General features: G+C 42.8%; 3 protein-coding genes across 4 annotated transcripts; 2 read left to right on the forward strand and 1 right to left on the reverse strand.

The window, feature by feature from the left end:
• The first annotated feature begins 13,208 nt into the window (after positions 1-13,208).
• syt1a (synaptotagmin Ia) lies at positions 13,209-40,409 on the forward strand. The gene is made up of 8 exons (XM_068755007.1): positions 13,209-13,383; positions 21,219-21,391; positions 24,094-24,219; positions 27,462-27,629; positions 29,022-29,189; positions 32,639-32,756; positions 38,327-38,460; positions 40,203-40,409. The coding sequence occupies exons 1-8, from the start codon at positions 13,209-13,211 to the stop codon at positions 40,407-40,409; spliced, it is 1,269 nt and encodes a 422-aa protein (XP_068611108.1).
• A 4,959-nt stretch (positions 40,410-45,368) lies between these two features.
• On the forward strand, positions 45,369-47,964 carry LOC137910874 (NADH-cytochrome b5 reductase 3-like). Its single transcript, XM_068755292.1, has 9 exons — positions 45,369-45,489; positions 45,746-45,871; positions 46,045-46,117; positions 46,201-46,307; positions 46,396-46,525; positions 46,666-46,749; positions 47,013-47,098; positions 47,186-47,285; positions 47,772-47,964. The coding sequence occupies exons 1-9, from the start codon at positions 45,469-45,471 to the stop codon at positions 47,942-47,944; spliced, it is 900 nt and encodes a 299-aa protein (XP_068611393.1). The 5' UTR covers positions 45,369-45,468; the 3' UTR covers positions 47,945-47,964.
• Positions 47,965-48,936: 972 nt separating this feature from the next.
• LOC137910873 (liprin-beta-1-like) lies at positions 48,937-59,754 on the reverse strand. Of its 2 annotated transcripts, XM_068755290.1 has the most exons (25): positions 59,679-59,754; positions 58,189-58,394; positions 57,292-57,372; positions 56,854-56,967; positions 56,643-56,741; positions 56,196-56,288; positions 55,988-56,026; positions 55,222-55,339; positions 54,778-54,839; positions 54,640-54,706; positions 53,672-53,790; positions 53,401-53,474; positions 52,662-52,698; positions 52,221-52,365; positions 51,563-51,698; positions 51,358-51,480; positions 51,121-51,271; positions 50,668-50,779; positions 50,496-50,584; positions 50,242-50,364; positions 50,030-50,155; positions 49,749-49,937; positions 49,317-49,469; positions 49,169-49,234; positions 48,937-49,076 (listed from the first exon to the last, which is right to left on the reverse strand). In XM_068755290.1, exons 1-25 carry the CDS (start codon positions 59,740-59,742, stop codon positions 49,014-49,016), a joined length of 2,649 nt encoding a protein of 882 aa, XP_068611391.1. In that variant the 5' UTR covers positions 59,743-59,754; the 3' UTR covers positions 48,937-49,013. The 2 variants fall into 2 exon arrangements, with proteins under 2 accessions (XP_068611391.1, XP_068611392.1); XM_068755291.1 differs by lacking the exon at positions 55,988-56,026.
• Between the last annotated feature and the right edge of the window lie 1,194 nt (positions 59,755-60,948).

Genomic DNA, 60,948 nt, shown 5'->3' on the forward strand with positions numbered 1-60,948 from the left:
CGTGCCCCCCTGGTGGATTTGGGCAGTGCCAATCACAGTGAGATCTGATTGCAGGGAGAGCTGTGAGAGGGCTTTAGAGCATGTCAGGGGGGGATAGAAGTTATGTTATTTCTTAAAAACATGGGAGAAGCATTTCTAAATCTGCTGCAATGAATCGGAGAAACCCGAGGAACATGTATGAGATATCTTGTAAAGAAAATAACCCTTGCTGGGTAGGTAGTAGGTGATTTAGGAAAGCTAGCACCTTCTGGCCCTTCAGTCATGAAAAGTGGGAGAAAAGCTGTGAGGACTTTGGAGAGCTTGCTTTTGTGTGCTTTGACCTCTGCTGGGCTCTGCAGTTTGAGCTCTATATGGCAGTGTCCCATTGGGCTCTTCTCTGTCTGATCGGATTGGGCCACGACTGAACGACACAACTGAACGGCATTCTGCTCATGCCAAGCTGGTCCTCTGCTGAGAGGTCTCGCCGGGAGCTTCATTCCCTAATCTCCTGCTGCTCCCCCCCAAAAAATTCTTATTATCACAGACGCACAGCCTGCCTGATATTGTAATCTCTCATAATTTAAACTGCCAAATGGCTTTCAGGCTCACTTAATTTCTCTTTTTTTTTTCTTTTTTCTTATCTCAATAATTTTAAATATCAAGCTAAAACCAACCAGCTTGAAGCGTTTGCCTGCTTTATATTTGCTTTGCCCACAACAGACCTATAGAACACCATATTGCTGTAGAACAACAGCATTTGCAACCCCTCCGGACATCCTCACTGGACTGATGCTGACTTTTTCCAGCTGGCTAGCTGCAGCATGTTTTAACTAGAGCTGGGGAAATGGAAGCCATCAGCATGGGGTGTTGCTGGGAATGGGTGTCAGGATGGCACACTGCAGCTAGCAAGGCCTGACATGCTATCCTTCATGAGAAGAAAGTAATTGGCCTCCTAATTGATCTCAGAGACATATTTCACAGCCCAGGCCGGTTCCTTGTTCAGCCGTCTGCCTCAATACAAGTCCACTGTCAGGCCTGGGAGACCTGACTGAGATAAGGGCGGCTCTTTCTTCTTCATTTGCATTTTATTGTAGTCCATCATCCCTGTTGCACCGTGTCTGTCGCTCTGTTTATTTGCCTCGGTGGGGATCTCTTCTCCAGCCAAACATCCCAGTCTGTTAAATCAATAGTAATTACATTTCAACTCTTATATTAAGCAACACCACTGGAGAAGCATCCCACAATCTTCTGTTAAATATATATATACACACACACACAGAATGCCAAAGTCCTCAAGCTTATTTCAACAAAACTTGCTGCTAATTAAACCAGAAATGTGACAAAACGCAACACAAGTCTGTCATTATGTTTAGTGCAGTGAAGGAGATATCGCTCTTTTCAAGCCAACTTGTCTCTTATTTTATGGATATTAAGTGATTCAGCATTGCCTCAGAGAATCGGTTTAAGAAAGGATCAAAACCTCACCACTTTGTGATAACGACTGAATTCCACAGACACACCGTAAAACAAAGAATGAAAAGCCTGTCGACTTTCGCAATGTGCTTGATTGTTCTGTTCTAGATTTGTAAAAGTTGAGAAAAGACTAGAGTTTTTTGCAGCGTCTGTTAGTTGCGTCACAGCTTTGTCGTCTTTAAATACTTTCGCACTGTGTCTGGATAAGAACGCATCATCTGCATCATCACGCTTGTCCTTTATTTATGTATTTTAGTCATGTGTTGATGGCGTATCTGTGACGTTAGAAGGCTCAGTGACTCATGAGACGCCATGGCAGTCAGGTTTATATGGGGTAACGTTTCAACAGCCCACTAGGAATTAAGATGTGCAGTGAAATTTGATGCGTATGGGATTTTGGGTCCAGGCCCGATCCACTCTGACAGGGTTGTGTGTCAGATGCATTTCTCTGCAAACTAAACAGATTGGACAATATTAAAACAAATTCCATGATACAACTTCTATGGAGAAGGAAATAATCTCAAGTATTGTGTATAAATAATAATAAGTAACTTTATAACAATTAATGGAATAAATAAAGGAATTAAATTGCCTCTTTTTTTTACTGATTTTTCTGCAGAGATCATCCTTATAATTTAAAACTAAATAAGAATTGGGCTTCATTATGGAAAAGGAGATAAATGGAAATTAGGCTAACCTTAACCCTTTTTTGAGTAATTTACTGTGATTAAAAACCATTACATCCAGGTGGAATACATACTTGTGTTGATTAACTCTAATTATGAAAACCGTACAGAGGATTTTAGATGCATGATGCTTATTTTACACCCTTGTGAAAATCCATCCTAGAAATTTTGAGAATTAGACATGATGATTTAATTCACTTGCATCAAACAAAAATTCACGAGTAAAATGAGAAGTAAAAACCTGCCAATGTCAACAAAACACTGAGATGAGGAAAAGTTTAAGCAGAACAGAACAGACAGAACAAAAAACTCCCAAATGGCATCAAATTAATCCATGTTGTTCTAAAAAAGACATTGATTAGGAACATGTGGCATTAAAAACTACAACTAGTTTTCTCTCTTTAGCGTAACTATATATGGATTAATGTTATGGCAAAAAAAGGTGCTATACTGTAGAAATAATTTGTATAAATACAACACAGTAAGGCCTTTCAGGACCATGGACAGCTCCAACTTCACAAGCAACATCTTTAAATGAACTAACACACCCCTATGTAGTAGATGTGGTTTATTGTGATCACTGGGCCGTACAGTCCAGAAAGCTCACTGAAGCGTTAGCTGGACATGGCAGCATGGATGGTACATTGAACGCTTGGCTGCAGCCAGCAATGATAATTATCATGTGGGCTGTGGGACGTCGGGAGGGGAGTCAATAAATTCAATCCCTGGAACCGTGGAGTAAGATTTGTTGAAGGCTGCTGTGTTGGGTGATAATGCCGCTGAGATCGGGCCAGACAGCTCACTCTTGTTCAATAAAAAATAAAAATAGCAGGATCCTTTATTTTCTGGCTCTTTTCAACCCAGGTCAAATTCCCATTCACTGGAATTAATTGTGCACTTTTAACGCTATTATTATTTACTTTATTTTCCTGCAAAATGTGTTAAATTATTGAGTTGGCTTGACAATGGTCCAAGCTGTTGAAATGTAATATGCGTATTTTCAGGCGTATGAAAAAAATGCCCAATGGCAGAAGAGCATTTCCCTGCTTGGATGAGGAGGAAGAAAAACAGCAACAGGAAACAGACACCATGAGGACATGCATGAATTCAGAGAGAAGTCGGCACCGATGGCGAAGCTGGCGTATGAAGCAGTCGTATCGCCATTACCGCCATCGTGCCACCATGATCTATTCATGTCTGTCTGAAGTGGCAGATCATTGACACATTGTCAGCCCCGACACACATGTGCTGTTATTTCTAAAGTTGAATAATTTGCCACCTTCTAATCGCACTTCATCATCACTCTATGACACCTCTGTTGGCATAACAACCTGAACAACTCCGTGTGTGCTTACCGAAAAGAACGAGGCTCAGAAATCAACCAGACTGCTGCGAGTGGCCGTTAGATTCAAGACACTCGGGCGCTCGTGATGAAGAAGTCTTGGACGAGCTGAATTATTCCATCGTTCAGCCGAATGCCGAGTGAGAAATTTCAACCTACGTTGGTGGGGTTTGATGCTTTTTAATTTTTGCGCCTTGGCTAAATGAGTCTCTCTGAAGCTGCACTCCTAAAGCGCTTTTGTTTCTTTATGAAGTAGAGAATCAGATCAAGCAATTGATTTGAGAACGAGTTTAAGATGAAGAGCAGAAAGTTTAAGTCTGGTTGAAAACGGCTTCCATCCTTAGCCCCCCCCCCCCATCTTAGCTCTCCCCCCCCCGTTCATATGAAGTGACAAATCAGATGAGACGGTGCGTGTTCATCTCGTACTCAGCGGGTCCTTTGCCAGTTCTCGTTTGAGCCAGTCAAGGCAACATAATCAGTAAATCGTACACACATCGCATTCTGAGCAGAATTAAAAGGTCAGCTGTCAAGTGTCTGTGAAGAGCACTTGAAGAGCCGTCTGTTGGGGAACATTAACCGCTCTGGGGACGTTTTTTGTTTTTTATGCACGGGCGCCATCAACATTGACAAAAGTCGACACACACAACAAATCAGGAGATGCAGCGGCTCCATCTGTTATGTCACCTGTTGCCGAAGACACAATATATAAATACTTAATGTCCATTTATATTCCGCAGCATTATTTCTATTTAAAATCAACAGCAGAGAGAACTTTAAATGCGGTGACTTGTACAGAGGTTGTGACTTGTATACGAAAGCCATCCTGATTATTTGCCTTGATAAACTGTGTCAGTTGTGATGTCGGTGGGTGAGCCCTGTGGGAGGCAGGGTGTTAGTTAGAGGAGGCGTGAAGAAGTGGGTGGGAAAGAGAAGTGAAGCCGGAGGGTGGAAGCTCAATGAAAATAAAAAGCTACAGGGCGTTCTCTTCATTTTGCTGCTTTGCTGAGCTGCAGCTCAGATGTCCACCAACCAGCATCCAAAGACTGTTTCCTTTAAAAACTAAGCTAATTACAGCACTTGTCAATATTATATTAGCATACCAATCTAATTGAACTTCATTTTGTTTGAGCATTTAGATTTATACTTTTTTGAATTTTTGAATTTTTATTTTAGCAGAGATGATTTTGAGTGGGCAATGCCAAACATAATTTACTTTGTTTCATGATTGTCCTGATAGAAATGTCCCAAAGACAGCATTAAGTAAATTAGATTATGGCAGGCTACTGTCCACTTTGGCGACTCTGCTCCAGTTGAACTACATCCGTTGCCCTTCGATAAAGGTCAGTTTCGCTCCTTGATCATTATAATCCTGTCACTCACTTGCTTTCTCCAAAAAAAAAAAAACTTGATGCAGTAAGTGGTTGCCGGGCAGATTTTCCTTCAGGGTGAACCTGGGCCTGGAAGCAGTGTTTGAGCAAACAGCTGCCCTTTATCTGTATAACTCGGCTACCAGTAGTCGCACCATGGCCCCTGGCCCCTGGCCCCACTACCCTCATCAAACTGATTCCAACAGACATGACTCCCCAGGCATTTCTATATTAATGCAACCACCTCCCTGTTGCCCCCGCCATGCTTCCAGGCAACCAAGCATGCTACGTGCCGCTAACCCAAGGTTGCTCGCTATATTAAGCGTGATTGTTATTGAAAATGATTTGCTAGACTCTGCAAACTCTTACGATAAAAAGACAGATGGAAGTGTATTCCACCGTATGAACGAATCATGGAAAATCTATTTGCGCTTGAACTGTGAACAAAGAGCACTTGTGGATTTTATTTGTGAGTCATTATTTATTTAAATCTCAGAAACATAATGTAACGTCAGATTCAGCATCTAAATGTGTGAGCCCAGTGGGTTGGCCTCTGATTTGCTGTCTTACAATTAGCCCCTGCCCGATGGGCAGATTTTCTGGTCTGTCTGCCATCTAAATAGAACAAATGTATCCACCATCGACTCCGGGAGTGTGTCAAACCAACCGTGTAAGAGAAACAAGAGGAGATTATAAGAGCTGCTGGGATCTGGAGCCTTTGAGGCCCTTTCTCGCAAACAAGATGGCTCTTTCTAATTTTCCTCAGTGCTTTGGAAGCTGTAATTGAAAATGGAGGAATCTTTTTGCAATGGCTTAATAGAGCTATACTGCCCTTGTTGTAAAGCGGGGTTAATAATTTTTTCCAGTTCCATTACCCCCTGAGATTGGCTTCAGGTGCAGAAGACAAGGGGAAGTGTCCACAGGGCCTTCTAAGCCTTGTCTTATCACTGTTTGCTGTAGGCAGCTCAGCTGACGATCATTTACGTGACTTATTATATTCATCAAACACTCTCCCGCTGTGTGTGTGTGTGTGTGTGTGTGGAAATGTTATCCCCAAGCAAAAAAAAGTCTGATAAGTGGGCATTTCTGCTAATTAATGTACCAGTTCACCAACATACGTCAGAAAAGTTTAAACTTTAACTTTTTCTGAGTCACTAATGCCAGACAAATTTTATTGGCACTGTGTGGCCATTGATGATTTTTCTTTTGGGTGGAGAGTGGGGGGAACAAAAACACTGGAAAGAGAGACCGATGGAGCTCAGTCGAGTTTGGAGCTCCTCGTACATCCAGGTCTTAGATTTGTTGTTTCTACTGGACCGGCCCTACAGACTCATTCATTGTATGTATATGCGGGAGCTAAGCTAAAACGATCCCCTTTCATATAGGCTTGGTTAGCATTCAACTCTCAATAAATATTGACTGTTCATTACTAAAAAAGTAGAGAGCCACAAATATTTTTTTTAGGAATGATGTGCGCAGCAATCAGTTATCCTTTGCTTGTAAATAGATTTATGTTCATACCTAGCTACTACAAGCAACAGAGGCCTTGGAAGTAATATATAAATGTTTACAGCATTTAGAGTGCTACATATGGATATATCGGTAGGAGGATGCTGAGGATGGAACTGCCAGGGAACAGGGCTAGAGGTCGACCCAAGAGAAGCTACATGGACGTGGTGAGGGAGGACATGAGAGTGACTGGTGTTGGGGAGGACGATGCAAAGGACAGGGTGAAGTGGAGAACGTTGATTTGCTGTGGCGACCCCTCAGGGGACAAGCCAAAAGTACAGTATTAGTAGTATAAAAAGTACATAGAAACAATAACTTTTGTGTTTTTAAACCAGATTTAAATGTATGTGTCTCAGTTCCAAAGAAGGCCACTCAACAGAAAATAGGGATAAATTATTAACGATAAAATACAGCTATGAGTACTTTCATTGAAGAACTTGATGATACGAAGCACGGATATGAGTGCTTCATGATGACATTACATTTTAATTTCATTACATATTTAATTTTCATGTCACTTGCTGTGATTCTGACGTCGTTCTTTGTTCCACAAAGAATGGAATTACTTTTTGAAGATAAAAACGATCAGCTAAATAGCTCAGCAATTCAATATAATGCATTAGTAACCCAATTACACACGCTCAACGCGAGCTTTAATTTACTTTAAAGAGGTTTCTCTGTGTAATTTATCGCAATTACGCTATTACTGAGCTCGCTCCTGATCTAATGCGTGTCCTCGCTATGGTTACGAATTCATTCAGAACTCTCAATCTATCGCCAAGCGTTTTGTGATGATTACTTTAAACGGCAGTAATTCCCGTGCTTTCAACTGTTGGAACCTGCAAACCTCCGAGCAGCCATTCACCACTAAAATCATTTACACTGTCGTTAAATGTGTCCTTTTTCAAGTTGTTGACTTGGCCAGAGAAATTTAATGGGTTAAATCTGACATTAATTCCCACTCGATCTGAATTCTTTTGTGTCCCTTGACACTTACAATTAACCCATCTGACTCCACTTGAACTTTATTTCAAGGGAAGCGAGAACATTTGCACCTGAATGAAAAGGCTTTCGGTTTATCGGAATATTTCCGATCTCCGGTTCAGATAACTGTTTGTTATATTTATCCAAATGTCTCTAGTCCTCGGGCACCGTTTTTAATTTGGCACTGAGATTTGTGAAATCAAACTTGCTTTCTCTGAGATGTGCACATCGGCTGACCCAAGGTTATTTATAAGACTCTTTTTACTTGTGCACTCTATTGCAGAAAACAAGCAGTTACCATGACTTGCGTTCTTGCATTTTGCTAGTTTTATCTGTTTCCTAGGGTAAGGAGAGAATTCTGAAAAAGAGCTTTCAGCTTTGCTGCCCCCTCTGCCTGGAATGCTTTACAGACTGAATTGAAACTCTGAGAACTGATTCCACTTGGAGCCTTCCGATCTGTCCCGAGGGGTAGACAGCGTGAGACCACTAAACAGTGCCCGTGTGTTAAATCTGTTGTGTCACAGCGCCCGCATTTGAATGCACTACTGCACCTTCCAATTTGTATGTTTTATTTTAATACCACCATCTCTATGTAACTGTTCTTATGACATGTGCTGCTGACCAAACACACTATGTGCAGTATGGAAAGGGTTTCATTCACAGGTGTGTGTGTTATTATTTAGCTTATATTATGACACAATAAGTGCCAAATCATTTTCTGACAATTGCAAACAAAAAAATAACCAGAAGGGTATTTGCAAATTCGGTCTGTGTGTCTTGTCATTGTACCATGTGTTGGCTGTGATTTGTTAAATATATCAGTTCTGATGACGGCATGGAAAGAGTTTCTCCTGGGTCGGGTTGGGTTTGGCAGCTTTATCACTTTTTCAAACAGCATGAGATGTCACACCTGACTTACTGAGAAAACTGGCCAAAACTAGAACCGGATGGGGACGGGTGCAGACCAATCCATGTGATGCTAACTTCCAAATGTGAACTCAAGAAAGCAATTTAACTGCAGTCTTTTTTTTTTTGGGGGGGGGGGGGGGGGTTCTTTTTACTACACAGAATATGTCACTAATGATATTCCAACTGCCGAGTTTAGGGGCAATCCATTGATGGAGGTGACCAGGAAGGAAATAAAACAGCATGAAAGGATGATGGAGGAGATAGCAGGAAGGCTAGGAGAAGGAGAGAGCGAGGGAGCTGACCCAGTTAGAGACGGAGAGCATAGGCGAAAGACGGCGGGAGAGAGAGAGCAGTGATAGGCGCGAGCTGTGTGCCAGCATCACCTTTGTGGTTAGGGACCTGCTGGGCCATCTGGCGGCCCTGTAATTGGGTTGGGGTTTTACACCTGAGCGGCACACCACCAAGGAGATAGTTTAAGCAAAAAGAAAGTGGAAACAAGCTGCAGCAAAGCAAAACCTGGGAATGAGTTCGATCAGTTGGTTCGCTTGTGTTTGTGCTTCAATCTATTTTCAACTTTTTCTTATATGTGCAGTCGAATCTTTTCAGCTGGAAAGCTCTAACACTTTATCACTGGGGCGGAAAGGGTGAAGCTGTGCTGCAGCGTTCGTGTTCAGAGGAAAATGCATCCACTTTCTGCAAAAAAAACACAATTATTTGAAGCTGCCTGACTAATGGGTTCCCATAGTGTCAGGGTGGACATTAACTCCATGTTGTAGTAGATATATAGTATGATTATATTGTGATGACAGCTCTCAGAAAATGCCAAAAGGTAAGAACTGATTCTTTCTAACCGACGGAGGCGGGCGTCCTACTGCGAGCTGCTGCATATGGTGATGATAAAAAAGTTGTCATCTTATGGTCGAATGAGCAAGTTGTCATTAAGGTGCAGATGTGGGCTGAATTAATGCTTCATTTTTCGGTGGCGATGTGAGGTCTGATGAGAGAGGCATAACAGACACCATGGGTGTCACCATGCACAAGGCCCAAGGAAAACTGTGGGGTGTCAGATGTGAAACGTTTGGAGGATCATGCACGTCTCATCCTGCATATCTGAAAGGCGTCTAATTGGATGGTTCCATTTACATAAACATTTTGCATCCATCGTCTGCTGAATTCTTGAGGATAATTATTGTCTTTACAGACTCTAGCTCGCATATTACACATCCTTGGTTCGAGCACACACACCCCTCCCTCACAGTAGCCATGGAATCAATTAAAGAAAGCCTATGAGCCCCCCTAGGGGCATGATGCTCAATGCTGTTTCTATAGAATAAGCCTCCCACAAACACTCTGCAATTAATTGTGTTCCCTGAAAGTCCTCACCTGTGTTGAAGAATCTCTATCATTGCCAAGTGTGCCTTTGAATGGCTCAGCCCCCCCATTCTAAACACACAGCATTTCAAAGGGAGGCTGACAGCACATGGACATGTGTAGGTGTCCTCCAACAAAGGAAGAGGTTGAAGGGGGGAGGGTAAGGGGTGACCGATGGATGAGTTGTTCACAGCGAGAAAACGTTTGGGGCCACCTTACGTCGGGCCTCCATCATCCTTAAAGAGCCGAGTCGTTGGATTTGGTTATTTAGTGTAGCTGATACTGAGGTTTTCTAAACTGGGCGTAATGTTTTGTTGCACGTGACACTTCCTGAAAATATCTGCTGGTGATAGACAAAGATGTCGTTAAATAGGTGTTAGCCGAGTGTTAAAATCACAACTGGAGAGCATTGATATATTTCACAGTACACTGGGAAGCAGGAAGCAGCAGAAATGAAGCGAGTGTGAATACTTCCTCATTCACAGTTGTTTTATTCAGTGAAGGGGGTTATGCATAATCTCTACAACCGCAGCTAGTTTAGAGTCCAAATAGAGTTTGCTCCTCTTGGTTGCCAATTGGACATTTCCATGTGTCGCCCTCACAAATGTGGAACAGGAAGCAGCTTTTTTCCGACTTGTGGTGAAGAAAATCTGCAACTATTCTCTCAGATCCATCTGATTAAATGGAAATAGTGTCTTTCCAGAAATTGTAACACTTTAAACGTGTTCTTATGATCTCATTTTTCATTATTTTTATATAGTTAAGGGAAGAGATGTTGAGGTAAACCTCTTGGAGTTGGAAGAAATCCAAAGGTCAAGTTATTCTGTTGACTAAAATGATTTTTTTAATCTGTCAAATCATAATTGTTCCATTAAAATGGCTTTTGCAGGAAGATAATTAATCATCTAGACTTGAATTCTAATATGCAAATAACATAAAATGGGATTAAACTCGGCAGTAGAAACAAACATTTATTTTGTGTGCTCCAAATAAATTAAACCTGGAGGAATATATGTGTACAGTAATTAAGTCTCTCATAATTAAAAGTTAAGGAATAAAGAAACTAAACTATGAAACCAAATTTAGCTGTATGTGAGTGTACAGAATTGAGAAATATTTGGTGTTTAATCCAGCAGCAGGGAGAATTTAACCTAATCTTCTATTTAGGCTGCTTGGTTGTGAAGCTCCAGCAAATGTGTTCAGGGATTACACCATTATTAGTCGCTTCTTGCTCCCTCTCTGGCTGATGTTTGTATTTGAATTAGAATAATCATATTACCTCTGGTTCTTTGATGTTCTACATTCCTACTACGCACGTCCCTGAGGCGGTACTGTTGCACATCATGTAATTTCCTGACCTGTAATGTAATTTCAGCATTGACATTCAGATCGCTTCACAAAAGTACATCCATGTAGGACACAAGGCTCTTTTTGGATTTAGAGACAGACGACTCAATGTATTTAAAAGCACATCAATCATCTTTGAAGAAAAAAAAAGAAATATTTAATACATAAAAAAAAAAAGAAACTTATGAAAACACACTTGTTTGAGTGTGTCCACCAAAGTGCAGATCAAGCAGCAGATGTCTCTTCTTCATCTGTATAGTGGTGTTCAAACAAGGCAAGTTTGACATCTTTAAATAGTGATTTAGGTTTTCTTTTTATAAGAAATGAGTGTGTAGGTCTGATGTGCCGATCAGACGTGGTCGATTCTGTATGGTAAAAGACGAAGAAGAGACATCTGCTGCTTGATCTGCACTTTGGTGGACATACTGGATCGATCCTGCTGTAATTCAAGCTGGGTTAAATATTTGCATCAATCATTTAAGATTTAACCGCCTGTTGGATTTTGCACACACGCACACACACAAGTGTTTCGTCAAAATAAATCCACAGATGGTATTTTTTTTTTCTGGCTCGAGCCTCAACAGCAGCAGATACTACCCAAATTTTATAGAGACAGGTTTGCGATTGAGACGTCGGCAGATATAATTCCCTGATCAGCTGGGAAATCACGAGCTCACTGAGTGCAGAAAATGAGAAATGACTTCGCCCTTCCAAACCAACTTCAGTTAGGCCTAAGTAAGCCGGGGAATATGCTGCTACACAGCTTTTCCAGTGGAGCTGCACAGCGGGTACGAGTAGATCATAGTTAACCCCCCCTCCCCCCTAAACATTATTACTATGCTAATATTTTTTAGACTCTTTCAGGAGAATTAAACACCACCCGAAAACAGCTCAACTGTAACTGAAAAGCACAGATGATTCTAAATTGACATTAATTTTGTGTAATCAAAGAAAAACAAATTGGACTTCAGCGCTCTGGAGTCCTGATCTCCTTCATGCTTTTAAATATATTAGTATGACTTGCCACTACATTTCACTCTCTCTCTCTCTGATATGTAGCAACAAGTATGATTGGATGCCGGTTACTTTTGGATTTTTCAATTACTTAGCAACCTTTTAAAGGTTTTCCTTTATGCACAATTGTGCTAACCTTTATACAACAATTATTATAAATGGGTAACATAACTTTAATTTATTACAGTGCTGTGGTAAAGTAGACAAATTAGTACACCTACCTTCACTGTGCTCCTGGAAAATCTACTATTTAATCTACTACTATTACTGTACTATTATCCTCTTTGACTGACATGATGACCAAGCCAAATTACACAAGAAGATGGGGGGGGGGGGGGGGGGAGGGCTTGGGATTAATACAATAGTCTTGTTACAACGCTGTAGCGTTGGCTGACTGTTATGTGTCATGATAATAAAGGAGGGAAAACAACATGTTTAAGCAAGCAGCCATCCATCTATAGTAATTAGCATCATTTCAAAAAACGTTTTAATAAGAAAAAGTGTCCTTTCAATTTCCATCTATTTAAAGTTAAAGGTTAAACGCAGCACAGTTATCTGCTCATTGCATGGAATATATATTTTAAATTTATAGATCTTTGGATTGTCATAAATTACGGGATACATTTTAAGTGTCTCCTGAGGAATTAATGAAATGGTGTGGAAACTTCATGTGGAACCATCATCCTACAGAGGTGATGGTGTGCGGTACACGATCAGGCATATGACTCCTGCTCTTTGTCGTACTCTACACAGAGCCCAAATGCATGGACACACACACACACACCTCTGCTGTATACACAGAGGGTGGCGTTAAAAGATAAGAAAGAAGTTAAATAGTTCTGCCCCTTCTGATTGAGTTGTAAAATCCCATAATTGAATTTAATCCAGGAGCAGTGATGAGATTTACTGCCTGGGTATTGTGAGAGTAATAAATAATCACTTTCATCTCTTATCTGTGATGTTAATCTGGAGTTTAAGCAATGAGTGAGTAGCTTTGTTCTGAATCCAGTGAGCTGGCCAATTCATCCTGGAGCCCAGCTGATGTTTACCCAGGCTGAGCCAGCAGCTGCTCACACGGTCTGCATCAACTCAGTCATCTGACAAGGCGAGAGCTCTGCTTCTGACGCGCATCTGTCACAGCGGCACGCACAAAAGAAAGAACTAACCCACTCTGTTTCCCTTCTTTACGTTTTTCCAGCATCTGCTGGCTTTCCAGCCTTTTCCACGATGAGTGAGAGTCGAAGGGAAGCCCTGGCGGCGGTGGTGGCCGAGCCCACCGACGCCTCCTCCGCCACTACTGGCTCCAACACCACCAACATGGCCGGCCCGGGAACGAGCGAGAAGGACGAGGCCTTTTCCAAGCTGAAGGACAAGTTCATGAACGAGCTTAACAAAATCCCACGTAAGTGTATCTGCTTTAGAAGAAGAGAGCAATTCCTCTATAATTAGCCATCATTTTAAAACTTAAATCATTTGCTTGTTTTTGTTTTGCTGCGACGGTAATTTTAATATTTTGATCATTGGTTTGACTTACTTTTAAAATATTATAGACCAGAACAATTATTCTAAAAACAATCTGCAGAACAATTCATATTTAAAAGTGGCGCTAGTTTTAGCAGTTGCCAACATTCACAGAAGTCATTCATCCTTTTTTAATTAATTCTGTCCAGTAACTGGGACGTGGTACTAGAAAGATTTGTTTGATGGTGCTGTGCACGTACTGAAATGGAAAGGTGAAAAAAATATATATATATCCAGCTCCTTTGTTAACAGAGGCTTGAAAGGATGATGACCAGCATTTAAAACTGATAAATGAACAACATTTGTGGCTACAGTAAAGTGTTCTGCTCCCACAGGTTGGCTTTTCAGTTTCTTTTATGATAATATATGATGAAGTTGTGGAGAGACAGTCAGAAAGAGCCTATCATCCATTTTCTTGGTTACCAGGGCGACAACTGATGAGTGTCTGCCATCTGATGTGTGACTGGTAGCGCTGAGGAGCCCAGCACCTCTCTGAAAAATAAATACACAAAAAAAAGCACAATACGAGGACGACCTTCTTAACGTTACAAACTGCACGACATTAGAAATAAAAAAAAAAGACAAATCAAGGGAACCAGTTTCTCACCGTTTTTCTGTATACTTTCAAGAATAACCTTTCTACGTTCCTACTAATTCCATGTATTGAGATTATTACTGATACAGGAATCTGAGCATATTTAAATCTGGCGGCACTTGCAGTTTCTTTTGTGTCTTAAAACAAATAAACCTTTCATACAAAAAAAAACTTTTAAAGAGAACCTTCCCAACATAAATGCACAAAATACCATTTAAGATGTAAACTAGTCCTGTCAGGAATGCGTGCCAGGAAAGGAGTTCAAACACAGCAGCATGTAATGAATGTCAAACCATCCAACAAGCGTATGAAGATTTTTAGCAGCCGTTGCAAATACTTTCAAAGTGTCCGTCGTTACACTCTCGGATTCCAAATGATCTGGACATAAATGTATTCCAAGCCTTCAGTGTGATTCTGGCATAACCGTGACCAAATGATTTGGTTGTTGCTGTGAGTGAACTTCAGTGAAAATTTCGGCGTAGCCCGTCGCCTCTTACTGAGACGTCCAGCGAATCAGGTGGCTCCTTTTAATACGCCGGTTTTCCTGCCTCCTTTTATTCATCGCTTCTTGTGATTTGAATTAGTCGGATGAATTGTCAAAGTTAAATGATGTTATGACAGAAATAATTGCTGTTAAAGTGGATAATAAACATCTGGCAGCATTAATTCAGATATTTGACATGACGGCGTGTTACATTAATTAGATCGGCTTTATTATTTGCTGCCGGAGTGTCTGTTTTTTGTTTTTTTAACCGTGCATATTCAATACTGCGTCTTCATTTCCACATTTTAAAAACCTGATTTCCCTTTATCACCAACACCTCCAACCAAAACACTCCATCCACATATTCATGCCAGGGGAATATTGCAGTATTGAGATATATGATCGCATGATGTCATTACACCATGCAGGAAAAACATAAATTGGAGTATAGATGTAAGCACTAGCTCACGCACGGGTAATGTTGCAGCAGGAAATGGCTTTGGAAGTAAGGTGTTTTTCTCTTCAGCAGCAACACAAATTGCATACACCAGCGCTCATATTCTCTTTTTCCAAAAATATAATGTGCAGAAAATTCGGGGGGAAATTCCATCCGTCTTCAAAAATAGGTGATTCTTTATTGCCTTGCAATGTTGGCATAGTAATCTGGAGAAGAACTAATACTGTGGCTTCTTTTGTGTACCCAAGGCGCAAAAGATGATCTTGGAGTCACAGAAAAACGATCCGTTTTCCAGGCTTTTAAATTACTGTTTTCTCACTCCATCCCTTGGATCAAGAGCAGCCAGTCTGCTCCTCAGTGCTGCCAAACGTTGATAAATGTCCTGGCTTGTTTACCGCGAGGAATATCGATACTGTCTGGAGACAGTAGGTGCAGATTTAACAAGACAGAGCAGGAGCTGAGTGTCTGCTGTGGAAAGTTCCTACTGGGGTTATAACCCCGTTTTTAAGCCCTGCAGGTTTGGAGCTGGTCACCTGGAGCTGTCAACCCGACCTCTTTGTTGAATTTCTGTCCATCAGGATCTGCAGGACGCTGTGGGCAGTGCGATATTGCCTCGTCTGCCGGTCGATGGCTGAAGCAATCGAGAAAGAAGCCAATTTTATTTTCAATCTTTCTGAATTGTGTTGATTTAAGATACACTAAACATGGTTCTTTCTTTTTTATATATATATATATTTTCCCCCAGTCTGATTTCTGCTTAAATGTTTAATAATAACAATATAAAACTGTGCGACGTAGCAATTAATGCGCTAAATAAAAAAAAAATGCATGAGCATTTGGAGGAGTAAAGAAATGCTTTGATTGCAACGATGCAAACAAGAGGCAGTAGGTGGTCATTTAAATAGATCAACACAATTACACAAAATGTGAGCAATTATTCTATCTGCCACAAAAATTAAGTGTTTACTCAATTTGTCAATGATTGAGCCATCTCTTCCAGAGAAACAAGAACTCAGGCACGTGCACACACACACAAACACACTGTAATCCTAGTAAACCATGTTGTGCCTCAACGGAAACCAGTGTATTGAATTCCTAAGTAAGTTTTCTAAACACCCAGGGCTTTACTTCCCAATAACAATTAACCTCTGAGCGCGGGGGCTGTTTGATCCATGACTGCCAGCTCCAGCAGTCATTGCTCCAAATAACGCAGACAAGTGATTGGCATTTCAGGAGAGGGAATAATGTGGTTTCTCTTCCACGCAAGATGCACTCAAATGTTTTAAACATGACTTTCATGAAATCTGATGAAGTCTGATATCATGGTACAAGTCGTGTTTGGAATTAAACCATGTTTTCCCTGTTTAGAGGAGCATTTCTACTCTGAGGTCTGGTCCTTCCTTTTGATTTGTATTGTTGACAGCTCCTTCCTTCCAAACTAAAAGTTTGTGTGCAGCCAAGCTAACCGCCTTACGTGCTGTATATTTTCTTGTGTAATTATTTGGTGTAATAACAAATATTTATGCTGGTTCGGGTATAGGTGCTCTCTGGTCTCCGTGGTTACCATTTTATTTAAGTTTTTTGTCTTGCCAGCATTTGTTATTTCGTGAAACAGAATGTCCAGGGAATGTTATTAGTTTTGCAGGTATTCTGTCAAAAAACATCCTGCGGGACAAATTCACATTTAAATCAATTGCTAGTATTCAGTGGGAAGTTGCGTGATCGATCGCTTGTAACAAACAAACAAGCAAGCAGTGTCTGAGTGAGTCGTTGGTTAATTTTTTCAGGTCTACTCTCAGAAGTTAGGGCTTACATGTAGCCATCAAATGAGTAACAGTGGAGCTTTCCATCACACATAATTACATTTACATGGACAAACAAAAGGACTTCGGTGAGGACTGAGTGTTTGCTGCTGTATTAAGTGAGACAGCCAAACAAAATGCCATTGTGTATTCTTCTTTATGCGATGACAATAAACTATCTTTCGATCTCAACTCATGGGATTTCCTGGAAGTGACTAAAAATGAGAATAATGCAGCGGACAGAATAGAAATATGTTTTGCTGAATCACAAAGAGATGGATGTCCCTGTTTTAATTAAACCTTGTTTTGGTACAAAAGGAATCTAGTTTTAATTCTGACGAGGCCTCAGAGGCTGCTAAATACCCTGTTATCACTGCAATAGTGCGGAGATGCTCCCTGCTGTCGTATTGTTTGCTCAAACAAGCCACTGCTGGGAAAGGGCGGCGACGGAGCCGCTCTCATACGCATAAGAAGATAATGCTGTAATGTCAAGGTTAATTGACCAACAGGGTCCCGTCGCATTGGATTAGTGCGTCCTGCTGCAAGTGGATGTAACCCAGATGTAATATGAAAGACCGAGACACACAATTTCTTTTGAATGCCACCGGACCAGGGAGGTGGATTCCGCTTTTATCTGGATCACAAGGTCTTCCTCAACAGATGGAAAAATGTGTATGAATAAAAGAAATCATAGTCCATGTCGTATGAAATAGATTTCTCCCTTTCTTTCCTCATGAGTTCAGAATTATCTCTCTACTGTGCATTCACTGGAACATACAGTAAAACCAACAGAATGACTCACCGACCTTCATGTACTTTATTCCTTTTCCTATAACTGTAATTCTAAGGCGAATGTCTTAGAATGTCTTTTTGGTTTACGTCGAAGCCGCTGCTCTCTGGCCTCCTTCCGCAGCTCAGACTTCATGAGCTTCCGATGGCGCCAGACAATATATAGTTTATCTGTGGAAAAATCAGATGGGCTGAAAGCTTTCTGGCTAATTACGTTTTCCAATTCGGCTGAAATAAAATGCATGTAAACATCCTGCATCCTGGAAATAGTTTTCTTTGAATTGGAAAAGAAATAAATTCTTTATTCTTTAATTGTTACATTTTTGGGTTAAATTGCTGCTACCTCACAGCAAGAAGGAACAGCTGGCTTCGATTCCTCTTTTTTTTTTTTTTTTTAGTCTGTCAAAAGGGCTCTGTGATCTTGGGTTGGTTTTTCGCAAAGAGCTTTGAACCAAAAAATCATGTAGGTTGGGAAATGTCGATCCCAAAGTGGAATCTAAATAGTATCATCGATGTGCATGTGTAAATATTTAGACAGTTTTATTTTCTTATATATGCGCTAACTAAACGTCGAGATAGGCGGGTGCATGCTGGCAACGCTCCCTTCTCGCTCTCTTTCTCTTTTCCACTCTATTTCTCTCTCGAGCAATGACGCAATGTAGTTAATTAGGGGATGCTTTTATTGCTTTCTGGGACTCGGGTTCCTTTAATTAAGTTGAGCAGAGTTGCATTTCAATGGAAGGCGCTCACTTGATGAATAAGATAAGGGTTGTTTTTGTCTTTGCATTTGAAATTGCATTTCATCAGGTGTAGATGATGAGGATTATGAAAAAGAAATTTAAGGTGCATTTATTTAGATTTCGCTAGAGATTTCTTATTTCTGTGGTTTGCTGGCGTAAAATACAACCCTGTCACACCTTTCAAAGACCTTTTGACTTAGTAAATAATAATAAATTATCTCCTCAGTCCTCACGTTTTACAGTTTAGTTATAAACAGTTAAAAATAACGTTAGTTGGGGAAAATTCCATTTCGCTGATTGGAAATTTGGACTTTTGTTAGAATCAATTCATGAATATTTGTAAGTGTTTACAAATGGAAATTACTAATGTACAACTAGACTATAGCTAGTAAGTGATTCATTGAGTGTAGAGGTTTAAATATTAAGATATTAATGAAAGCTTTTTAAAAAGTTGCAGAAATTGAATATTTTGTTAGCAAGAATCTTCTGATACTGTTTGTTTGTTGTTGCCCACGGAATGAGGCTTTTTCTACAGAGTGCCATTCAGTCAGAGCACTAAACCTAAACTGCCCTTGGGGGGGTCCTCTTCCACAAAGCCCACCAAGCTGTTCTTGCAATAACCGGAATGGAAAAAGCTATTCCTGTCTCTACTGGTGGCCATCAGGCTGTCATCACGTTTTTTTAGTCGTCATTGTAGGGACGACAAATTTGCTGCTTCACCACCAGATACCACTGAAATTCATCACACGGGACAAAGAAGAGCAAATGCATTAGGAGTTAATCCTCTTTATGTAAATTAATTCTAAACCCAACAAACAGGACCTTCGCCCACAGATAATTCCCGCTCTCGCTGAATGTTTTTAAAGTTCTGGGTGACTCATTGTAAAGAAGTTCCGTGCAAGCGTTACCTCCATTAACCAGGTGAGGCCAAAGCTGCGGATCCTGAAGCTGTTTTAGGGCATCACTCACTGTTTTTCCTTGGAGGAGAGTGCTTATTGATTTTGTCAACAGAGCATCGATTTTTCCTCTCTCTCGCTCTCTCTCTCTCTCTCTCTCTCCCTCCCATCAGACCTCGACCAAAAAAAAAAAACAGCTGATTGCTGGTGAGCAAAAATCACCAAAGTCAGAGACCGTAATATGCTATTCCCATTCTGTTGAGTCTTTTTGGTGTTGATCGGATTAAGTCTTCAACAGGCTAGAGTTTGACCTGGTCAGATTTTTGATTTCTGTCAGTCTAATCTCTACAGACGTTGCTTGTGTGTTTTTTTCTTTCTCAATAAATCGATTGTTATTTCTGTCTTCCCCCCCCCCCCCCCACCCCCATTTTGAAGGTATTGCACTCAAAATTGCCTTAGTCAACAATGATTTTGACTTTCAGAATCATATTCACAGACAACACCTAAAACTGACTTTTTGTCCGATAGTCCTCTCTCCTAAAATGATGGGTGAGCCGCCAGGTGCTTTTGGAGACGACTAAAATTATTATTATTATTATGCCTGCTGAAGGGAGACGCTTGCTTCAAGGTCTCTCATTATATTCAGCCCATCTGGACTTAAATGTTACGCTGTATTACTCCTGCACTTAAAAACAACCTACCGGTACGTCTTCTCCCGTCAGAGTGTGTTAGCGTGTGTTTGTGAGGCGAGCGCTGGACCTGTGTGGATGCCTGAGGGACCACTAGCTGACTGCTGTCTGCAGTGGCGATAGGTGTCATGTGTTTGCAGATGGCTGTCACCGTGTTGTTGAGCTGAGTCTGTGGGTTTTCACACACTGTGCAGGAAGCGCATCCCACCCTTCACACGTCTTTCTCAATATTCTAATCGTGAAAACAATTTAAATCATAAAAATCCAACCGAGCAGGTTCTTGAAATGCACCTTAAACAAAATATTCATTTTAGTTCATTCGCAAAAATAAATATCTAAAATATAATTAATTTGCATGCATAAAGTGTTAAATTGCTTTAAAAGAACCTGAACAACACCAATTCCTCAGTCACCCTTTATCTGCTGCCAAACCAAAACAGTTTAGGGCTTTTTGTCTAATGAGCCAAGAGGCTACAGCCCTATCCATTTGGTTAGATAACATCCTTCACACAAAAAATATCATTTGTGGCATGAAAGCATAATGACAGGGACAAGATTAGACCTTCCTTCTTTTCTTTTGGGCTGAATTAAATGCTGAGGATTCATTCACTCAATGCGATTAGACTTCTTTTGCAAGTGGATGAAAGGGTTATGCATATAAAGCTTGCTATCTATACAACTATTCTCAGGCACACATTTCAACACAAAAGACCTCTTTCTTATTATTTTCAAGGTTCTGTGTGGACTGAGAGCATGTCGATGGCGTGTGACAAACCCCCATGAACTGACATGATTGCCTTGTCATGGTTATTCCACTGTTGTTGCCGCGCATGCTGACTCAGAAAAATTACCACCAACCGTAGTTCCAGCAAATTCAGCGTGGCTGGTGATCGATGCAAGCGTGTCTGAAGCGGTCTGAAAATCTTTGCTTTAAATGACGAGTGTAAAATGCCAACATCTGTTACGACCACTAAATTGGCAGTCGTGTCTGGTCCTGCTGGTCAGGACAAATCGATAGAAGTCTGCCACTCATTGACGGACCCAGGCTCTGGCTTGGTGCTGAGTCGGCTTGCCAAATCTGCAGGATCCAACTTTTATCTTACCTGTCACTTTGTATTATCTTTTTCTTTCTGGAACCTCAGTTCAAATGCAGCTTTGGCCAAGTTCCACCGGAATACTGTGCTCTTCTCTGGAAGAGGCAGCAACATGTCATTTTTTTTACAGTTGAACCCGAGTCCCGTTCCTCTGCTCTCTTTTTCCTCAGTGCCATCATGGGCCATCGTCTCCATTGCCTTTGTGGCGATCATCCTGGTGTTGGCGTGCTGCTTCTGCATCTGCAAAAAATGGATATTCAAGAAGAAAAACAAAAAGAAGGGGAAAGACAAGGGCAAAAATGCCATCAACATGAAGGACGTCAAGGATGGAGCCAAAACTGAGGTAAAAACCTTTGAGAAACAATTTCCTCTCTTCATGCTAGTTTGTTTATTTATTTATTACTGAATCTTCTGTGCATATTGTCTTGCTAGAAGTTGAAAAATTATTGTTCAGAATTATCTTTAAAGAATATTCACTATTTATATTCGTTTTTGTTTTTTTCATTTTAGCTGCATTCCATTTTCTTTAATATTTTAACACTTCTTTGATTAAATTTGCGGTAATTCCATCAACGTGAAAATGAATTTGCTGCAAATGTCACCTGTCGAAAAAGCTCATATTGGCTGCTTCTGCACCGAATATATTTTGCGCTTTTATTCTTGCCAAAGAAAAACATGCAGTATTGCTTATTGTGATATTTAAATTCACTTAATTTAAAGATTCAGAATTCAGTCTAATTCCGGGAGAATTAATAAGTAATTAAAATGATTGAAGAGAGAACATTTCAGTCTCTACTCTTTTGACCCCTTTGTTTCACCCTGTGGGTGTTTCCTTTTGTCATATGAGGACCTGCTCACTTGTTGAAGAGTGTGAGTAACGTTTGCTGTGTAATGAAGTGGTATCCACCCAGAGAAATGACATCACCCAATTGGAGGGGGTTTAATTAAACTTTCAGCAGTGCAAACTGGCGACGCAGCAGAATGCTGACACCTCAGATGGTGTTATTGCACTAATTGCACCAGGAGAGCATCATAATGCTGCCGTCCTCAGTGGAAAGCTGCACAAACGGTTCCAGAAACCAACTGTCGACAGAAACCCCTGGCCGTGTTTTCATGCTTTGACTTTTTTAATTGTATAAGACAGCATAGATCAAATGTTAAAATACTTTTATTTTCTCGTGACGTAGCAAACATCAGTCGGGAGCTTCAAAATCAAATAGCTGTGTTGCAGAGCATTAATTAGCTCGTTACAGGAAGTGTTCCATCAATTTGTCTAAAACTACCTTTAAATGATCCAGTTTTTTTTTTTTTTTTTGCATAGCCATTAATCAAAATAAGGGGCCGCTGTTATTGGTGCCGTTAAGCTTATGCCAGATACGATGCAAGCTGTCATTTCTCCCGGTGTGCCCAGACTCTGGTGTGTTAACTCCTGTGTGTGGTTGTTTTAATTTGTGCTTCTTCCTTTTATGTCCTCCTTATCTGTGTTGTGTCTGATGACTGTTCGGGATGGTCACTGGCGGTAGGTTCCCTATTGCTGTTGGATCTTCTTAAGCCTGCTGCTATGATGTTCTTTTTTTATTTTTGTAGCCTCTTGAAAACAACTGACTTCCGTAGAGACAAATATATGTAACTATGCATACAGTACATGTATATCTACTGTATATATGTGCGTACGACCTGCATATGCACATATATATGTATGAGAGAAACACTGGGTGCGTTTTTGACAAGGTTGAACCATGCTGATTTTTGTGCCAAGCCAAAGTCCTCCTGCCTTTTGAATCTCAATTTGCATTTCAAACGAGTGGGAGTGAGCAAAACGTGGAATGATTGAGAGGCTCTACAAGTAAATGCTCTTTGGATACCGCAGATGAAAAGGACGCTTTTGACAGACAGTGGCATTTGCATTCACATCTGTCAACCCAGTTGAAATAAATCCCACCTCTCCCAGAGCAAGGATGCAAAATAGTTGGATTAACTTTATGAAATCACATAAATTTGCTTCCTCGATCATTTTACATGCTCCACTTGTCACCGAAAACTAAAAACCAACAACTTAATGTTGCTTTGTTCCCAAAAGGCGGAAATCAAGTGGCTCCTTGGACAATATTAAAACCAATCAGTGTTGTTCATCCTTTTTGCTTTGACATGAGCAATTTGAAAAACTGATAGGAGCAGGCCCTGATCTCCATTACAATCCCTTTTCCAACACCCAACCACCCACTGCTGGCATGTTGCTTCTAGCTACTACCGATGTAGGGGCTAACACAAAAGCTTCAGGAGTTCTGACTGCATCGTGACCGTATGTCTGAGGGGCTTAAGCAGACTTGAGAATGGGGGGGTCACATAAGAGCACCAGTTTGTACGACAGAGAATGCTCTGCATGCCTACGAAAGAGACTTCTTGGAGAGCAACTTTTGACGCTGAATGAATGAATGACCTTGAGAACTAGTCCTTGCCTCTTCAATCGCATGTGGGTCTTACAACAAAAACTCTTCCACCCCCACCCTTCCTCCCACTACCCCTCACCAATGCCACCACCTGCTACCTTTACCTCCAGTGCCAGCTAGCGCGAGTGCAACTTCGTGCCTCGCTGCCACTTTAGACACTTCCCCGTTTGAGATGTGTGAGACTTGATCTGCCTGAAGAGTATCATCAACAGAACTGTCTTACTATGATGTTCCCCCCCGTCCCCCCCGTCCCCCCCATCTTCCTCTAATGCCTGCCCATTGCTCTCATCTCTGGTGCCATCACTTGATCTTTCCTCCCTTTAGACAGAAACATCCAGAACTTGGTAGAAAAGCCTCATCAGGGGACCAGGCCCCGGGGCTTTAGTGCATCACAGAGCATGTCCTGGTGTTAACTGCTATGTCGTTTTAGTGCTTGCTTCCTTCCTCCCCTTGTTTCTCCCATACACAACATAAAACAAGTGGCAGCTTTTACAGGAGTAGGTCCAGTGGCGGGACCTGGGCGGGGAACGGCTGGCTGGGTGCTAGCTCCAGAGACAAACAGGCGGCACTGACTCTTGGTGGGTGTCTCCTTCAGGCCTTGAAGGATGAGGAGGATGCAGAGACAGGGCTGACTGAAACGGAGAAAGAAGCCGAGCCCAAGGAGGACCAGAAACTTGGCAAATTACAATACTCCCTGGATTATAATTTCACAGAGAATACGGTAAGGCTCCGCTGTCTGAATCCCAACGTGTGTGTCGTTGTTGTGAAAGGGTTCTCCTTCGTAAGTATGGTCACACCCGACCGGTCCGGTCCAACGTCTTCCCTCCAGAGAGTAAACAAAGACCCGTCCAGCGTTCCAACATTCTCTTTTGGCTGCATCACCACATCTGTAAATACACATTGGTCACTGAAGCTTGTCAACTGAATCTCACAGGGGTTTCATGGCGGTCGAGTTTGTGCATCCGTCACTGAGGCAGCGTTGGGATGTATTTATTTTTGCTTCTTGCTTTCTTTCTACTTGATTGAAAACAGCCCCAGCAGATTTCCATCTGCTTTCTTTCTTTCCAGCGTCTGACTTTTAAAAAGCCGAACGAGGAAGCGCGTCAGCTTCCTGGCACCAGATGTTGCCTGACAGATAATAGATGCGGTGCGCAAGCACAGCGTTGTCTCTCGCCGGGCTAGCTAACTCTCCATTATGAACAGAACTGACAGCGTGAGATTAGACAGTAGCACTTGCTGCTCCGGTTTGTGCTGACTCGCAGGTACATCTCCCCAACTGTACACCGAAACACTTCAGTGCCTCCTTCAGTGGTTAGGAATGAGTGTTTGTTGCCGTTTAATCTTTGTGATATTCATCAATACGGAGATTATACAGTAAATACCAAAAGTCCATTTCAGCACCATTACTTTATGTTAATTCAGAGAAATGACTTGTTTCATGAAAAGCGCTTTCACGTGGACAATATTCCATTTCACAGAGTCGATGTGTCACCGAGCGGGAGGCAATGGCAGGCCTCTTTAAGAGGCTCATTATTATTACAATGGTAATAAGCTGCATAATATAATGAAGGGATGACAGTCTTCACACTTTGTGACAGTGGCTTCAGAGGAACTGGGCCCGGGCTCATCGGCACTCCAGCTGCCTCCGGAGTTAAATACGCTCCTAAAAACCCGGGAAGGCAAACTGTTCATCTGACCCACTTTCAGCTCAGTGACGGATGCAGCTGCTTTCAAGAAAAAGTTTTATTTCATTTAATCCTTGGTATTTGAGGCGAAGGCAATCAAATGTGAGTGCCATGGAACTGCTGGAGTAGAACAAGCTCAGGTGATTGGTCCGGTTGGATTCCTTTTATAAGGTGGAAAGTTCAGTTATTCCTGAATAGCTCATGTGCATTTGGTGCAATGACATCTGAAAGAGGGGGAGGGCTCAAAGCTCTCTGAAGTAGCAAGGCAGTAGAATTGTTTCTAAAGGGACAGCGTCATCGTATTTGTGTGTATTATAAAAGTTACAGAAGAAGTAGAGGTTCTGGTCTTTCCGACTTTCACAAATCCTACACATTCCCCTGCCAATCGTTGCGTGAATTTACCGTGACTGTTAAATTCAGAAATGTACAAGCCCTGTAGGATGAGTCTCTCCATGACAATTAATGAAGTTACAACCATATGTATGAATCCCAAATGTTTAAGTAAATGCTTGCAGAAAAATAGCAGCATATGCATGCCATCTGGTCTCAAAAATGAAATGACATGCCTCATTGAGGCCCCACCGTGACTCTATTATGCACTGCATTAATAGACTTTCCTATGATGGACTGAAAGATTTCTAAAAGTTCCACCCCGGCACACACACACAAAAAAAGAAGGAATCTCTGGCTTGTGTTGGCACAGAGACTGATATTGGAAAAGATGTGCAGATTAATGTTGGCTCCTCACAGCAACGAGTCTCAGCTTTGTTTCTGTCGGTTAAACACCATAAATGACTGCTGCCCTCGGTGCTGATGATTCTGGGTTTTACACACTAATGAGATGAAAGGGCTTTGGAAAGCATCCAAATCAGCCAGGGAGTGACGAAACGGCTACATCAGGCAAATAGGCAGTAAATGAACCACAAAGAGGCCTCTCAGCACAGCAGGAAGGGAATTACAGCATCATTCCTGTACTTCCAGCACTGTTATCATTTTCACTGCTGTTTTTGTAGGTCAAGATCAGACCTGATGTGTCCAGGCCAGAGCATGTCAATTTCACAATCGTTAAAAAAAGGAACGAGTTTGAGATATTAGATTTTTACCTATTTTTAAAAGTACATTAAAAGTTTCACCGAGACCTAGAAATAGCACAAAAGCACTTCAATATCTATCAAATGGTCTTTGGAAAGTGCGTATGTGTGTGGAACGGTCACGGCATGAGCTATGATGCCCTGGGACAAAGCTCTCCAAGGTAACATGCCAGAGGCTGAATTGCCACCCTGTGTCCACCGTGCCGCTCAATGGGCTGGAGAGCAACGCTCAAACAGAGAGGTTAATTCCACTGCTGTTAGAGGGCTGAGTCCTTAGTTAAACACAATCTCCCAGATGTGCAAACACACAGTTGGATTTTTATTGTTGTTGTTGTTGTTTTTGTTTCATAGGTGCGACGATTAGGATTTAGCCATGAAGAAACTGTTATAATTAGCAGCCCAATTTCATTATTTTTTTTATTATAGGTTTATGTAATGGCCATGTTTTAACTTATAATGTGCTTTTTTTTTTTTGTCTTTTTTTTCAGTGTCATTTATTTGTCCATACGGCTGTAATTCAAATCTAAAACTATTCAGAGTAGCTCTGCTTAAAATCTTAAAATCCTACTTTTTATTTTCATTAAACAAAACTAAAATAAATATATATATATATTCTCTCTATCCTTGATTTCCCTCAGCTTGGTTGTAATATTGTTTTCATAATTTCTATTGTTCACCGCTGTGTCGCCGATAAACTGATGCAGCTCCGGACAGCTGGAGCGCTTCAAGGCCACATGCCCTTCTCGGCCTCCAGATTGCTGCTTCATGACTGCTTGATAGGGACTTGATTGACTGACTAGCTGGACCTCCTGAGAGGCCGTTGAGTAGGAGGTACTGACTGGCGGGTCCATCAGCTTCCCAAGCCCACATTTGTGACCGTCAATTACTGGCCTTGCGTGAAGAGGACTGGCCTTGCTCCTCTCGTTTGACACATCCGGACCGCCACCACCTCACGACCTCCGAATATTTCATCCCCACAAAATGGCACCGAAACATTTCTTAAGCCGCAATCACAAAGGAATGATGGCTGGCGACAGCAAAGACGAGGGATTAAAGCATTCTCTTCTCAAAGCGTGCCTGAAAGCAATTATCCCAAAAGCATTGGGTTTATCGAAGATATGGTTTCTCTGACGGAGGGTCGATCGCTGTCTCGCATTCATTCTCTCACCCTCATCTTCCTCTTTCAGCTCATGGTGGGGATCATCCAGGCAGCAGAATTGCCTGCGATGGACATGGGTGGCACATCGGACCCATATGTAAAGGTCTACCTGCTGCCTGACAAGAAGAAGAAGTTTGAAACTAAGGTCCACAGGAAGACCCTCAATCCGGTCTTCAATGAGCAGTTCACCTTCAAGGTACTCTTTATACGCAATGATCAAAAACATTTTGGGTATTTTAAGCTCTTCTCGTTTTTTTTCATCTTTTTACTGGAGATCATTTGGTTCCACTGACAATCTGATTTGCATGCAGCCTTGAATGCTGCAAAGATGCGGAGACAGCAACCAGCTGGCACATGAACAAGCTCTTGACAATATCTCTCACACGCACAGTTACACTTTCACACACACACACACACACATTGAGTCTCAATGATTTGTATTAGCACGGGCAGAAGCGTTGCTGCGTGCCGGCTCTAACCTCAGCCATGGCTGTCGTTCCGTGAGGGGGGGGGGGTTGTAACGTAACATCCGACGCTGAAGGGGCGCAGGTGTAAAAGTTAAGCATAATGCAGTTTGATATCTGTGTGTTTCTTTTTGCCACACTTAATTACAAATCTGTGAAGAAGAAGAAAGAACGAGACGGGCGATAAGAAGCACCATCAAGATTGTTTTGGGAGATAAACCGGGGAGTCTTATCTGTGTTGCTTTTCTTTTTCGTCTCGTAAAAAGTCGATTCCATTCAATGCGTTTTGTTCAAGAAACTGAAACCGATTAATGATCACAAGTGTCATGGTCCCCGAAACACACACTTGTCTTTTACCCGGTCTGTCTTGTAGGACTGATAACGCCATTAGTCAGGGCAGCGACTGGAAGACGAGCAATTGATTTGGAAGCAGTCGCCCTCACCGCCACCTGCCCACACCAAAAGTACACGCATATTACTTTGCTGAAGATTTTCACAGTGGAGACTCTTTAATATACATCAGCCCTATAAACTCTACTGAATGAACACAATAAGATTTGCATAGATGTTGTAAAGGATTGCATTAAAGCCCATGCGTAAATCTGCACGTCTGCAACTCCGTTCAAACGGTGTTGTTCTAAATAAACAGTCGAGTTTGTTGTATAGAGATCCAGCAGCACGACCACACACACACACACACACACACACACACACACCGTCTTTCATTTTTACACCAAACTAAACAGCGCATGCGGATATTAATTGTAGACGGCATGAATGGCTTTCAGAAGAAAAAGAGACTTGAAGTGAACGCCGCAGTCGTGAGACTAACGTGTAGCGTGACGTAAAACTGAAAAGGTTCATATATGAAAAGTCCCGTCTCCACGTCACGTTCTGCTGGAAATGTTGGCTCAAAGTAAACTCAATGGATGTAAGAAAAAAAAAAAATTGATCAGAGCAGCATCCATAGTTGCAGTCCTGTTAGCTGTTGGGGATTAATACAGCGTGCAGCTGTTTTTGATCTCAGTCCTGCAAGGCAGCAGACATTCAATGTCTGGGGTGAGGACGTGAGAATGCCTTGATGCAGACAGCGCCGTCACCGTTATTGTTGCCGTCCTGCTCAGGTCCCCTACGTGGAGCTCGGTGGAAAGACGCTGGTGATGACGGTGTACGATTTTGATCGCTTCTCCAAACACGACGCCATTGGAGACATCAAGGTGACCATGAACAAGGTGGACTTCAGCCACATAACGGAGGAGTGGCGGGATCTGCAGAGCGCCGAGAAAGAGGAGGTGAGACTCATCATGAAGCCTGTGCAGGCAGACACATGGCATAAGATTTCAAAAAATGTTAAGTAGGTAGATGTGTCACCCCTCCCCCGCCTAGTCTGCACATCTGGTCGCTGCTGTTTCGATGATTAGTCTGCTGCTATTTGCGTTCGAATCACAAACGTGTTGAATTGACCGAAATAATCCATCTCTCCTGGAAATGTCGCCTAATCAGGTGTCCACACTTCCCTTTTAATCATTAGAAGAGTGACTTTCCAGGCAACAGTTCAGGAGATTCAATTTTCATGGTAAATGTCATGGCGGTATTGCACATGTTGCCAGGGAAACCTCATTTTTAGCATTACTTTGGTTTGAAATCAAAGGTTAATTATAACAGCATCGAACGCTGTCTGAGTTGAATGGCATCACTAAACTTCCTTTACATTTGGCCATACAACTACACCTGGCAATTTCACGAAAGATTTGAGAATGTTTTCAGCCAAAACATACTGTACTATGGAATTTTTATTTTAAGTTGCATAGTATTTGTTGTGAAGCCCATTTGTCCATGGAGAATGGAAGAGCTGTTTCTCAAATGTTAAAAAGTGGATGAGAGGAAAAAGAAAAAGAAAGCATGGAACAGAAAAAAGCGTTTTCATTGCAGTAACCCGAGAACTGCCCCTGACTTAAACAAACAAGACGCAGCATGTTAGTCACTGAGCCTTAAAGCTGTTCGGAGGCGTAGTTTTGAACTTCGGACAGAACCGGGATAAACGTTTACGCCTGCTAAGTTGCACTAATTGCCTCTTTGGTCTTGTTTGTTGTCCAGTAAGCGAATATGCAATGTGAAGGAATTTCCAATAGGTTTCTTCCCTCGGGACGGCGATTTTTAACGATAGAAACTTCACAATCGTCAGAAGTCGCAGTAAATCAACCTTTAATACACGAAGTACATAAATATGTTAAATAAAAAGTTACTGCATGTAATCAGAGAAATTGAATTAAATCCCGTCTGCGAGCACGCCGGTTTACAACTAATAAAACTACATCAATCCATAAACCATAATTACTGATGAGTTCTAAAAAAAAAAAAGACAATGGTTAAAAAGTCACAGTTGGGACTGAAGCGGTCGTGAGATCATGCAGCATTGGAGCATTCTTACATATTTATATCAAAACAAGCGACGGGTGGGGAGTAGCATACAGATAACTGCCCCCAACAGGCCAAGAAATATGAATTTCTGCCAAAATAAAAAAAGAATTAAGGTTAAAATGTGAGAAAAACAGGATAAATTCTCATACTCGTAGATATGTCTGATCTGGATCTGGAACAATCCTCTTTTTCTCAGTCAGAATTAAAGTAGATGCACAAAGAGCAGCTGCATGGAAAACAAGATTGCTTCTGAGCAACACAATGATTTGTGTTCAGTGACTTTTTACCCGTCATTTATTTATTTTTTTAACTATACAAAACACTCCACAATTACTTCCCACTCCCTGATTTGGCATGAAAATAGGACTTGATTGGAACGTGATGAAAGACTCCTGAAATAAAACAAAAGGTTGATTTCCTGGCACAGTTTGTTTCTGATTCATAATCTCATTTCAGAATGGTCACATGTAAAGCAGACGTGACCTCGCAGCTGTCGGCTGCTCCTGTTAAGGAATATGGCACGAAAACGAAGCGCCCCCCTGCTCGGTGCACGATGGTGAAGTTTGTGCCGTGATTCGTTTGAACCAGTTAAGAGGCTGAAGTCAATACTTTCCCGTCGCAGTGATGAGTAACAAACAAGTTTGTGCTGGTATTAAGATCATTGTGGTTGAAATAAGATACAAAATCCGTTACAGGAATGGGAGCAAAGTAAAAAAAAAAAGGTTTTGCAAGTGTTTGGACGTGACTCCGGAAGGTTTACATTGATTTGATTTAAAACAAAGTCCTTCCATCTGATTTTGTCAGCAGTGACAGCAGGCTAAACGGTCTAGGGCAGACTCGCAACACTTTCCAGTTAATCCTGGGGGGGGGATCCCTTGGGGTTCCCGCGATGGATACGATATGTAATCCCTCCACCAAGTTCTAGGTCTGCTTAGGGGGTCGCGTTCCAGTTGGACTTGCCTGGAGAACCTCCAAATGGAGCGGCCATCTGGTTAGAAATCCTCCATTTCTAACCAGATGGCCAAAAAACCTGGCAAAGGAACGTTGTTCTTAACTGCCACCATAAATAGGGTTTGAATCTCTTTTGCTCTCTGATCATTTATTCACATCTTTACGCATCACTAGCAGAGCTCCGTGAAATAACCCCCTTTTTATACATCAGATAAAATCCTCGACTTCAAAGTGATTGTAGCAGTAGTACTCTAAATAGTATACATCATATAGGTATAGTATAGTACAAATTGAATGCACAGTGTGCAACATATCCTTTTGTCACATCCACTCATTGTTGCAAAGTAAATAAACACATTTGACGAAGTCTTGCACCACAACTTATTGCAATTCGCAAGTAAATGTTGTACAAATAACATAGTACTGAACATTTATTTGACAACTAAAGTTAATTTGTAAGTAAAAATGCAACATTTCAGGTTAGTGAGTACATATGCTTATACAGGTACTCATTTTTTGTGGCAGAATCTCTCTAGCAGGGTTCTGTTGCAAGAATTTCTTTTCAGTTGGTCGATATTTTTTGTTGAAGGTTGTTGTTTGTTTAGAGTTTCTCCTTTTAGCCTGTTGAAGATGCTTCGTTCCTTTAATTCTAATATCGTTTTTCCATTCATTCATTGACAGCTGGAGCACGTAATGATTATCCTTGTGAACAGCTGTGAGCTGATCAGCAGAATGCCGTGAATACAAGTGAATTATGAAATAGTTATTTTTGCATACTTGTCTCTGAAGAATGTCTCGTCTGTTTTAGTTTTTATTGGGGCCTGCATATGTTCCGGGGGTGTTACTATCATTTATACTAACACTTGTCATTTAATAAATGCTTCTGTTCAATGTTTTTAGGGGTTTGTTTGCTGGAGACTGTTCTCAGAGCAGTAGCTGGGATTATCCCAGTTAACAAAAGCAAAGTTTATGACATCAAGAGATATATGTTCACTATACATCCATTACTGCAGTGTTTTTGGTTTACCCATTATATCACTGAAATATGAATGCAAATGTGTCCTTTGTCCATTTCCACTTTGCATGAAAATGTATGTACTAAAAGCATCTTTCAGCCTTTTATGTAAATAGCATGCATATGTGCACTGATTCAGACTGGACATTCTCTGTAAACAACTCCTTAACCCAGTCGACTGTACTTTAACCTTTAATGTCCCTTAAGGCTCACTAGTCATGTAGGTGCAGTGATGCCTGCAGCTTTTATCACGCATTCTGTGAGGGGATTAGCACCAGATAAAAACAAAAATCAGCAAAACCCCCTTCATCCAGAAGGGCTCTCACCTCTGCATTGTCTCTGCCTGTCCAACAGCAAGAGAAGCTGGGTGACATCTGCTTCTCTCTGCGATACGTTCCCACTGCTGGCAAGCTGACCGTGGTCGTTCTGGAGGCCAAGAACCTGAAGAAAATGGATGTGGGAGGCTTGTCAGGTGAGGAGAGTTGTAATGGTGTGTGTGTGCGCCCACTGACTTTCCCACTGACATGCCCTTTGTCTGTAATTATACATGCACTGCAGCACAGAACTTGCCTTTCCTGTAACTCCACCAACATCCGCCCAAACAACTCAGCGATCATAATTACAGTTATGAAATGAACAGAGATGTCTCTGGCCGAGTTTTCCCAATAAAACAAACCTTAAAGGTCGGGCTTTGCACAGATATTCAGATTCTGAGGAAATGGAACTGCTTCATAATGTGGGGCATGTCTCTCTTTCCACCAATCAAAGAAGGGCCCATGTGACATTTGCTCCTTTGAAGTTTTCATTTGCAGTGAAGTGAAAGATCATCTCTCAGATTGGATTAATTTCTGTAAATGGGCAGGCCGGCAAATAGGGCCACAGCGTGCGCTTTCAGACGATATTTGCTGCACAAAAAGCGGCACAAATGTTGATGGCAATGACAACCAGTATTTAAGCGGATTGATTTTGTGCAATGTGATGCAGATAACTTGTTTTCTTAAAGCATACAGGCTTTACCACAAACTCTTGTGACATAATGCTGAAATTAATGCGCAATATTGATCAGCTGAACAGACAAGCTCCACATGCAGACGCAGAAAAACAAATGCAAATTCCCTCCCTCCCACATCTCCTTTCACTTTCGTCTGGGATTTCATTTGATATTCCCCAGTGTGCACTTCCCTCCCGCCTCGACTCGTTCTGCTGCAATTACCACGCACCTGGGTCCACTTCCTTTCTGCTTGACAGCCCAGTGTCCGTATGAGCCTGAACATCCTGCAAGCACGGTGGCACACGCTCACATTAAAAGCTCCTTTTCATCTATCAGAGCAGTGCAAGCAGCCATTTGGTTAAAAAGAAATAAAGAAATAAAGAGCACCTCTCCTGCTGCCATTTGCATCATAGGATTGTCGACGTTGTAAGATGTCAACCGCTCTGATTAATCAGAATGAAAAGGGTGTGAATTTGTCAGCCTAACACCACCTACTGTAGGCCATGTTTAATTTGAGCACGTTTTATCTGCGCGCGCTGCTCTGTGAGTCTTAGGCTGACTTATTAACGCAGACTAATAGCATATTTCTAATTGCACACGGCCAAGAAGTACCGTTAGCCGTGGTTGATTCTTGATTTCGGTTCGCTGGGCCTTTTCTTCTGTGTCGATGATGGACTTAAAACTGTAGCAGATGGATGAAATAATGTGCAGGTCCTTAATAACAATAATTAGCCTCCGCGCACAGGGCGGCTCAAGGAGCTTAAGGAGGAGGACAAGTAATTGATGGCTAATTGATGGCCTGGGATCAGCCTTCTCCTCTATTGTCATCCTGTTTACCATGTCTAATTACGGCTCACCGAGGAAGATGTGGGTATTATCATTAACCAATATATAATCAGAATAATTCTTTTGATTGGCTCCTCATGAAACATCCCTCCAAATCCATCTCCACGCCGCGTCTCTTACGAGGAGAGACATTTGAAAGGATTTTTTTTTTTTTTTTGAAAGAGAGATTGACTTTCGGCGCTCCTCGGGATCGTTGCTACTTAACTGTCGTGATGCACCGAGCAGCATACTCTTTAGCTGTCGTCTCGAAATAATCCCAGCCTCATCGCAGACGAGTCACTCCTCTTTCTGCTTTAGCCAACTCTAGCTCAATGTATCGCTACCATACATGCCTATTATGTTGAGTCGTAGGCGATCGGATTCGAATGCATCCGGTAAACTCTAGTGGGCGATGCAGCTTGGAGTTTTGCAAGCTTGCAAAGTGAGTTGTAAAAGTCAGTAATTGCAGCAATTGTCAAAGTCTCCAGAAACTCATTCAAGCTCAGACAGGTGTATTATTTTTTTGGCACGTGAGCAACAGAAATTGCGCTCATTTTCAGTTTTAAATGGCATATTTGATTTTTTTGCATTTCAATCTGCTAGACTACAGCCTATCCCTCAGTTCCTACGCCATTAAAGGTGACTCTGACTCAAATGTGTGTCGGACAAAAAAGGCTAGATGTCTTGGAGCGTCTCAGAATGGGAGCAGCAGAATGGGTTTATAAAGGCAGGATGACAGAAGTGTTTTTGTTCCATCCTCTTTGTACCTCTGGAGACTTCCCAGAGGGCGGTGAGGCAACACAAACCAGGTAATGGCTCACTGTGAGGCAGGTTATCAAGGCACACAGGCGCCGTGGCGGCGGTAATGAAGCCAAACCTGGAGCTCCATCTCGCCATCAAGCCTCTCGCATGGAGGGTTTATTTGTCCTGTTTCTCTGGTTGAACTGAGAGCCCCCCCCCCCCCGAGTCAGTAAAGCGGCGGGCCAGATGATGAACAGACCCTGAGACAAGAAAGTATTTTGAAAGAGATTAGCGAAAGTCATTTTATCCTTCTTTTTTTTCTGCATCAGTTCTGTCAGAATTTTGCTTTGATGTAAACAATTTCCATAGAGGCTGCATATAATTAGAAGTAGATGAGCTCCCAGATAATTAAGATTCTCATTGTACAAATGAAACATCATTACGATCTCCTTAATCGCATTTTCTCAAGCCGGTTTCCGCACCTCGGGAGAAATCCACTGTAAAGGCTCGTGCTTGTGTGGTGTGCGCCGCCGTTCACCGCTGAAGCTGAGCGTGTAAAACTAAACCGACAGTCACCCCTGGCTGCGCCCACCATGGTAAATCCAAAATGATGGGTGGAAAGCTAAGATGACAGTCAGGCTGTATTTAACCCTGCATGTACCGGCGTTCATTTGGCAACACACGACTACAGCCGGCAGTGATTTCAGAGGAGGACACAGATTCTCCGTTCGGCGTTGGGAAGCTCTGCAAATACTATAGTATTGATACTTCAACTGTGAGAGGTACTGTCCTACCGAAATAGTCCAAGGCTGGCAATTAGTCACAGTGTGACATACAAACTAAGTAACCGCTTTAAAATTAGACGGCTTGTCGTAGCTCTGCTGAACTCTCCAGCCGATTTATCCCAAAGCTCATCACTTATCCAGAAACCCGCGTCGAGCTTCCTAAGGGAAATGTATGAACAACTGATAGTGAATCCCCTCATAAAAGTATGGCTGAGATCCAGGACTCGGGTGAGTAACCCTCAGGATGGCGTCGGCAAGCCTCCGTGCAGGCGAGGAGGCGCTCTTGCGTCAGCAGCGCTGGCATTCATCCATGTAATGGAAGAGATTACACCTGTCTGGGATGAGATGGTAAATTGGGCCGGATATGAAGGACACCGAACCTCCCAAGACTCAATAATGCAGAACTCTCATCTGCTGACCAGAAAGATGAGGGCTGTCTGGATGGGAGTGATGTGGCGCCACAGGTGTGTGTGTGCGTGTTTTGTTTGTTTTTTTCTCAGCCTGAGAAAGGGTTATCTTTAGTAATCCCATTCAGCTGTCACATTGTGTTTTATTCTAGCGAGGTTACCAATATGAGACGCATTGAATCTGCTGCAGCAGCCGCTGTAACAGATGTGTTTCAGCACATGTCGCTGTGTCCAGTGACACATACATATCACAGCTGACAAGCTTGTGCATTTCTGGTAAAGATCAAACAGCGAGGGGAAAGGGAGTAGCACAAACAAGCAAAGTAAAATAAGGAGATGGCGTTTAACATCTGTCTTAGCATATATTCATATTTAAGACCCCTTTAAAATCATCATTTTAAAATGAGTCAGGCTGAAGAAAATGACTAAATGCTATGATTCCAATTTCGAAACGGATCTTCTAATGCATCTTCTAAGTCCTGAATCTGTCGTCCGGACCCCCCGTTGTCCTTTGCCATTTATCAGCCTCACTTCCTTTAGATCTCTTGTGAACCTGATGACACAAAGGTCTGCCCACAGAGTTCACCGCCGACGGTCGATGAGACAAAGAGCATGTACAGACACTTTGCTTATACAGATAACCCAGATAACCGGATTCAGAATCCAAGACATTTTATTTGCTTTATTTATTTGAAGAGCTCGTTCTGCTGCTGCAAACATCCCAGCTTATGCTGCCGAAGCTCTCATTTAGATGCTGTTGGACACCACGAAGTCACAACACACACCGACCTCATTCAGCAGTTCTCTTATCCCACCACTCTAGTTCTCAGCGGGAGAGGAATAATGGACACCCACTCCATTAGGAGCATGTTGCCATTTTGCACACGTCGCTTTCGTCTATTTATTCCTCCTGCTTTTACCCTCTTATTCTGTTTGTGTGGCCTTCTCTCTGTGTTCATGTCAGCTGTCCTGGATGAACCAGCCTGTCTCCAATCAGTTCTTCATCCTCATAAATGGGATAAAAGATTAAGAGGGCTAAGCCTGTTCAGTTTTTTTTTTTACTATTGCCAGAAATTCAAGCTAAAATAATATATTTTCAGTACAGCTCCCGAGTTTAAAAAAAACATGAAAGCGTAAAAAGGCTTTGTGCATATGGGAATCAGAGATAAATCCAGATTATCAGAGCATGAAGTGTTTCAACAACTAATTATAAGCTGTGATTCAAATTCTTTCTCTTTATTCATTGCGATGCAGCGCTCTGAGGCTCAAGCCTCAGGCGAGCGACTACCTCATTAGCATCTCAGAGATTACTGTGGTTATTTGTTTTCTGTCTTTCTCAAGCAGCGTGCTGTCGTAAAAGATATGGAGTCTGCATGTGGAAATAAAATCTTCAAGTTTGGTCAATATTCGTTTTCTTTTCGCTTCAAGCCTGTGGCCTATTTTTTCCCTTCATCTTTTTTTTTCTTTTAACAATGAGAGGTAGCTTAGTTTAATTTATGTTTTCTCCCGAAAAGCATGGTGTGTTACATTTTTGGGAGACAAATGCATAGAAGTGTGATGAGCAGAAAGTATCAAACAGCAGTGGTCTGAAGTCTCTGAAAAACAGATGATGGATTTTAAGAAACTGAAACTTCAATATGGTGATAAGGTGGCAGAAAATATTATTATTTTTAATGTCAGAATGGGGCTGAATAATATTAGTCAGTCTGACCATTGCAGGAAGCTGGACGAAGCATGAAGATGCACCGTTACTGTAAATCTGAGTTTTCAAACAGCAGGAGTCCGTCATGCAAATTTTGTCGCGTAGAACCAAAGATATAAACCTGATTATCCCAAGAAATCAGACTTTGACGACTGCATCAAGGAGGTTGTACTTGTTTCACGATTTGAAAGGGAGATTGGTGCCTTCCCATTTGTTTGTTTGTTTTTCTGTAACCCTCCTCTTCTCCAGTTGAGTTGACTCCTTGGAAATTGCCGCCAAATCAGGAGGGACGCAGCATCACGTCATGAACAGGGATTACAGTTTTCAGACGCGCACGCTGCCTGATTGCCCGAGAGCGGATGAGGATGGACAAAGCAGACCACTTTGGGTGCCACTTAAAAAAAGGCAGTCAGGAAAATGAGGCTCTTGAATAAGGAAGGTTAATTAACTGATTTATACAAACAAAGGTTTCGGGCGCAGACTTTTAAGCATAACCCAATGCTGGTTCTGGAGCTATTAATGCTTCCGATCGTTATATTTAATGACGGCATTATTATTACTAACCAAGATTTCTTTTGATTTCCTCTGCAGATCCATACGTGAAGATCCATCTGATGCAAAATGGCAAGAGGCTGAAGAAGAAGAAGACGACAATCAAGAAGAACACCCTCAACCCTTACTACAACGAGTCCTTCAGCTTTGAAGTTCCATTTGAACAAATCCAGGTACATCCCCCGTCCATTTGTGCACTTCAGCACTTAACATTAAATGCTGCTTTTGAACAATTAATGCACACCATGATTATATGACAACAAATGCTGTATTTTCAAGATGTGAAGGCTATTTTTTGTTTTAATGCATAAACAGTAGCTGTCAGGAATAGCAATGAACGACATTCTGACTTCAGGCAATACAATAATTGACTCAAATTAATTGTGACCGTCGCCGCTCACAAATCATGAGTTTGGCTGGGAGAGACTTGGATTCAATTTAAACTGTGTTGATATAAATCAAGTCTTAATGTTTTGTCATATGAAAACAGGCTTTTTATTTTTTCTCCATAAACATATGCAAATAAATAGTCGTTGTGATGAGCATCGTCCAGCACTACCTTACCTTTATTGCTATCCTTTGCCTATGTCTGGGCAATCATTTAAAATATGATAATTGAATAATTGACGGAGGTTTTATATCTACTTTTTTCCCCCTCTTATGCCCTGATTTATTTATATATCCTGCACAGCCTGTCATAGAAATATCTCAAACACGAGACTGATATTTGCACTCCATTCCCTCTCGGAAAGCAATTTAATGAGTGTATATCCCAAACTGTTAAGCTCTTAGTTGCCCATAATGGGATTATTATTATCATTGTAAATCAATCTCTCCAGTGTGAATACAGGTAGGACAACAGTATTGACTGGTCTGTGATAATTATCACAAAAAAAAGAAAGAAAAAAGCAATCGAAGAAAACGTGATTAAATTACAAATATGAAGGTGAACTGTGGTTTTAAAAACCAGCTAATCCTGATGGCATTTCATTACATGGTGTATTAGAAATGCTGTCGTATTATAGACTCTCCTTTCGCAGGTGACGGTCGCTCAGTCTTGGGATACTGGTGGATCAAAGAATTTATCCGTGTTGTGTTCCAGAAAATAATTGTGACCTAGTCTGCAATCTAAGCTTGTGTTAATGAGCATTCATGTCTGAATGCCTGTGCTTTCCTCTTCTGTTCAAAGTCAGGGCTGCGTCCTACTTTATACACATAAATGCACATTATCTAACTTTCAGACACGTATGTTACTGTGCACACTGCAGTAATTCACCAGGGTTTGTGTATATATACACACACTTCTAACCACACTGAAACCAGTTGATGTTTCGCAGGAAAATTCTCAGATGCACAAGCCTCTGAGCTTTTTATGTTTCCTTAAAATAAACAAAACAAAAAAACTAGGTCATCAGCATAAGCAGTGTAACACCCCGAGGAACCATAACTTTGCAGAAAAAAAAGAATTATGGGAAAAAACACACAGAGGAAGCATTGCAGTGTAGAATCAGTAAATATGAGTGAACGCCCAAAAGATGTTGATGAAGAGCATCAGCAGTAAGTTGATCTATGCATCAACCATCAATGTCAATACTTGGTCGGTTGATTGTTCAGATTGAAAGCACATTCGCGGCGTTAACAAAAGCGTCACTAGCAAACCACGTCAGCTTGTCACGGAATACAGAAGAGATTCAGGAGCTTTTCATAAAGATCAACACAACAATTGAGACCCTTTCAGCATCCCGCTTGCTGCTAATACTAAACTAGTATATTATATATACACTTATATAGAATATATTTATATGGATTAAAGTAATTATTCAAAATTTAGTCACTGTTAACATTGCCGGATGTAAATGAGCATTAACCCTCTATATGCTGATGACGATGTTCTTGCTTTTTGCTCATTCTGCAGAAAGTGCAAGTTGTTATAACTGTTCTGGACTATGACAAGATCGGCAAGAATGATGCCATCGGGAAAGTCTTTGTGGGGCTCAACAGCTCGGGGACGGAGCTGCGCCACTGGTCCGACATGCTGGCCAACCCCAGGAGACCCATCGCCCAGTGGCATGTGCTGAAGGTTGAGGAAGAGGTGGACGCTCAGCTCTCCACCAAGAAATAGGCAGGGCCCTTTCAGCGTCTGCCTCGTAGTACTCTTTAGCCAGTATGTGTAAATACCTCAGTGATATAAGGGTTGATCAATATAACCCGCTCTTAACCCCGCCTATCCCAGATTCACTGCTCTTGAAATCACAAGCAGTCCTAATTTTTGCAACATCCCACCCTCTCTCTTATTTTTAATCAGGTTCTCCACTTATTTCGCTTTTTGTTCCTCTGATTGCCATCTCTCTGCCCTTTACTGCCCTGACCAAATGCCCCCTTCTTTTAAGCAATATGATCTGTATAGATAGCGCATGACTGAAAGAAATTCTTGTACCACATTTGTATATATAAGTATGCAGACAAAAATGATTTCTAGTCTACGTGTTTGTATGTTGTTACCCGTTTCCTAATCTGTGTATATCTTGATGTTTTTAATAAGATGTTCTATTTTAAATTATGTAAATGAAGATATAGAGGAAAGCCAATATTATATATATCCCAGGATTTAAAAATTGTACCTTATTATAGTATATAAAAAAACAATTCCAACCTACAAGTCACTAGTCGCATTGTAAAGGACAATGTCTTGGGAAAGTTGAGCAGAGGATCATCACAGATCACCCACAGGAGAGGACAAGGCAAATATATTCACACGAAACTTTAAAATACAAGGCCAATAACTGCTATGGTTTTGAGGGAAATATTTTGCTGGTGGAAATTACACAAGCACATAATGTCTTATTGTACTTATTTGTCAATCAGAGGACCTACATGTTTACCTTGATACACAGAAGTAATACTCAACGCAATCCAGGTAGCATTTAATTTAGTTGGTTGATTTTAAGTGAAATAGGTCCTCAAGTTTTTTTTTACTTCAAGGTTTTCTTTACCAAAATGGAAAACACTGCCTCCAAAAAGTTTGTCAGCCCTTCAGATATAGTCCCCTTGTGGAGAAAAAAGCACCAAGCTGTAGCCATTGTGCCCTTATCCTCATTCAACAAAACTTTTACTGCTTACTTTGTCAGCAGTGCGCTGAATTTAGGCCAGGGTACAATCTTTGAGGGAATTTTAAGTCAAGACTGGTTTTAAGAGGACTATTTTTAGCGTAATTCAACGTCTTGACTCTTTTTAGCAAACTGCATGATTTTTTTAAATACACTTTACTAAAGGTTAGGTTATGATGGGAGGGGGGGGAACTACTGACACCCGGGGGGCTGCCACTTGGGATCCCCTTGCCTTCAATCCGAGAAGAGGAAAGAAAAATCTTGAGCGACTTTGGGTCGGTGAGTGTGATTACTTTGACCGAGGTGAAGCGAGTTTCTAAACACTGCCATTTTCAGGGAGATTACTTCGGTGGAAACCCACTCTTCATGCACACTCCCTCTTGCTCGTGGTTGTAGCTTTGGTTTATTGGGAACAATGCTCTGGCTGCACCGGTGCCCTGAATCGCAGTCTTTGCTTTACGTTGCCTTCACAGTGAAAATAGCAGCAGCCATCTTTTACTGCCAATTTTAACATTTACCGTGGCTGCTATTTTGCACTGATGTCTTTGAACTAGTTTCTTTAGAGATACATTTTTTTGGGACGATTGTTGGATGACTTTATTTCAGGACACCGGCAGGGGGCGTCAGAAACCCACCTGCTTGATCGACTTTATAAAAAACAAAAAACAAAAGTGAAGCAACGATGACAAATCAGTTTTCAGTCAACATCAGTTGCGTCCGTTTTGTTATCTTGTTGGCATAGGATTCCACCAAAAGAGGGCGACATAACCGGTAAAGTTAATGGTCCATCATGTCCTTTACTACGGGTCCAATTAGAAAAGGAATCAGTTTTAATTCATGAAAACCATGAAGTCTCTTATCTTGGAGGAACCTCTTGCATATACTCGATGCTAGCTTCAGGAGGACGTTCTAAATGTTTTCAATGTTATTGTGTAGTTGATAGCACTATTATGAAAAAGCTACTCGTCATTCCATATGAGTCTCTGAGGACTGCTTTGTGTATCACTGTGACTGCCGTGTGTGCTTAGACTTGTAGACTTATCAGTAGTAAGAGAAACCAGTTTGTTCTGTAGCGATGTCGTAGCGTTTAATGCCATTTCCCCTTCTACACGCAGAGAACGAGAGCGTGCGGGATCACCTGGCATCACGTGTCCCAAAAAAAATAAAAGGCGGGTTTTATCGGAGTGCGACTGGGTCGCTTCACACAGCATTTTGTTGAGCACTGTGCAATACTGATATGTTCATCCCATAATGTTAACATGGGTGGCATTGCCTGAGAAAAAAACAAAACAATTGATTTGGACCACGGAGGAGGATTCCCAGTCCAGAGCGATGTTTCTCCTTTCCAGTGAAATGGTTAGGATCCAGCACACACAGATTCGGTTTGTAGGTTGCAGCTTGACACCTCTGTTTAGGGTTTCTTCTCTTTTTTCCGCGAAGTTTGTTTTCTCCTCTCGCATACAGTTCCAGCATCAGACGTTTCAGGGAGCATTAGTTAAATACCAAGCAGGATTCTACATTTCAAAATGCCCTTAAAAATGACATGTATATATTTACATGATTATGTTAAATAAAATTATATCTAGAATGAATATGAAGTGAAATGATTATTCAGGCAAAATATTTTTCAATCATCCATTTATTATATCTCATCGTCAGTCTTTTAGTCGTTAGCTTCTATGTTTAATCAAAAATAACTTTTTATATTTGAGCTGAAAAGTCTGAATGTACAGTATGAGCTGTGTTGGTGTAGATTAAATGTGAGATTAGATGTATTTTGCACTTTTTGTTGACCAAAAAAAAAAATCAATTTGTTTATATTTATTCAACTTTTATGAATTTCTTTCATAATAGTTTTGGGGAGAGATTTGCCCTGTCTAATAGCATTCCAACATTACTGAGTATACTTAAATAAAGTTGCATTTCCAATTCCTCAACACAGAGGGGATATTATATTTGACATATTTTACTTATGTAGGTTCATGAATTTCAGTACAGCTTCAGATATACAATCGAGTACAACGTGAAGGCTCTGTAGAACTGGCCTCAACAATTCAATATTAGTGCAAATAGGTTGTGATAACAGAATAATCTGATCTAAACTGAGACAAAATCAACCTTGTAGAAATGTATGAGGGAATTCCATTATGGGCAGTATCGCATTGGATTGTGAAGTCGACAAAGCTAAAGCCATTACCTACAATGCAATGCTTCTCTTATTGTGATTCCCTCCCAAAGTACAGTATGTATGCATAATCAAACCCTAAAGTCTCCTCTTGCAAATAAAACCTTATCAAGCTCTCTGTGTGACAAAGAACTCAAGATTCTCTCCAGTGACTCTTTTTGCCACACTGACCTTTCAAAAACAAAGCTGTGTAAAGTATTAGAATCTGATGCTGTAGAAAGATCCTAGTTGCCTTTGTGTATATCAACTGCCTGCTTGAGTATTTTGTGTGTGGAACTTTTCTCTGTAATCTCGTAGAACTGTTTGGGGTGTTTTTTCCTGCCATATCGCTCGCGGTGACAGCGAGCTGCTGACAGTTATATTTGCTGTGTATACCTTCATTTTTGATGAGGTGTTTTACAGTTTAGTTTCACTTTGTGCAGTGATTCACTCTGTGGAGTTTACTGACTGTTGTTATATAACTTCATATACACAAATGATCAATAAAAAGTTTTATTTCCTGTTGATACAGATGCTTATCATGTCATGTTTTCATTTATGGGCCACAGCAAGACATCAGAGGGTTATTTCAGTAGCAGGAGATGCTGTCACAGCCTCCAGTAGGAAATGTATTTACTAAAACATGTATTACTCTCGCTAAAGTGTCTGAATCAGTGCTACATGAGACTCCTGTCACATCAAAAAGAAAACTGTCTCCATACATTGCTCGCATGACACAATTCTTAATGCTTGCTCTGACTTGGATTTGACTCATCCAGACCTTTTCTTTATTCATTACTGCCATCTACAGGTCATAACGGAGCATGACACAGAACTGAGCACCACTGAAAAAAAATTATATATGTGATTTCTATTTTGCTCATGGAAGAGATCAAATTTCATCACTGCATATTCACTATTCCCAAGCTCAGGCTCAGTTGTGAGTGACGCGTTTGACTTGGGTTTTGTTGCTAGTGACACAAATAGACTCTCAATATCAGGCATATCTTCCTAGATAAGTTAGTTCCCGTTGAAATTATTGAGAAAAGGTTTTTGTATTTGATCATAATTTACTGTAGGCTTTGAATAACACACGTCTTTGGCCTCTGATTGAGTTCAATGTTTTATTTATGTTTGTGTGTTTTCTATCTCATGAATGACATCATTGACATCAAAGATGGTACAGAATTCTGACATCAAAAAAACAGTAATTTAGATGAGTAATTAAGTAAATAAAATAAAAAAAGTTCATTCAGCAGAGCTAATGCCTAGTCAATTTTTGTGAAGTGAAACCTTAATTCAAATTGTAGTGTGGCTATCAATATCAATATTTGCAGAGTGGTAACAGAAATACCAGTTAAACAACAGTACACATTTTTCTTGATGAAAGTAAATAAAAAAAAGGATTAAAATAAGAGTTCCAAGGTTTATTTTAATTTCTATTTGAGGTAATATTTTAAAAACACACCTTCTAAATGTTTATTGTAGAATTTTCTTCAGGAGGGGAAACTCGTTTTCATTATTATTATCGTTATTGTTATTGTGTATTGTGAAACGCTTTATTCTGAAAAATCAGACCGCAATGTGGAAGTGACGTATGACCCACCAGGCGCTATCAATTCAGCCAGCAGGCTAGCAATAGCAGTACCGGATTTCCGGATTATGCAAAAGTAGTTGTTTCAATAGACACACATCGTGATGTGATTTAGGTTTGACTCGTAAAGTATTTTTTTAAAAAAGAAAAAATATTTTCCAAGCGAACGTCCCACTCTTATTTTGAAAACCACGACCGGATGTGTATATCTGCACTAGATACCTCTGAGGCGTGCACGCCGCTCCGCTCCACATTCGCTACGCACGTTCCCGTGCGCGTTGACCAACGACCTTGTACTTGCTGGAATTAGCTGAAAATGCTGTCCTACATTATTGGCGTAAGTACATCAGCCTGGGAAGTATCCGGACTTTTTTTATTTTAATACGCGTAAACTCATGCTAACGCTAGCGCTAGCTAACGTTTAGTTTATGCAGCTCCGTCTGCCCACCCACAGGAATGGCTGTGACTCATTTCTCCCGTTATGGGATGAGTGTAAGACGGCATGAATTAGCCGACGCCCCGGAGGGTTCAGACAGTCGGTGGCTAACGCTAATGCTAGCCGTCTCGCTGTTCTTTCGGCCCTTCCGTCACAGCTGATCCGAGGTGGCATTGATGGCATCATCAACCTGGTCTTCAGGCTCTTCTTCTCGAAGAGGAGGCCAGCGATCACCCTGGAGGACCCGAACATTAAGTACGCGCTGCGGCTGATAGACAAACAGGTAGCTGTTCCGAACAACCCCCCCTGTAAACTCTGGACTTTGCACAACACTGCTGCAAAAAAAAATAATAATTATATAATCTGCTGCGTCATCCCAAACAGGTGTGTTCACCTCCATTCAGTTTTTTTTTTTTTTTTTTAGGGATAATCTTTCTGTTTGTTGCATGATTTTAGATCGTCAGCCATGACACGAGGAGGTTTCGCTTTGCCCTGCCTTCCGTGGGACACATCCTGGGTCTCCCCGTCGGTGAGTGCCTGCGCTCGTGCAAGCCGTCCGCCTGCAGAAACATGCCGGCCCCCCAGGTCTTCAGCTGCTGCTCTCCTTTTCAGGGCAGCACATTTATTTGTCTGCGAGGATCGACGGGAAGCTGGTTGTGCGTCCGTACACGCCGGTGTCCAGCGACGATGACAGCGGCTACGTGGACTTGGTGGTAAAGGTAAAGCTGCGTACATTTACAGGTGTCTTTTATTTTCTTAACCGCCTCTCTAATCCAGCTGTCCTCTCTCTCTCTCTCTCTCCGATAGATTTATTTTAAAAATGTTCATCCTAAATTCCCTGAGGGTGGGAAGATGAGTCAGTACCTGGAGAGCCTCAGGATCAGCGACACTGTTGACTTCAGAGGGCCCAGTGGTCTCCTCCTTTACAAGGGCAAAGGTGAGGACCACACGACTCCCGGCTTGATAAATGGAGCCAGGTTTCAGGTGGAGGTTTCTGAAACGACGCCTTCGGCACCGGAGCAGCACTGTAATAGCAAAAAGTCAAATGTGAAATACGTCTGGTCGTCTCCTCCGCAGGCGCCTTTGCGATTCAACCAGAGAAAAAGTTGCCGGCCGAGACAAAGACCGCCAAACATGTGGGGCTGGTTGCTGGAGGGACAGGTGAGGAGGCTTCGACTCGCCTAAAGGTCGATCATCTGTTTAGTCTAGAAACGTACAAAACAGTTTTGTGGCTTATAAATATTTTCATTATTAGTCTTCCAATTTTCTGAATCAACTTTGCTTTTGACAGAAGGTATGATTCATGTTTAATAGAGAATATGATTGACCGTTTATATGAAAGAAGCATCGGACACACGGCTGTCCGCACACTTCTGGCCACATGTTTCACGTATGACGAAGGTAAATTCCTTCGTCTTCTTCAGGGATCACCCCCATGCTGCAGCTCATCACAGCCGTCATGAAGGATCCTCAGGACCGGACCGTTTGCCACTTGCTCTTCGCCAACCAGGTCGGTTTCATCACCAGAGATGATTTTACTGATATTTTTATTTTTTTTACAGTGTATGTGTTAAGCTGGTTCTTCCTGTCCCGTCAGACTGAGAAAGACATCCTGCTGAGACCGGAGCTGGAGGAGATTCAGGTCAACAACCCGGACCGGTTCAAGCTGTGGTTCACCGTGGACAAAGCCCCAGAAAGTAAGATCCAAAGATGTTGACCTGCTTCAGATTCATTATTACAGCAAAATGATGTACTATTGGATATCAGGCAAAAGCACTGCAAGTACAAGCGATTTAAAATATTTAATTTGATCATAGTGTAGCCAGAGCTCCTCATTTTAGAGTAGATGGATACAGCGTTACAAACAAAAAGTCACAATAACTTCTAATCGTAGACAACTGTTGATCATAAATGTAATGCCTTATTGTCACCAGTAGGAGTCACTAGTTGTCATGGCATCCATCAGTGGCTGAGCATCACTGCACATTATTTGCTTTTACAAGTATGTTATGTAACCGGATTGTTTGCTAGATTGCACAAAGCTGTGATCAGAATTTGTAACAGAAGTCTCTGAGATGATTCTGGCGAGGGGCCGGATTCAGGAATTTGCAGCCCCCCCCCCACATTGAGTAAACGCTGATGAATCTGGCCTGCAGCGACGAACGTGTTCATGTCTCCATCAGACTGGGAGTACAGCCAAGGCTTCATCAGCGAGGACATGGTGAGGGAACACCTGCCGCCGCCCGGCGACGACACGCTCATCCTGATGTGTGGACCCCCCCCGATGATCCAGTTCGCCTGCAACCCCAACCTCGACAAGGTCGGCCATTCCAGCAGCCGCAGGTTCGCCTACTAGACGTTCCGTCCGCGCCGACGCAGAAGGGCATCTATTATTTCTCCCACCCCGAGAGCAGCGGGTGTCGTATTCTACACAGTCTATGCCATGATATTCATGATGCAACAGGGTCACAGCACGGACCAATCGGTGTAATCAGTACGTGTGATGGAGGGGCGGGGTGTGACTGAAGAGATGAATGTCGAGGATGTTTAATGGCTGGGAAACGTCCGCTTCAAACGCTGAAGGTGATTCTGCGTCTGTCTCAAGCCTTGCTGTCGCCTCGCTTAGCTTTATCAGAGCAGCGCAGAGTTAAAGGTGCCTTAACACTTAGTAAAGCTTTGTTTTAATGCAGGCTTTACTTTGCTTATAGCTGTTTTTCCTGCTTTATTCTGTGTTATTCTGCCCCCCTGGAACTATGTAAAGTCACGTGAGAGACGTCGATGTGTTTGATTCGACTCTGGAAAAGCAACATTAAAAACAAACCAGTTTCCACCGAATTCGATGCTTGGCTTTAATTTTGCTGTAACTGGCTTAAGAGATGTCAGAATATAATCGTTTGTGCTCTTATCCAGCTGCGTCTAAAAATGAACTGCATGAAAGCGTTGCCCCCATTCTACCAACAGCCAGAGAGCAAATCACCACAAGATGTTGTTTTTGGCCGTTTAACTTTATTTCCTGGTTTAATCATCCAGGTTTTATTTGTTGCACCAACATTAGAGGTTGAGGTGGATAAAACTGTGGCGCTCCCAACACTGAAAAACCAGAAACTAGTTCCGGAGTAGATACTTCATAGTAGAAATCTCAAGCTGTTTGCTTTGAGAGATGTTTTCAGTGAAAATCTTAACTTTACGTACCACAAATTAAAAAAAACTCAGCCACGCACGATAAAGTAAAACTGTTTCCTCACTGCCAATACATGAACACAGTAAGAGGTGCATTGAAATATAGCACTCAGCTCATATACTATATTTTGGATGGCTTCAATAAATATATCATGAAAGAATGGCCTGACTGAAGAAAATACTGGAAAGGTGTCTTTCTACGAGGGTCGGTGGGAGGGGCCCCCGCAACAACTCAAAGTCCGGAGTTAATCGGTTTCTGCTGCTCCGACGGGGATCTCCTGAAGGAAGTCGTCGTCCTTCAGCATGCTCTGGAACACAAAGAAGGGCAGAGGTTGAAGGAAATGACTCACGGCTGCACTCCAGTCCGCGGGGGGGGGGGGGGGGGGGTGCAGCGTCTCACCGTCAGGTTGTTGATTCCCTCGGAAAACGCTCCGATCTGTCTGACGGTCCCTTCAGAGTCCTCCATCTGCCGGAGAAAAGAAGAACGGTGTCACAAAGCTCGCGTTTAAGCTAAACGTTTCCAGAAAGCAGCAGAAGTGTCTGCACACCTGCTCCAGCTGGCCGTCAAAGGTCCGCGCCATTCCCCTCTGGAAGCTGCTGCTCTTCGGCATCTCCACGTTCATGGGGCAGACGTACTCCTCGCCGTCTTCCTGACGTTTCTTCCTCAGAGTGCCGAAACCGCCAAAGGACATGCGTCTGGGCTTCAGGGAGGAGAGTCAAAGGCTTAAAAGTCTGGAAGCCAAGGGGTGACCCATCTCTAGTTAAATACGCTGCACATTTACCTCGGAGTTGTTGCTAGGCAGATTTAAATTGTTTAATTTAAATGTTATAAATCCACTCGTAATTTTATCAGGAGGCACTCCTGATGCGTCTCATGGCGAGCCGGCGGCGGCTGAACGACCCCCACGATGACATCAGAGGACCGCCGGCGTGCGTGCGCCGCTGATAGATTGGTCTGTGACGTCATCGTCGGCGGTTACCTTGATCTTGGCGGTGGCGGTGAGGACGGTGTAGTCTGGGTTCTCCAGGCAGTCCTGCTTGAGCCTCTGCGCCTCAGAACCAATCAGAAGGTGGAAGTGCGTGGCCAGGTGGCGCCGCAGCAGGGTTTTGCTGGGCGGGATGTTGAGCAGCAGGGCGAGGGCTTCCACGTTGAAGCGAGGCTCCAGAACCTTCAATGCGTTTTAAAAACATCACCGCATTTAGCGTGTATCCTATTTAATCGTCTTCAAATGAAAACGGATCTCATGTTGACCCCGCCCACCATCAGCCCTCCATGGACGCCGCTGCCCCTCAGATTCGGGGCGTATTCTGCCAAATCCACCGAGCGGAGCCACTCCATCACTCTGTGGTTGGTCCACTGGGAGATCTCTGCCGGCGTGACGTTGCTCTGGACGTGACAGATTGGAGACACACCCAAGAGCACCTTCAAATAAACCAAAGGGGAAGTACAAAGAGGGGCTTCCTGTGGGATACCTCGTCGGAGGGTCGCCGCCTCAGACAGCCGGGCTCGTAGGCGCTGAGGCGGAGGACCTGGACGGCCCTCTTGATGCTGAGATGATGGAGAATGCTGCCCACCTTCAGAGACAGCAAGTCCTCCTGGGGAAACGGAGAGCCGTTAAACGACTCAAAAGGGGATCGAGCGTCAGTCAGACCGGAACAGAAAGATCTATCACTTCAAAGTCAGAGGAATTTCACCTCCCAGGGGGGACACCATTTAAAGTCCTCACCACCGTCATGTAGTTCAGCATGCGTCCATCAACGCGAGCCTCGTCAAAGTGGCTCTTGTACTGCGGGAGGCCGATGTCGTCCAGCCACCCTGCAACGAACGCCAGCGAGTTTGATCCGCCGCCAGACCGCTTGCTTTGATTTTAAATTCCGTTTGATGATGACGTCACTCACTGGTCACCCAGTTGTGGTCCAGTTTGCCCTGGAGGTCGTCGTCCTCTGACCCCAGAGCCTGCAGAGCCAGCTTCAGCTTCTTCCTGTGAAGAGCCTGCTTCATGCACAGCTCCTGATAAGGTAAACACAAACAACAACAACAACGTAGAAATACTCCGTTACATGCGGGATCCGGCAGGTAAAGCTGTAAATAAATATGACCCAGACCGAAGCCAAACTGGGTTCCTATCCGTAGATTTTATTTAACGTTTAACTAATTCAACAAACCATTTTACTTGCAGTACATTTACTCATTAAATTACATAAATGTAGTTCCATTCATTCTATTGTGTTGGCTTAGTGTTCATATTTACTTTAATTTATCAATTCTACTGAAAGCATTCGAATTATCCAAACATGAAAGTATTTACTCCAGAGCATCCGATCCCTTCTACGCTGATGTTTTGCTCTCACCTTCTCCACCTCATGCTGGGAGGCCTGCAGCAGCGTCTGTCCCGAGGTGACCCAGCTCTGACACTGGGCCACATACAAGCCCAGTCCCTGCTCATGCAGCCATCCACACACCTCATCTCTACTCCAGCGTGAGAAAGGGACATCAGCGGCGCTGCCGGGGGAAATAAGCACAAACAATAAAAGATTTCTTACAGGCAAGATGATAAAACAAGAAAAAGGGGGGCTTTTAAAGCCTACCTGTGTTTAGGGTCGCGCGACCATCCGAGCCGTGGGCCGGCTGTCGCTCTGACGCCGCCCCTCCTGAACTCCGCTTCTGCTGCATCGTCGAGGTTGAAGGAGGTGGAGTGACTCCTCTTAAGTCTGCAAGGAGCACCACATCATGAAGGACCAAAAATAATGGCATCATACATCTCGAAACACGGGTGACACTCCGAACCGTTACCTGCCGAAGAACTTCCTGAAGCCTCTGGACTTCTTTTTGGTTTCTGGCGACGACGGCAGCGGAGCCGCGTCACGTGGTTTCTGTGCAGGAACGCCGGCCAAGTCCAGGTGCTCTGTGCCTTTAGGTTCCGTCTCAGCTGTTAACATAATTACAAACACCTTAAAAAAAGGCCGCTAAAGCACTGAATCCACCAGGCCTCAGAGTAATGCTAAACTACAGCAGAACTAGAAGCACCATTAAGACCCCACACTAAACCGCGCCACCCGGACGACGAGAAACGCTTCACAACTTCTTTGGCTTCAGTGCAGATGGTTTAAATAAAGATAGCTGGACACAAACGGCTCGAACCACAACTTTCAACTTTTCATGTTTTTACTATCGGATGAAAGAGAGAAAAGCATCTGATCAAACTACAAGCTGTCAGAAATAGCCTGGAGCACAAGAGAGAAAATTTGTACGGTGTCAGTTTTCATCCATGTCCAGCCGCATCATCCAGAGCAGCCACACTGCAGGCCAACAAGCCTAACACTAGTATAGTGCTGCACCTAACACGGGCGCACTGGCACTCCGGGTGCGGTCTCCAAAGTGTGAAAAGATATACGTGCGTCAGTCCAATTATTCATGACAAATGTGATGAATTCTAGAAGCTCGGAATCACCCAGGTTCGGATCGCTGGCCATCTGCTTGGCTCCACGCAGCTTGAAAAAGCCACGACCAAAAGAGGAGCGGCCCTTCCTCGTCCCGAAAGGCTCGTTATTGACGTCTGCTTTGGGAGGAGAAGAAGATCCTGCTGCGTTTCTGGTCTACAAAGATAGAGGACAGAACCAGTCAGGACATGAAGCATTTTAATATGACTCCAACATGTAGCTGCACCATTTGGCCACCAGGTGTCAGAGTCGCACTTGTTCAGGTAGTTCGTCCGTCGTTATACAGAATAAGATAGAAGGAGCTGACGGTCATTCTTTCGGTCCACTCATGTGGATCAGCTCAGATTCAGAAGGTCAGAATTTAAAAATAATTATTAGTGTGTGATTAAGCGGTTGGAAATAAAAAAATAACTACGTTGATCCATGCTGGACACAAACTCTGTGTCTCTTACCTGGTCAGTGGTGGCTGATTCTGGGACATCTAAAGAACTGAAATGACAAGAATCTACATTCATGATTGAACTTTACTCAACAGCAAGTAGCTAAAGGCAGTCGCTGAACTATCCTCCGCATAAAGTTACACAGAAGCTTTTACTTTGATGACAAACAAAATAGTTAAAAATCACAATAGCAAATGAGAGCTCAGGAAAAAATCTGCCAATGGAAGATTTAAAGGGCCCGTAAAGGCATGCAAAAACAACAACCAGCATCTACATCCTAAGATGCTGCTTCTCTGCCAGACAGACATTTTCTGATTGGTATTTAGTATAAACTCAAACCCCCATCATCTGTGTTTTGTACATCAGACTCGGGGAGAGGATTTGTTAAAGGCTCTGCCGCAGGTTTCAAAACTGCCCCGGTTTATTCTAAATTGTAATTCCAGCTCCTTATGATACTTACACTGCTGGTGAAGGATTAAATAGCGTCGTCATTAATGAAACTCCATGTTAGCAGTCGATTTAAGAATCAGAACTGAAATCTGAACAGAATTAGAATCACCCTGAACAAACGCTTTGTGATACACCGAACTCAAATTGTATATTTTGCCGGTGGGCAAACTCCAGAAACTAAACGGTGACTAGTAACAATTAATCGACTCATTGCCGAGACGTTTCTGTGTCTTTATTTCTTCCACGGGGAGATGAGGACGTCTGAATAATGAACAATGAACAGATGTGACGTCAGTTTCACCTCTCGTCCGCGCGGGACTGCAGCTCCCGGTCCAGGTCGTTCATTTCAGACAGCACTGCTATACACGGCGTGGACTGAAGACGACACAGAATCGGGATTAACAGATCCGACCGTCTCAGCGATGGAACATTTTCCACAGCAGCAGCAGCAGCTCAGAATTCCTGAGCGGAGCAATCTCAGCGTGGGAGGCTGAAATGAAGCCGTGCTCAAGGAAGCCCACGGTCTGGGGTTCATCCTGTGTGCGAATTGTTTTGACAGAGGTTGTGTTTACCTCACCAGAGCTCCTTCCTGCCTCCCCCGCCAACGCCAGGGCCACTTGATCCACCTCCATGGATACAGGAACTGAGAGATTATCTGGGATGTCCTCATAATCATCTTCCTTTGACTTATCTGGGAGGACAGTTAGAGAATGACTGTAAACAGTTCGGCCCTTTTCTTTCTGGGCTACAGCAAGGACAAGAACGGTGGGGCTACATGAACGGACGTTAAATGTTCCGGTGGGGCTACATGAGCGGACGCTAAATGTTCTTATTAATAGCGCTGGTTACGTTGGTGGAGTCCATCGTCTGACAGATTTAAGTTTACTATGAGATAGATGGGTTTCCATGAAACGTTGTGGGAGGGTTGGAAATGTGACAGGGAAGAACCAGTGAGACTTTTTGGAACCATTTCCATTCCATTATGAATAAGCTATTTTCTCAGGTAAAGCTTGCCAGAAGGCTCTGGCGGGTAGCGAGGGAGGTCCGATCTAGTTTTGGAGGGGGCCACGTATAAAAGACGGGAACCCGGGACCGTCAATTCTTTGAGGCTCGTTGGAATTTGGGTCAGCTTTAAATTAAAAAGGACTGTTGCTACAGCGCTGCATCTTTCTGCAACTTAAATAAAGTCAGATGTGATCGAACAGCCGTTTCTTTGATTACGTCAGACTCCAGACATCGTTTATGTTCACAGAAATAAAGCATCTTCTAAATAAGTCGTCAGACTTTGGTTTGAAGCAAGCAAAGTTCTGTCTGGCAGCATTTAACCGTACTTAAAGTATTTATTCAGAACTGATTTAATACGTGTATTTTTAACTTTTTGGCGCCGTTTGAGATTTAAAGGTTAAAAGTAGCTCTGCAAGAACTGCAAGTCTCCAAATGTTGACTCAATAGCGATGTAATGACAGCAACACCAACTCAGTAACGGTCTGCAAGTGGTGCGTGACGCAACTGTGTTTGATCTTTAAACACTCCATCTGACCTTTGGCCTGCTCCTGGACTTTCTGGCACCTGGTCAGAGACTCCTCCAGTTCTTTTATCCTTCGCTCCTGCCGATAAACAGACATGATGTTCCAGTTCCAGCTGCTTTACAGTGAATCAGAGCCGCGTCTTACTGCACCTTCTCATCATTGGAAGACGCCAACGATTCCAACACCCTCTTTATTCTCAACACTTCTGCGTCTGGAAGAGACATAAAAAAGCAGACGCTTTAGATTGATGATCATCTTACAGCTGAAACCGAAAAGCAGCGACCAGATATAACGATCGAGCGGGAATTAGCGTGCTGGATTGACGTTTTGACTCAATATGACCTTTGAGGGCAACCATAATGCTGATGTGGCCCTCGGAGAAAATGAGTTTGACACCCCTGCTTCAGACTGACTAAGAGATCCGGATAAGAGCTTTTTTATTCTTCCTCCAAGCAGGCTGCTGGACGGACGTCTGGTGCTGCTGGAATGTGAAATGTCTGTTTGTTTAATCCTCGTAAAGCCCTTTAATATTAGTCCCTAAAAACAGGAGCTCCCAGACCGTTATTAAAACGCCCCCCCCCCCCCCCCCCCACCTCTCTCTCCTCCCTCAGCTCTGCCATGGCCCTCCACCCTCAGTGTGTTCTCATCCTCCGGCCTGCTCAGCTCCAGCTCCCGGTCCTCCAGCCGTCTCTGCAGGAGCTGCAGCTCCTCCTGCAATGAGAGGAGACGGAACGTCGTCATTCTGTGGTTCTCATCACTTTGTGAATCGGCTTTGAGAGGAGAGCTACAAAAGTTAATTGTTGAAAGTTAGATTCCATGTAATTTTTATATTTCAATGTAAACCCATTGACTGATCTGAATACATATACTATGCTTAGACTGCTGCACATGTCCATAGTGTTTGATACTGAATATGCATGCAGGATATACATATACTTTATAATTAATACCTACCCACTGCTGTTTGTTTATATTCACACCTCATATACATTGTGTACTTATTGTAAAATGCTTCTGCACCGACAAACGCGAATCTAAAGACACACAGGAAAAAGGACCGACACACACACACACACACACACACACACTAAATGTAACAACGATCCCAACTAATGATGCGAAACTTAACTGCAGAAAGAGACCGCAAAAAGAAAAAGGGGTTAATACAAAGAAAAGCCGAGAGAGGATCCGAGTCCGTCACAGATCCTGCAAACGCTGCAGGCGGAATCACTTACAGTGAGTTTGGTGAAAGTCAGGAAAGCAGCGTGATGCAGGAGGGGGGGGGGGGGGGGGGGGGGGTAGCAGATTTAGAGGATCTTAAGGAACAGAAAGGAGAAGAGAACAGGCTGGAGATTAGACCTCGTCTCCTCTGAACGGCGGAGCGTTCCACTTTGGGTGCTTGACAGGTTGACATGATGCAGAAAGATGTAGAAGAGGCGGAAAAAAGGTGAAGGGAGCAGAGAAACAGCCTCATTGGGGAAGAATAAAAAGATTTCGGGACATTTTAAAGGGTAACGATAAATTAAAATCCTCTGCCATCAACAGGCTGCTCACTGGAAGCACTCACTTTGGTCACTTTGAGTTTCTTTTCACACAGCAGCCTCTCATTCTCAATGTCCGTCACCCTGAACCGCAGGTCCGTTACTTCCTGGTACAAGCCCTGGGGAGAAGAAGAACACTCCCATTACCTACTGAACTCAGAGGGCATCCTGCGCCGGGAGGCTAGTGGAAACAGCGTGGGACTTTTGCTTTGTTTGTTTTTATGAAATCGAGAAAGAGCGTTCCTGCCAAAAGCATCAAATGTGTTCAGACTGATGTCCCACTAGAAGAAACATGATGAATCCACACACGGAGACCAAGAATGAGCAGGAAACAGCTGCTCGGGTTTCAGCTAACCCCAAAGTTCACGCTGATCTCGTCCTCCAGCCGAGCGAGACAAATCTTTGTGGCTCTAAAACAATGAACGCGAGGCTGCCAGGATTCAGAGTCACAGATGTGAAGGACAGAGCGGTACCTCACTGTCCCGCCGATCCCTCAGCTTCAGCGTCAGGCTGGACACCTCGGTCATCAGCTCCAGCTTCTGGGCCTCCAGCGCGGTCCGCTTCGACAGCTCCTGAGGAGTGAGAGGCACATTTGGTAAAGTAAGTATTAAGTGAAGGGATCCTGATTTCTGTTGACTAATCCACATGCAGAGAAGAGGAAGAGCAACTCAGCAGAACTCCTACCTGCTGCAGCAGCTCCTCATTCGCGCCGAGTTTCTCCCGATGATGCTCTAGGCAGTTGTCCAAGTCTCGAATCTTTTCACCTTGCACCTCCACCTGGTCTGTTAGTACACTTACCTGGTCAATGGTGAGACATTGGTATTAATCACAATGTCATCTTGAAAGCACCCAGAGAATAAATAGTGCAAGTTATCCAGAGCCCCGTCACATTCTAAAACGTATAAATTTATCGCTAAGTAAAATACCAGGCACAATGAGTCCTCATTTTTTTTACAAAGCCACACAGATCACGTGTATGTCAAGACGGTTTCTGTAAATAGACCACAGCACCAGGAATCAGACAAAAAAGAAGAAATAAAAGACCGACAGATGAGGTTGACCAGCGCTCTGGTTGATTTGTCTCAATCTAAGGACGTACGATGAAGCGATGTGGACACAAACCTGAAGAATAAGACACTCTTTGTCACTTTCCAGACGCAACAGACGTTCTTGGTAGGCAGACTCTGAGCTGTGGCCATTTGTCTGAAACGAGAATTGATCGAACAGCTGTAACTATACATATCTATTAAACGCTGCCGACCGCCGCTTCAGAGCAGTCAGAGTAAAACGCGGGTCGTTGCCGAGGCAACCAAATGAAGACACAGCCCCATCCTTGAGCCATGAAGATTTTCTAATGGGTGTAGAACCATACAACCTCCCTGACAATGAACGCGCACGGTTTCCCCTGAGGAAAACAAGATTTGTGATTTGAGTTTTTAGAGAAACGGGATCACCAGATCGCTCACATGCAAGATTGAATTAAATCAAACCAAATTAAATCACTCTCTCCCAAACAGCACAAAGAGAAAAACAAAGCCAGGCAGAGGAAAAGAGGAGATCCTCTAGCACGAGTCTCAGCTCAGAGGATGGAATCTTTTTTTAGCAGGGCTCCTATGGAAACTCATTCCTCACGATGCATGTCATACCAATTCTCCTACAATAAACAGTAAACAGTCATTGTGTAGCAATTGGTCATAAAAGACTTCTGCAAAGCACAGAAAACACTGATAATTTCATCCACGCGTGTCTCACTGCATTCAACCTGCAAGGTATTTTGCAGATCAAATTTAAATTTTGTAAAAAAACCCGAGAGAGTGGATTGAAAGCCTGCGATCGACATTCAATGAGAAGGTGAGCACAAAGTGAGCTTTCTAAAACTGCCTTTTGGATCCACTGGGCTCTAAATCTGTCCTGCCTCATCAAGTCCAACGATGATTCATCAGCATGCTTGTGTTGGCTAATGGAGCTAGCTCATTGTTGTTAGCTCGCCATACATGGTAACGCTGGAATGATCATTACCAGCCGTCCATGCAGCCAGCCTGCCAGCCCCTCTGCAGTGGAATCGGGGATCTGGCATCGCAAGTTGTCCCTCTCCTCATTATCCATGAGCTCCAGCGCTCCCCGCAGATCCTCCAGCAGGTGGAGCACCCGAAGTCCCCCCAAGAAAGGCGAAGTGGGCGACTGGCAGTCAAACAGCCCGTTGGAGTAATCCATGGCCTTGGAGCCTGGGACGACGGAGAGGAGGAGTTACTCATAAATCATGAAGAACTGTAGAACTGTAGCAGCCCACTGGGCTTACAGCACACACAAACGTGTTCACATCTAAAGCCCGATTTGGTGCTGCTCTGCGGGCGGTGGGATCGTGTTAACGGCCAGAACTCCGTGCAGGCCTAATGTGTCTGTGTTCTTTTCCTCTGATTTGACAAAGAGCTGTGCGTACTGATTGAACAAGGAACTTTACCAGTTTGCATTCCATCTGATTTTTGATATCCTGCTTAATTCATCAGCATGGTTTTTTTTTTTTTTTTTGCTTTAATGTGGCGAATGCTATGGTTGCATTATTCATACATCCGGCCCCTGGAGTCATCATGACCTTCACTGGCAATTGTTCATTACAATTTATTCAAAATCAAGTCTGAGAATAAAGAGAACGCTACGTTCCTTGTATTTTACTGAATTTTCTTTGGAACATTCATTATTTTAATCTTTTTTTTTTAACAGTCAAAACCAAAACACACTGCAAACGCAGAAATGTACAGGGATCCAATCAGGCACCACTCAGTATGGAGCAAAATAATGACGGTAAAACTCCTCCTGTCTTTATCTGAATCATCTTTTTGGATATTTTTTTTTTTGGACACGCCCGTCATCCGTCTAAAATGTCAGCCATAATCAATACGTCCAGGAGTAACAAAGAGGGAGCTGAATAAATAACCATCCAAACAATCATGGCTTCCCCGCAGCAGGGAAGGACTGGCGCTTGATGACTACTGGTGGCTTCTGTGGATGTGGGGGGAGATTGGGGGGGGGGGACGTCATGTGATCAGCCGCTTCTCTCCCATTGGAAAGGTCAGCGCTATAATTACACACATCAGCGGAAAAGTAAGGACTAAGAGAAAAGCGTGCTTCAAGTATCTGCGACGACCGTGTGCAGCCAAACGCTCCCAAAGAAGGAGTTTGTGTTCCAAACTCAGGGAGCTTGAATAATCATTAGTCTCCGTCGCTGCGCGGACAATGGAAACTCTCATTTCTCATGGTAGAGGAAAGCAAGGAAGGGAAAAAGGGGCCGGCCATCCAGCAGCACAACGTATGCATTATCCCAAGCTTTCACGTATACGAGAGGAATCGCACTAAATTTCAAGTAGGAGTCGAAGGAGGATAGTAGTATTGTATTATATATTATATACTGGACGTAGTATTCCCGGCTCGCAGTTCAATTGTTTCCAGATGTGGGCAGACTCCTTGAAAATGTGTTGCAGCCTGGTTTTTCTAGCGTACCGCCTGGTTACCTGCGATTATCCCATCCATTTGCTCCAAGGCTGCCGCCAACATCTCGCTGGCGTCAGACATCATCTCGTTGCTCAATGATTCTGAAAGAGAAAAGAAGAGTAAGAAGAAGAGAACCGAGAAGAAGGAGCCATCGAGGGCTAACGCACTGTAGCAACCGTTTCAACCACCAAACGAAAAAAGGAAATTAATCATCAGTACAGGCTAATGGTTCCTTTCCAGAGCACGTCTTTCCTTGTTTTCAGGCATCGGCCCCCAACGCTGAAGCCTTATTGTATTTTTTTATTTTAAATCATCACTGATTCTCTCATCAAGCGATCTTTCTTCTGTTTTTAAAAGGTTGCTTCGTCAAATTTAGCCACAAAACGCTGACAGGCTGAGAAACAAAAACAAATAGATCTCCAGGACTAATTACCCAACAGGTCTGGCTTATGGTGGTCATGGGTCCTCGTGGGCAGCCCCCCCACCCCCACCCCGTCTGGAAATAATGAGGCTCTTCTCCCACGGGTCTGAAGCCTTGTAGCATCGGCATGTTCGTCATCTCAAATTTTCAATTTGCTTGAATTGGCCACTTGATCTGATCTGATTTAAAGGGCAGGACCACGAACCTTAAAACAGCGGCTCTGCTTGTTCCCAAGTGAGGGGGGGCAGGGTCCGTAGGGTTTACTTAACATCCTCCCTTTTACAGGCCAAAGCGTCCCACCCAGCTGGGTGAGGCATTTTAAGAAACCAATAATACCAATAAGTGTGATGCGGAGGGGGGGGGGTTCTCTCTCTGAACACAAAGGGTCCTAAGAATTTCAGAAACTATTTCATTTCATTTAAAAGGAATCTGGTAAATAAGACAGAAATACATTACATTTCAGTGGAAGATTTAATCCAGCTAAATTTGACAGTGTGTTCGGCGCCATAAACGCATTAAACACGAGGCGTTTTCCTCTGCTGGTATTTCCAAGTTTAACAGGAAAAAAATATATTCCCTGTCAACGAACGGGTTGTGTTTGGTCAGCTGCTTGCCCCCCCCCCCCCCCCCCCCCCGAAGGTCGTCCCTTTCCAAAAAGAGCTGTTGACGATTCAGAAGCTCTCTGCCTGTGCCTGCCCTCTCGCAAAGATCTTCTACAATCCTCTGGTAACGGGCGTGCAAAAAGCTAGTTCAAGAATTTTAGACAGATAAAACGAGATCGCAGCGTGTAGTGATCTCGAGACACAAACCGCATCGAATCCGACGTTCATTTTATGAACCCAAACCAGAGTACAATTATTTCCACATGT

The sequence above is a fragment of the Brachionichthys hirsutus genome, chromosome 22 (assembly GCF_040956055.1).
Source record: "Brachionichthys hirsutus isolate HB-005 chromosome 22, CSIRO-AGI_Bhir_v1, whole genome shotgun sequence".
Classification (NCBI taxonomy): domain Eukaryota; kingdom Metazoa; phylum Chordata; class Actinopteri; order Lophiiformes; family Brachionichthyidae; genus Brachionichthys; species Brachionichthys hirsutus.

What these genes read in the sequence shown, in the direction of transcription:
- LOC137910873 (XM_068755290.1), bottom strand. Translation starts at nt 59,742, where the DNA reads ATGATGTCTGACGCCAGCGAGATGTTGGCGGCAGCCTTGGAGCAAATG. An exon ending in CAGTCCCGCGCGGACGAGAG is followed by an intron (nt 52,699 to 53,400) that starts GTGAAACTGACG and finishes TTGTCATTTCAG; the next exon opens with TTCTTTAGATGTCCCAGAAT. An exon ending in AATCAGCCACCACTGACCAG is followed by an intron (nt 52,366 to 52,661) that starts GTAAGAGACACA and finishes CTATCTTTGTAG; the next exon opens with ACCAGAAACGCAGCAGGATC.
- LOC137910874 (XM_068755292.1), top strand. Translation starts at nt 45,469, where the DNA reads ATGCTGTCCTACATTATTGGC. An exon ending in CCTCCTTTACAAGGGCAAAG is followed by an intron (nt 46,526 to 46,665) that starts GTGAGGACCACA and finishes TCTCCTCCGCAG; the next exon opens with GCGCCTTTGCGATTCAACCA. An exon ending in GCTGGTTGCTGGAGGGACAG is followed by an intron (nt 46,750 to 47,012) that starts GTGAGGAGGCTT and finishes CGTCTTCTTCAG; the next exon opens with GGATCACCCCCATGCTGCAG.
- syt1a (XM_068755007.1), top strand. Translation starts at nt 13,209, where the DNA reads ATGAGTGAGAGTCGAAGGGAAGCCCTGGCGGCGGTGGTGGCCGAGCCC. An exon ending in AGGATGGAGCCAAAACTGAG is followed by an intron (nt 21,392 to 24,093) that starts GTAAAAACCTTT and finishes TGTCTCCTTCAG; the next exon opens with GCCTTGAAGGATGAGGAGGA. An exon ending in AGAGCGCCGAGAAAGAGGAG is followed by an intron (nt 29,190 to 32,638) that starts GTGAGACTCATC and finishes CCTGTCCAACAG; the next exon opens with CAAGAGAAGCTGGGTGACAT.